The following is a 72,089-nucleotide window of genomic DNA, read 5'->3' on the forward strand; positions in this document are numbered from 1 at the left end:
ATCTACAACCGCCACGTGTCCCACTTACCATGGCAGTCACTGAAGGTGGCTGACAACTAACAAAATCATTATTGTGCCGTACCTAGAGCAATGCTCCAGCGAAAATTTTGAAAAAATCTTTTCGGGTCGCCCCGATTTGAAAAGGCTCCAACACCGGTGTGCCAAACGTTAAAATATCTGGAAACAACCGAGTATGAAAATCGAGGGAGGCAACTTCGGCTGTGAAAATTTTTCTGTACTTCCTTCATTCGAAACCCGAACTTGAAAGTAAGGGGATTGGTGTTGGGTATAAAATAACCCTAGCCGAAGTTCGTAAGAGACCGACCCTCCCAGGACTCCCCCAGCAATCGACCTTCCACAGTGTCCCCCAGATTCCTGCAACGGAAGAACTCCTATCGTGCCATCCGGACTTCTCCAATAATGGGCTCTTCCATTCATCTATCGAACTGCTCCAAATGCTCTCTGGGCTTCACTATCAACCGATTTTCTACAGTGATCGACTACTCTCCGAATCTCTTTCAGACTTCTTCCAGCCACGATCGACTTTACTCCGAACTTCTTCCGGACTTCGTCAATGACCGAGCTTCTCCAGCAGCAGGACTTCTACGGTAACCAAACCCCATCCAAATTTCTACGGTAGTCGACCGCCTTCCGAATTTCAGCCAAACTTCTACCGCAAGCAGTCTACTCCGAACTTCGACCGCAAGCGGTCTACTCCGGACCTCTACTGTAAGCGAATTCCATCCGAACTTCTATTGCAGGCGGACTTCAGCCGAGCTTCTACAATAAGAAGTCTCCATCCGAGCTTCCATGGCAACCGATCTCGTCCGAAGTTCAACAGTAAGCGGCCTCCTTCCGGACTCCTACAAGAAACGGATTCCATCCGAACTTCTACAATATAATTGAATTCCAGACCCCTCCAGCGGTCAACCTTCCACAGTGTCCTCAAGACTCCTCCAGCGGACGAACTTCCACAACGCCTTTCGAACTCCACTATCGATCGACCTTCTGCTGGATTCCTCGTGAAATCGGACTTCTCCAACAGGCAGTTCCCATCCGAGCTTCTCTCAAATTGCTAAGGCAGAGAGCTATTCCGCTCCACCAGACGTCCCAATCGAGCTTCAGTCGTCCGGTCCGAACTCTCCAGTAAGTCGCGACAATGAACATCACTCCACTCTCTGTAACAAACTCCACATAGCCCACCACTCTCTGGCAAGTCGCGACAACGGACACCACTTCACTCTCCGTAACAAACTCCACGTGACCCCAAACGGCCCACTGACACCACTACTCTCCGTAACAAACTCCGCGTGGCCCTGAACGGCCCACTACCAGGCAGTTATGGACGTCGCTGTCAATCAGTTACACTCTCCCATCTATAAAAGAGACCTTCCAGATACATTTTTCTCTGAGCTCAAAACTCTATCTCGAAACTCTGCCAAAATCCTATTTGAGTGCTCCATTTCTGTTGAAGCAGAGTACTAACTTGAGCGTCGGAGGGTCTTGCCAAGCACTCCCAACTCCGATTTAGACTTTTCTTGCAGGTCCCGACGGTGGCCACATTCCTCTCGACTCCAGCTTCTCCGACATCGATAAAATTCTGCACCAACAAGCGGTATATTTTTCTACGTCGGGGTGGTTTTCAAAGAATTACTCCATGTCATATATATATATATATATATATATATATATATATATATATATATTTGGGGGCAAAATTTTCCCGTGAACACCATATATTTTACCACTTTCGTATCCTAATCCCGCTTTCAGGTCTTTCAATACACAGCACGTGAACCAGCAGGCAGGCTCTATGTTGTCCAGCTGTTCTCTGCCAAGTCTTGCTAGCTAGGCCCATGGGATTGAAGCAGCTATCCAGCGAGGGAACTTGTCGATGAATAAATGATGCACAACGTGTGGTGGGTTTTGCTTCATTTATTGGTACTTCTCAGAGGGGTGGGCCACAAAAGAGGGGAGTGGAGCGAGCCGTGGTTCTTCCGTTCCGTCCCTGTCAAATCTAGATGGGCTGCAGTATTGTCATCCGGTGCATTCAAAGACCACGTTGATAAATGCCCCTCGATGTACCGCGACCATTACTTCAAATATCCATATCATTTGCGGCATTAGATATGTACCATCATAGAGCATTAATTTTTCATACGCTGTTTCTTGGGATTTTCTGGAGTCATTTAGCTGTATAATCGATCCCATTTTCAAATTGAGGAAGCTATAAGATGTATGCGCCCAGATAAAACTCTAGGTCCAGGTGGTTATCCACCTCTTTTTCTTTCAAGTTTTCTGGTATAGAATCAAGAAGGAAGTCATTCAAACTGTTCGATTTTTCTTTAATCATTCAATAATACCTAAAGAATGTAATAGGATATTTATAACTCTTATTCCTAAGAAAGACTGCCCCAGACAATCGGCTGATTACAGGCCTATTAGTCTTTGTAACCCAGCTTATAAAATTGTGGCCGAAATACTAGCTAAAAGGATGCAGCCTCTAATGGCTTTCTTGGTTGCGGATGAACAGGGGGCTTTTCTAAGGGAGAGAAGTATGGCAGAGAATATATTATTAGCTCAAGCGATGCATTCGTTGGACAAAGCACCTCCTACAAGAGGTCCTGTGGCTACCAAGATGGATATGGAAAAAGCATACAATCGTGTGCATTGGCCGTTCTTAATTCAAGTGCTTGAGCAATTCAGATTTCATTCCAGATTTGTATCTTGGATACGGGCATGTACAATGGACTCCACCTTCACATTACTGTTAAATGGATCCCCAATACAATGGTTTCAACCAACTAGGGGACTCAAACAAGATTGTCCTCTCTCTTCTTATTCAATTATTTTATGCTCCAAAGTCTTTATCACGATTTATTCATTATGCTGTGGATAATAATTTGTTGAGGGCTTACAAACTAGCTAGAGGGGGGCCAATAGCATCTCATATCTTCTTTGCGGATGATTGCTTATTGGTAGCTAAAGCTACAGTCAAAGATGCAGGCTGTCTTAAAGCAATTATTGATGCCTATTGTTGCTTATTTGGACAAGCTCCTAATTTCAGTAAATCGCATTTAGCTATTAGTCCAGCAACCCCAACAAGAACTAAAGCTCAAATTAGAAGGCTGTTTGAAGTTAATGAACACACAAGATTATAGAAATATTTGGGTGTCTCTCTTTCAGATAGGCCATTGAATAGAGAGGCTTTTACTTTTATTGAGGAGAAAATGATAGCTAAAATTTCAAGCTGGCAATGGAAGGCTCTGTCTATGGCTGGCAGAGCAACCTTAATTAAATCAATTTTATCATCTATTCCTCTACACTGTTTGTCTTGTATTCATGTCCCTATGTATATCCTAAACAAACTAGAGAAGGAGTACAGAGCATTCTTTTGGGGGCATGGTTCAGATCAAAGAGGCTTACATCTTATTGCGTGGGATAGAATTTGCCAGCCTATTCGACAGGAAGACTTGGGTCTGATACCTCTGAATATAAGGAGAAAAGCCCTTTTATGCAAGCTTGTCGGTCAAGTGGTTCTTCAACCTAATTCCCTATGGTCCAGAGTTGTTAGAGCTAAATATAAATTTTCAGGGTCCTGGGCTGAGTATGCTAAAGCAAAAAAATGTTCATCCATCTGGCGGAAAATTACAGATTGTACTTTTCTAATACAATATAATTTTATGTGGCTAATTGGGAATGGTAATAATGTAAGTGTTATAAAGAACCCTTGGTTTGACATGATTTTTGTTGCTAGCGGCCTACTTACGTTAATGTTGACTCCCAAGTATCTGACATGAAAGTGTATGATCTTATCTCTTCTAATATGGAATGGAATTATAATCTCCTAGGCCAGCCAATGTCAACTGAAATGATGAAACAGATTAGTAGAGTGCCAGTTGGGCAAACCAATTTTTCCGATCAGCTAACATGGGCTCAAGGATTTTCAGATAATATTAAAGGTATACATCCTGTCATCTGGAAGACTCAGCCAATCAGAAATCAAAATATATGTTGGGTTTGAAAATTAAAGGTGCCTTTGCGAATCAGATTTTTCTGGTGGAAGGTAATGTGGCAATGCATCCCGTGCAGGAGTCTGTTAGCTATGAGGGGTATCCTTAGCAGTGATGCAGCAGTTTGTGACCTATGCCCAGGTATAGAGGAAAATATCCAGCATGTTTTGATTGATCATTCACTTGCAGGTCATTGTTGGAATCTTGTTAGAAGCTATTATAAAACTGATATCATTCCTTCCTCAATGCCTGGCTTGGTGGAGTTTTTATCTACCACCGAGGTTGAGGGGAGATAGAAATCGGTAGTCGCAATCAAAGCTTGGCTGTTATAGACTAATCGTAATGATAGAATTTTTCAGAATGTATGTTCTTTTCCTATTCAATTGTTGTATAAAATCCCTGCTTACTTTGCCCCTAATGAGAATGGTGGAAATCAACTTGGCTTTAAGAATCCGTCCAGGCGCTGGGGTGATCTCTTGCTGCCTGAATTGGGTAGTTCTTCAACCTTATTTGTTTCTTGGTCCTCTTCCCCCTCTAGATATCTTAAAGTCAATTTTGATGCAGCAGTAAGAAGTAACAAAGTGTCAGTGGGTTATATCATCCGAAACTCTAATGGGTGCCTGATTAAAGCAGGTGGAAAATCAATATATAATTGTACTGTTCAACATGCTGAACTTGTAGGAGCCTGGATAGGTTTGTGGGTAGCTATAGTGGAATTAAAAGTTCTGTATTTGCTTGGAAGGAGACTCTCTGGCTGTTATTTCTGATATTGCTAACTGTAAGGTGCGAGATACTCAGGACTCGCCAATGTTAATTGATGTATCGTATTGGAAACTCAAGTACCATGTATTTTTCACCTCTCATGTTTTTAGGGAAGCAAATAGAGCTGTCGATCTCCTTGCTAATATGGCTCAGCAAACAGATTGTACTTGGGGAGCTAATGAAGTTATTCCACATGATCTGACTGTTATTTTGTGGCAAGACCGTAGTGGCAAAGCTTGGAAACGAAGGATGGAAGCGGAGCTCTACGGATTTTTATATAAGCTCCCAGCTTTTGTTACGTTTGGACGTTCTGGATGACTTCTGAATGCTGAGGTTAGAAATTGCTGAGATAAATATGTAGACAGGTTATGCTGGGAGCAGGAATAGTTAGAGTATATTTTCATGTTGCTTGGGTTCTTTTAGTCAGTTAGTGTTTGCTGTATAATGTAAGGGGTAATTTTCTTAACAATTGTAATTAGGTCTGTAAACTCTGATACTGAGCTTATATATTTGAATGAGTATCCTTTGGCTCCAGGTTCTACCCAAAAAAAAAAACTCATGTTCAGAGAAAATAGCAATGGCGGCCATGCAATCTCTTGTCCAAAACCTTTAGGTTACACTTGATAGTTGGCAATCTATCCAGATTGCTGGCAATTTAAAGGAGCTTTACCAGATTATTGTTGTCACGCCCCCGACCCGAGATTTGAATCGAGGGTCATGGCAACCGCCGCATACTTATAGAATACTTTTTCCATAAGCATGCAAGGCATCTCATCATGATATCTTCACAAACAGTTAAATAAATTTTTTTTTTATTCAATAATCAAATATTAATTCAAATAACAAATCAAAACTTAGTGTTCAAAAGAAAGTAACTGTCTGACAAAGTCAACACTAAAACAAAACTAAAAGTCTTGAATCAATTCTGAGAAAAATCCTAAATCAATGAGTTAACTCCATCTCTAATCGCTCTCCCAACCGAAATCCCACATCATGCTAATTTTCTGGATCTGTAAGAAAAACATAAAACTTATCATGAGCTAAATAGCCCAGTAAGCAGTGTATACCTTTAACTGAATAATCAGGCAAATAATACTATGCATAACAAATCAATATGTAATTTCATGAAATCATATTCATACTGTCAATCATATATAAAAGTCAATTCATCATAATTTCTAATTATACTTTTCTTCTTAAATTCATCAATTTCTTAAATTCTTCTTACCAACCATGACTATGACCACATTATCCCTGTGGCAGGGTCATAATACCGCGTATCTGCTTGCGGTGGGCTGCGAATCATCTGGCAGCCAAGTCCTTTGGAACCGCTGGTCTAACTGGCGATTTTGTCGCTGGTCTATCTGGCGACATGTCGCTAGTCTCACTGGCGACATAAATCCTCAGGACAGTCAATTGCCAACGTATATGCCCCCATTGGCGGGGTCCTCAACACAGTCAAGTTGTCAATTTCATATTGTCTTCCGATTTATATATTATTTTCAAGAATAATAAAATTAATTGATATTCGAGTCAAATCAATTATAACATTCTTTGAGATCATATATCATCATAATAATTGCTCAACAAATAACTTCAATCATAAATAATTTTTCTACAATTAACTTTCATCATAAATAATTTTCAGCAATTATTTCAATAAATAATTTCAATCGCAAGCATGCATAAATTTATTTAATTCATAATATACCAGATAAATTCAGTAAAAGTAAACACTACTTACCTCTTTCATCTTAGATCTTTAGACTTCGTTAGAAGAATCAGCTAATCCTATTTAAAATATCAAATCATTATCAAATTCTATTCCATAAATATAACAAGATTAAATCATAAGGAAAGAGGGCTGTTGTCCGGATGTGTCGAACCATCCAGATACCAGGGCAATTCAGGATCTCTGATCTGAGGGTCAGATTCAAGTGACTTGATCAAGAAATCGTGAGGCACAGATCGAATTAAAGTCAAGATCAATCAATAGGATTCTTTAATAAATTTGAAAGATCTTTGATACGATCAGATGAGGTTGACATACAGCACGGATATCAAAGCAACTTCAGATCTTGTTAGAGTCAATATAAGCTTCTAAAAGATGAAGGCATGACTCGATACAGGATTCATAGACTTTTTTTTTTAGAGAGAGAAAGTTGGTCATGAGAGAGAAAGTAGAGAGAGAAAGTGGAGAGAGAATCTTCGTATCCTTTAAAAGTGGCAATCATGATTGAGATCATCAGAGGTCATATCAAGGTGACTTAATATAGATTAACCATGATTGATATTATCAATTTCGAAGAAGGATCGGATCAGGATCTAATCTACTGTACGAATTTCGGAGCAGTCTCAGATCATCATATTTTCATCTTAAATTTATCCTAGGGTCTGTGATGCAATCAGAGAGAGAATGATCCTAGGGAGACGAAATCCATAATGAGAGAGAAAGATCTAGAGAGAGAAAATAAGAAGAAAATCTAGAGAGAGAAAATATAGAGAGAAGGTAGAGAGAGAAAGTCTAATTCTAGAGAGAGAAAGACTTAAGAGAGAGATGAGAAAAACTTTTTCTCACATGTATTTTTTTTATTATTATATTTTTCTTTTCTTTTCTTTTTTCTTTTTCTTTTTCTTTTTCTTTTTCTTTTTCTTTTTTTTTAGAGAGAGACAATAGAGGGAGAGAAATAGGGAGAAAGAGGGAAAAGAGGGAATTTTTTTTTTCTTATTATTATTTTTTTTCTATTTTATTATTTTTTATTTTGCATTTTCTTTTCTTTTTTTTTTCTTTTTCCTTTTTCTTTTCTTTTTCTTTTTCCTTTTTTTCTTTTCTTTTTCTTTTTCCTTCTCTTCTTTTCTTCCTTCTTTCCTCTTCTTTGGCCGAACGGGAGGGGAACAGAGGGGCGTCGCCCGTGGTCCGACGGGCTGCAGCGGCACGGTCGATGGTCCGACAGTGGTGGCCGACAGCAGGGAGCAACAGAACGCCGGCGGTGAGGCTCGGCCGACGGGAGATTTAGAAAAAAAATGAAAAACAGGGGACCGCCTCCTTTCCACGGATTTCTCCGGTCATTGGCCTATCACCGGCGGCCATGACTTTCGAAAAAGACAGATAGAGGAGTGGGGGTCCAAACCTAAGGGTGAGATGCCGCAAACGACGGCGTCGATGGTCGGAAAAGGGTGAAAGATGACTCGGCCGAACAGGGGAAAAATAGGGCATCATTTTCTTCTCGATTTCCGGCAAAGTCGGTGACCGACAATGATGTTTGGGGCCAGAGGGGAAACGGAAGAAGGAGAGGAAGAAAGGTTGGAGCCTTACCTGAGCTCCGACGGCGTCTTCGACCTCTGTTTTCCGGCGAGCACAAGAATAGGAGGCCGCGGCTTCAATCGGGAAAATCGGAGAAAAATCTCCGGCAATCATCGGTGGCTGCAGGGTCTACCCATAGAGGAGAGGGGAAGGGTTCTTATAGAGCTCGTCCTAGGGTCTTTCAATGGCCCTAGGACTCCGATTCTTGATCGGAGAAGAGGAAGACTCCGATCGGGAGTCTTCCTGCTCTGTTTTTCTTTTCTTTTTTTTTTTTTAATGGGCTTAGTGGGCTTTGTGAGCTGGTTTTAGGCCCAATTGGGCCGGATTATCACATTCTATCCCCCTAAAAAAAAATTTCATCCTCAAAATTTAACATACCTTTATTTTCAAATAAGTGTGGATATCTCGTCTTCATATCATCTTCAAGCTCCCATGTGGCCTCTCTCTCTTCATAATTACTCTAATGAATCTTTACATATAAAATGATACGACATCTTAGAACTTGCTCTTTTCGATCAATAATTCAGAGAGAAAATTCTTCATAGGTTAGATCTTCGTGAACTTGCAATGGCTCATACTTTATCACACTGATCTGGTGGTAAGGCTAGTTCATAAGCAACATCTCCTACTTGATTTAAAATTTTAAAAGGTCCATTTTATCGCGGACTCAGCTTGCCATGTCTCCCAGACCTCATGACACTTTTTGTAGGTGATATTTTTAGAAAAATATGATCATCAAAATAAATTTCTAATTCTCTTCTTTTTCTATCTGCCCAACTTTTCTGTCTATCTTATACTGCTTTGAGTCTCTCCTTGATCAGATAGATTTTCTCTCTAGCATCCATTTATTATCAGTAAAATCCTTCCTTATTTACAACTAACGTATTTCATAATATCTTTAGATTTAAAGGATTAATATTTTTAATCAATTCAGACCACCACGCTTTTGCTGCGCACTCTGATCTCAACTTACCAAATTATCTAAGTCTATCAAAAATAAAAGATATCTTTGTATATTAAATCAATCAGAGATAGATCCAACTTTCAGATTTCATATACAATTTAGGATAAAATTTAAGGTTTCCTTGTCATTACTATCTCTTAGGCATAGCACATCAAAATTAAATCTTCATCCACCTTCTATGTTTGAACTTATTACATAAACTTCACCACTCCTCAAGAATCTAATATGTCTAGAATTAATTTGAGTTAACCTTCGATTTACCTTACAATCATTTAGACAACTTCCAAACCAACCTTTCTTTGCAAAGAAATTAACATCAAAATCAGCAAAGTTATCATGTCCTTTATCCATATAGGTTTAGCATTCCAATGTCATCAAATATACCTAACATAATATATCAATACCTCCCACTTCATTCTAGGGTCAACACTTCTCATACTCAGATCAACCTTGCTAATTGAAATCTAAGATATAACTCCTCAATTCTATTATAGACATCATATGCCACTTATGCATAAATTTCATCATAATACCTATTGATTCGAAATCAAATTATTGAATCCTTTCTTTTATATCTATCATGTTCCTCATGATCTTAGCCTCAAGTTCACATATCACTAAAGTCACAATTCCGAATAATGATAACCTTAAGCTCAAATACCACTTAAGTCATATTCTCTAGTGATCATAATCTAAACTTTATATCATTCTATCACGTCCTTAATGATTATAATCTTAAGCTCTGATGTTATCCATTATACTCCACTCGGTCACATCCTATTGATCATACATAAAGTTTTGATATCACTTTATAATCTCAATGATCTTAAACCTAAGCTCTGATATTAATCTATCATATCCTAATCATTTTTATTATTTATATCATAATCCCCAAAGATTATAACCTAAGCTCTGATACCATATTAATTATCACGCCCCCGACCCGAGATTTGAATCGAGGGTCATGGCAACCGCCGCATACTTATAGAATACTTTTTCCATAAGCATGCAAGGCATCTCATCATGATATCTTCACAAACAGTTAAATAAATTTTTTTTTTATTCAATAATCAAACCTTAATTCAAATAACAAATCAAAACTTAGTGTTCAAAAGAAAGTAACTATCTGACAAAGTCAACACTAAAACAAAACTAAAAGTCTTGAATCAATTCTGAGAAAAATTCTAAATCAATGAGTTAACTCCATCTCTAATCGCTCTCCCAACCGAAATCCCATATCATGCTAATTTTCTGGATCTGTAAGAAAAACATAAAACTTATCATGAGCTAAATAGCCCAGTAAGCAGTGTATACCTTTAACTGAATAATCAGGCAAATAATACTATGCATAACAAATCAATATGTAATTTCATGAAATCATATTCATACTGTCAATCATATATAAAAGTCAATTCATCATAATTTCTAATTATACTTTTCTTCTTAAATTCATCAATTTCTTAAATTCTTCTTACCAACCATGACTATGACCACATTATCCCTGTGGCAGGGTCATAATACCGCGTATCTGCTTGCGGTGGGCTGCGAATCATCTGGCAGCCAAGTCCTTTGGAACCGCTGGTCTAACTGACGGTTTTGTCGCTGGTCTATCTGACGACATGTCGCTAGTCTCACTGGTGACATAAATCCTCAAGACAGTCAATTGCCAACGTATATGCCCCCATTGGCGGGGTCCTCAACACAGTCAAGTTGTCAATTTCATATTGTCTTCTGATTTATATATTATTTTCAAGAATAATAAAATTAATTGATATTCGAGTCAAATCAATTATAACATTCTTTGAGATCATATATCATCATAATAATTGCTCAACAAATAACTTCAATCATAAATAATTTTTCTACAATTAACTTTCATCATAAATAATTTTCAGCAATTATTTCAATAAATAATTTCAATCGCAAGCATGCATAAATTTATTTAATTCATAATATACCAGATAAATTCAGTAAAAGTAAACACTACTTACCTCTTTCATCTTAGATCTTTAGACTTCGTTAGAAGAATCAGCTAATCCTATTTAAAATATCAAATCATTATCAAATTCTATTCCATAAATATAACAAGATTAAATCATAAGAAAAGAGGACTGTTGTCCGGATGTGTCGAACCATCCAGATACCAGGACAATTCAGGATCTCTGATCTGAGGGTCAGATTCAAGTGACTTGATCAAGAAATCGTGAGGCACAGATCGAATTAAAGTCAAGATCAATCAATAGGGTTCTTTAATAAATTTGAAAGATCTTTGATACGATCAGATGAGGTTGACATACATCACGGATATCAAAGCAACTTCAGATCTTGTTAGAGTCAATATAAGCTTCTAAAAGATGAAGGCATGACTCGATACAGGATTCATAGACTTTTTTTTTTTAGAGAGAGAAAGTTGGTCATGAGAGAGAAAGTAGAGAGAGAAAGTGGAGAGAGAATCTTCGTATCCTTTAAAAGTGGCAATCATGATTGAGATCATCAGAGGTCATATCAAGGTGACTTAATATAGATTAACCATGATTGATATTATCAATTTCGAAGAAGGATCGGATCAGGATCTAATCTACTGCACGAATTTCGGAGCAGTCTCAAATCATCATATTTTCATCTTAAATTTATCCTAGGGTCTGTGATGCAATCAGAGAGAGAATGACCCTAGAGAGACGAAATCCATAATGAGAGAGAAAGATCTAGAGAGAGAAAATAAGAAGAAAATCTAGAGAGAGAAAATATAGAGAGAAGGTAGAGAGAGAAAGTCTAATTCTAGAGAGAGAAAGACTTAAGAGAGAGATGAGAAAAAATTTTTCTCACATGTATTTTTTTTATTATTATATTTTTCTTTTCTTTTTTTTTTCTTTTTCTTTTTCTTTTTCTTTTTCTTTTTTTTAGAGAGAGACAATAGAGAGAGAGAAATAGGGAGAAAGAGGGAAAAGAGGGAATTTTTCTCTTTTCTTCTTATTATTTTTTTTTCTATTTTATTATTTTATTATTTTGCATTTTCTTTTCTTTTCTTTTTTTTCTTTTTCCTTTTTCTTTTCTTTTTCTTTTTCCTTTTTTTCTTTTCTTTTTCTTTTTCCTTCTCTTCTTTTCTTCCTTCTTTCCTCTTCTTTGGCCGAACGGGAGGGGAACAGAGGGGCATCACTCGTGGTCCGGCGGGCTGCAGCGGCACGGTCGATGGTCCGGCAGCGATGGCCGACAGCAGGGAGCAACAGAACGCCGGCGGTGAGGCTCGGCCGGCGGGAGATTTAGAAAAAAAATGAAAAACAGGGGACCGCCTCCTTTCCACGGATTTCTCCGGTCATTGGCCTATCACCGGCGGCCATGACTTTCGGAAAAGACAGATAGAGGGATGGGGGTCCAAACCTAAGGGTGAGATGCCGCAAACGACAGCGTCGATGGTCGGAAAAGGGTGAAAGATGACTCGACCGAACAGGGGAAAAACAGGGCATCATTTTCTTCTCGATTTCCGGCAAAATCGACGACCGACAATGATGTTTGGGGCCAGAGGGGAAACGGAAGAAGGAGAGAAAGAAAGGTTGGAGCCTTACCTGAGCTCCGGCGGCGTCTTCGGCCTCTGTTTTCCGGCGAGCACAAGAATAGGAGGCCGCGGCTTCAATCGGGAAAATCAGAGAAAAATCTCCGGCAATCATCGGTGGCTGCAGGGTCTACCCATAGAGGAGAGGGGAAGGGTTCTTATAGAGCTCATCCTAGGGTCTTTTAATGGCCCTAGGACTCCGATTCTTGATCGGAGAAGAGGAAGACTCCGATCGGGAGTCTTCCTGCTCTGTTTTTCTTTTTTTTCTTTTTAATGGGCTTAGTGGGCTTTGTGAGCTGGTTTTAGGCCCAATTGGGTCGGATTATCACAATTGTATTTGGTACGTTCTTTGGATGGCAATTTGGATTGCCATGACAATCCAGATTACCTCCCATAAGATAACCTGGATTACCCAAGAGAAGGATAGCTATCCAGATTACTAAATATTTGATAATTTGATAATAAAATATTTAGATGAAATTACCTTCATCAAAAAAATAATCCCTCTTCCCCTCCGTTGCTCCACGTCGAACACGCATCCCCACCCCCCCACCGCTCCTTTGCACCTCCCCTCCCCTATCCCCATATGGCGCCACTCGCCGTTCGCTTGCACCTCCCCCCAGCCCCCCCTCCCGCGATCGCGCCGCCCGTCATTGCACCACGCTCCCTGTCCCCTTGCTTTCATGGGTGGCGGATGAGACTCCGACGAGTGTGGAGTTGAAGGCGATCAAATTTGAGGTGGTGGGGGACCGATGGGGTGGGTGAGGACGGCGATGCGAATGGTTAAGGACGGCGATGCAAGTGGTTGAGGGCGACGATGGAGGCAGCCGTAGGAGGCATGGGGTGCGAGTTCGTCAGAAGGCCAGGAGATAATGCGGGAGGGTGGGATGAGGCACGGACGGCCGAAGGGTGGTGCCAGAGGTGCGACAGACATTGTGCCACTGTGGGTAAGGTGCGCAGAACAGTCGGGGGCCGTCGAGGGTGAGGGGAGGGGAGGTCGTGGTGTGGCATGCGAAGGAAGGAGAAAGAAGGAAAAAAAATAAAATAATAAAAATAATAATAAGTATTAAAAATAAAATATTTTTTTTAAATTTTTTTTCATAATAATAATAATAGCCACCGAATTATCTATTTTGATAATAAATAATTTTTATCATTAAAAAATTAAATAAATAATTTAATTATTTTTAAATTTTAATATATCAAAAAAATTAAATTTTTTAATATATGTTACGTAGATTGATATGGCTAAGAATTTAGATTACTGGTTCTACTAAATATATATTTAAATACTAAATTAATAATTTGATTTAAAAGTATTTTAAGAATTTGATGTTATATTATCAATAATCTGATTGTCATACCAAACATATCAATCAAAATTTTTATTACTATAATATTATCTGTATGTACCAAACACAGTAACCAATATTACTGACAATTTAATAGTGACAATCTGTCCTGCATGTAATCTAGATTATCTTTTAAGATTACTTGACGATGTACCAAATGCAACCTTAAGAGCGGTGGAATTCTCCTACGCCCTCTCCCGGTGTTAACTCTAGGTTAAAGAAGATAAATAATTTATAAAAAGCTACGTTTCTTGCATATATAAAAAAAAAAAAAGTCTTCCGGACATGATTATCGACAAATACAGCACAAATGGAAGAACATATGGGAACGGACAACAGTAAGATTGGTCACAAAGTCACAGTTAATCCAATCAATCACTGGAAGGCATAGCTATGAAAGTACCATTAATATAGTACTATGAAATCTTTACCAATATATTTATATATATAATACTTTGAAATGCTACCGGTCAGTCTTGGTCGTGCAGCCTAGGGCTAACGGTAGCGTGCAGCACAAGCCAAGGGCTTGAGATCATTGTCCATAGCTCATGAATGCCCATAATATATAGTTCTAAAATTTTCACATACCACCCAGGACAAAAGCAACTAAGGAATTTCGGACATAAAAATATGCCATCTTATGAAAGTATACAGATTTCCAATGCATGCCTGCCTTCTACCAAAAAAATCCAAGTTGAAAAACAATACAACTTTCTGTTAGATGTTTCCAAATGTCCATGTTCAACCATGACTTTAACTGGATACCGATTAATATTCAAAATGAAAGAGAAGGAATATCCCATAACTTTAACCGGCAACTTAGAATGTGTCTCTGATCAATGCATGACAGCCTTTTCCCTCAAGCATCTGTAATCAATTCAACCAGAACCCTGAAACTGTCCAATTAGCCAGTCTCTGAATCCAAGTTGAGAATTCATTAGCCTGAAAGAGGCAAAAAACAACCTTCAAGACTATGGAAACCATATTGGAATTTGAAATAAGAACATATTTTTATGGCTACAATATGCATAGAAAATTTAGAAGTTAAAAATCTTCATAGAATGAAAAGGGCTTCAAGCTTATTTAGAATTAGGTTTGAGACTTAGTTTTGTAAAAGTAGAAAAGTTAGTCCCATATTCATTTTAAGCAAGCTTATTATATTCTTGAGGTTTATTTCAGAACAAAAGCAAGATCACATCTTGTAAACAGCATTTTGGAGTCACATAGAACTAAATTAGCAGGCCCATATGAAGGCAGTTTATGATAGGGAGATCTTGATTCGTCACCTGATCAGGATTATAACATGCACACCATGAAATATAACAGATGCATAATTCTACTTGCACATCAGCAAATGAACCAAGGCTGTGCAGGTTCAACAAAAAGTTCACTCTATGTACAATACTATTGCATCTAAAGAAAGCCTATAAAAATGCCCTTTTTCTCAGATCATTGTTATCAGCACAGTCAAAAAATTTCATCAACAATCTGATGCATAGCCGTAAAATCAGATTACCAATTCCTTGGCCCCTGCTACTATATGATACCAAAGTTTTGTTAAAAGAATAAAAAATGAACCAATAATTGGCAAGATTTTCATAATCAAACTGGATTACAATTTGATAAGAGATTGGCATAGAACCATGCAGACAACTTCAGCAATGAAAAGGTACTGCATACAGAGAAACAAATAAGATAATGGATATTGACAATAAAAAACTTTAGAAAAAAACTAATTAATCTACCATACTGACCTTTTCATCAATCCACATTAGTGAACTTAGTTGATTGTTCAAAAATTCAAACAGCAACATCAATAGGAGTCGTAGCATCAACCACATCAAGGTCGCCCACCTAAACAAATTATGCAGAGTGAACACAAGTACCAGAGATGTACCTGATTAGAATATACTTTTTGAATAATTGATTTTATTTGTTCAGCTATCCATTGCATTTCCCTCTCAATAAAATTCAGCTCTTTCATTCCTAATGTTTCAGGAGAGATAATAAATAAAGACATGCTAACATAAGTGCTGTATGAAATCTAATATAAACATTAAGGGCCTAGAGTAATTATCAAGATGCACCACCCCCTCAAGGTTGCATTTGGTTCAGAATGAGAAAAGTAGAATAGCCATAGTTATACTCACTGGCATAGTTATGCCACAACTTACTCTTTTTATTATCTCTATCTTTTTTTGTTTTTTCAGGCTATGATATTTGGAATAACTTTTGGGTAAGGGTGTTTTGCTGCGCGCGCGCGCGCGCACAGAGAGAGAGAGAGAGAGAGGTGGGGGTGGGGGTTGGGGAGGGAGGGGCGGAGGGCATACATGATAGATTTATGTCAGAAAAAGTTATCCTGGCATAAGCAAGTTTGACCAGAATAATTATTTCATGCTCATACCTATTTCCTAAATGCTGATTGGCCAGCGTGAGGCTTATTTCAAGCCTCATGCTTGCTCTGTTCTGGACCCATATGCTGCCTAAAGATCTAAAAAAGGTTCTCAAGAAGCACCCAGAAAGTGCAACCAAGTACTGGCATAAACATAAAAATCCAAATAGATCTACAATCAAATATTTTTCATAAACTAATTCTGACAAAACAGTCAATGATTGCAAGAAAATATCCAATTCGTGTGCCCCATAAGTACAAATGGGAAGGATCTAATAAAGATGGCCAGCTGATTGCATGGACATGGATCCGACCATATTACCAATCCATATTAGAAAGATATCCTTATTACTTGGCTAGGCAAAGTAGGAAACAATCCTAGTTTCTGCAAGGTCAGGGATGCATAGTAAGACTGGACATGATGCCGTTAAACCTGAATGAGCACAATTTGGCACAATAGTGATTAATTTAAAATAACTGGTTTGGTAATATATAGCTTGAACCCAACCCAAGGGACATTGTCCAACTGCCCACCAAGCGCATGGGTCCAGTCTAGTCATCTAGGTCACAATTATAACCATGAATTTAATTCAGGTCAAGTCCATGTGACTTTGAAATCTACTAGCCCATCTGCACCCTAGTTTTAGCGCCTTCTCTAGGCTTCCTTCTAGTACAGCCGCAATAGAATTTTGGAGAGTGCGTCCCCTGCAGTGAAACTGATTGTAGCAGGATCTTTGGCCTCTCAAATCACAAAAACAGATGCCACATCATAATGATTTAAAAAGAGAATGTGCATGTGCCTATCATATATACGTATCCAATAACTTACATAAAACCTTGTTAATCATCAGAAAGTCATAGTTTATTCTATTAAGGAATTTGCCAGGGAAAATATTGTTGTGAAACTAAGGAGTGAGAAGCAAAAGATTCAGTATCAACATAATTGGCTCCTGTCACTGACTTTGAAGCAAATACCTCCAGAAAACTTTTGTGGTTTCCAAGGTACTCATAAAAAGGGCAAATATGTTGCAAAAGTAACACAAATTTCACATTGTTAAATATTAATTATCACATCGTGTATAGCCACAATATTCTATGTCATTAAATAGATATGAACAAATGGCTTGTAGTTTAAATAGATGAGAAAGAAGAGGCGGAATTCCAAAGACATATAAATTACAGATATCGAGATGGACGATGAGAAGAAAAAATAGAGAGAGGGTAGAGAGAGACAGAGATAGATAGATGATGTATCTTAAATTGTAACTGCAAGCACACAGTGTGTAATGTAGCACTTCAGACGAGTACGGGTCGATCTCACGAGGAATTGGATGTTTGAAGTGTGTTCAAACACTTGCTTAGGCGAGCTTTAAAGAAGAGAAGGAGAATTTGCTTGTAATAACTAATGAAGCAGTGAAAGAAACAATTGCAGTAATATATCAACTAAAGGATTTAGGGCTTTTGAATCTACTAAATCAATGATTTAGATAGCCGTTCTCATGGTTTATCATGGGATATCCTTTAGGTCTTCTTATTAGAGTGCAAAGCATGAATGAGCATGGACTATGAAGAGCCTTAACTGAAGTATGATCCATCAAGTATTTTACTTTACCTTAGATAAGAGACTCTCATTTCTTGTGTTGATCCAAGCATAGGCCATGAAAAAACTTTATCCCAACTATGACCTATCAAGGTTTTACAGCAAGAAAGGGTTGAGGACTTTAATCTCCCTTTACTTCTTCTCTTGCGTTACCCAAGTATGGGCTATAAAGAGGATCTAACCCAACTATAACTCATCGAGCTTTTCCACAAGAGAGAGAAGAAGAGAATTTGTAGAAATTATGAACGTTCTACCTATTACCACTTCTTGCACCGAATCAAGCATGAACCATGAAGGAATTTCAACTCAACTATAATTCATCAAGTCTCTTGGCGAGAGAGAAGGAAAAGAGAAGGACTCTAAACATCAAAAGCACGAAAAGAAAATCAAAAAAAAATCGGCTTCTAACCATAGTCTAGCTTCATTGCAAACCTCAGAGGAATTACTTAGCCAGACATGATACGTTTAGAAGCTATAAAATTCGATTTCAAAACATGAAAAAAACCCTACACTATTTGCTATAATTTAAAGTCGCAGAAAATTAAAAGTATGCAGAAATTAAATAAGAAGGAAAAGAGCAAGGTAAAGTAAACTATCCTATGTGTTGATATTAAACTTGCAGAATTTAACATGCATAAGCGACAATTAAATGAATATTAAAATAAAATTTTATTGCTAAAAATTTAAACTCTATACTACATTCTACTCCTAACTCCTAAGCCATTAACAGGGCTTGGACTTGGATTCAAAATAGAAATTAAAACAAAAGGTCAAAAGGGAGAAAAAAAACCTAAATTAAGATCTCCTCTCACAGCCTTCCTCTGTAGAACTTTCTCTCCTTCTGATTCTCGCACCTCCTCCTGACTGACTCTCCTTCTTGTGTGTTGGAAGGATGGAAGAAAGCGGAAACAAGATGGCTAAAAAACCTAAAGGCGGGATAAAGGCCTCTACTAGAGCTATGGCGTAGAGAGAGATGTCTCTTGTTTGAGGCATTGAGCTTTATTTATAGGTGTAGGCAGGGAGGCAGTTTTCATGTTTTCTCGACGTGGGACTAATGGATGAAATCTCCTAATCCTTCACAAATCTTTTCTTTCCTCTTTAAGCTTTTCCTTTCTTTCCAAATTTCAAAAACCTAGCGCCCCTCTCTTAAAATCCTTTTAAAAACCCTAAAGTTTCCTCTATCGCGTCCTAGGCCAGCACCGCGTCCACTATCCCCGCATTCAATCCGCGACCCAGGTCGCCTTGCATGAACCCACGTGAAAACTGTGCTCGATCGCTCGCTCGTCCGGACCTCACCCACATCCGTACCCAGGCTCGTGTTCACCCACTCTCGCGCTCGCATTCATGAACCACGCAAAATCGTGCGATTTCCCCCTGTGAGCCGCGACATAAACCACGCGGTGTTTCCCTATGCATCGTATGGGGACCGTGCGGCATTTTTCTTCTGGGCCACGTTCCTTGGACCGTGACTGGGCTAGATTTTAGGCTTGATTTCGGGCCGAATTTGGACTGGATTTGGAGCCCTTTGAGTCTCCTTTTGGTCTCCAATTTGAGTCCAATTAACCTGCGAATCGTCTCTTTGCATTGGTAGAAATCTTTCCTGCAAAAAATAAAAAGAAGCATCAATTTCTAAAGAATAAAGATGAATTAATCTATAAATTGATGCTTCTATTGATATGTTTATAATACTTATCAATAGAGAGAGAAAGAGAGAGCAACAGGAGAGGCAAGTTAATATTTGAAAGTAAAACTAGAAGTTTACTAATCTTTTTAGACAAACACTTCTATCTACAAGTCATTATAACCAAATTTACACTAAAAATTCCAAAATTAGTCATTAGCAAATAAGACTCTTATAGAGGCTCAAGTTCCAATATCTTAAAATTTAAGTGCTTCCTAAATGAAGTCTTTATTTTGAGGATTTCATGCAGTACATAACACCTACAGGCTTTTCAAACTTGCTATTATCCAACCAATTCAAAATTTGTTGACCCTTGGGATTGATTTTGATAGATAACAAAACGTTTAAGTATATAATAGAACTAATGATTTGATAAAGTAAATATTTCATGAAAATTCTAAAATATCAAAAGAATGGATCTAAATACCTAAATAAAACTCAAATAAAAAGATTTTGGAAGCCCACATGTTGTGAAAGGCCATAAAAATCAAAGTGAAAAAGGGACACAAAAGTTGAAGTTAAAAAGCCACTCATCCCAAAAAATATTCAGAAAATTTCAACTGACAGGTATTCGAGTTGACTCAAATCCTATTCGAGTGGACTCAACTGGAAGAATAGAAGAAAGTAGACAAATCTGGCATATTGAAGTTTCAGTCAGCACGCACTAGAGTCGACTCGAATCCCATCCAAATCGACTCCACAGGAAAAGGACAGAAAGCAAGTTTTCAGCACCAGCAGACTCGAATGGTATGCGAGTTGACTCCAATACTATCCGAGTTGACTCGAATCCTATCCGACTTGACTCAAAATCTAACAGCTAGTTCTGCAGATTTTTTAGAGCTGTGCAGTTTTAGCTCTAACGGCCATTTCTCGAATTCTAACGGTCATAAATGATTTTTGGCCTTCCAAAAGATGTTAAATTCTCACCAAACTCATTGAAGAAGCAAGAGAATAAAAGAGAATTAAAGTGCAAGCAAGAAACCAAAAGAAAAGGTTAAAAGCATTGAGTTGTGTGCAATCATGAATCATTCCTCAACCACCTGAAACATCAAATCATCAGTATCTGTCTAGCAAGAAGACAATCTCTACATCTAAAAAAGCTTCCTTAAAAGAGACTCCTCAAGCTTCATCATCTTTTATCAACTCATTAAAGGAGCTTTATATTGTTTACTATTTTTTCTTTTAATCTTTTTGTCGTAACTAACTTCAATTGAGGATCGAAGCTAGGAGAAAGGCTTATCCAAGCCTTGAAATTGGATTGTGAGCTAGGGATTGGCTTAGGATTAGGTTTTGGTTGGTGATCTCGCGTAAAACCAATTAAATTTTGGATAGTAAATCCGAAAAAATTATCCGACTGTAATCATAGAGAGATTATAGTAAAACTTCTCAAGAAGAGCTTAGAGAGTGGACGTAGATGCTGGGGTGCACCGAACTACTATAAAATTTGATTGTATTTGTGGTTTGCTTGCTTACTTTATTGCTTTCTATTTGCATCTCATTTAAGCTCACTCTGTTACATTATTTTCTGCTCACTCACTTCACTGCCTTTTGAAAACATCATATAGTTGTTTAATTTTTGAAAAATTCAATTCATCCCCCTCTTAGGTTGTCTAGTTGGGCAACAAGTGATATCAGAGCCTTGATACTCAGCTGTATTTGATCCAACAATCAAGAGTTAAGATCAAATGGCAATCCAAATGAGTGCTTCTCTTATCGAAAGGCAATCGTCCAACCATCCATCTTTATTCAATGGAACAAACACACCTATTGGAAAGCATGCATACATATTTATATTCAAGTACTAGATTATCAGCTTTAAAGAGTTATAATCAATGGCCCACATACTCCTACAATTAGAGTGGATGGATTTGATGTTCCGAAATCTGAAGCGGATTGGGATGAGCATGATATGAAGATGGTTGAGCTAAAATGCTAAGACTATGAATGTTTTATATTATGCATTAGATATTAATAAATTTAATAAGACTTTTACTTATATTTTAGCTAAGAAGATTTGGAATAGATTAGAGATTACTCATGAGGGTACCAATAAAGTGAAGGAATCCAAAATTAATATACTTGTTCATAGATATGAATTATTTAAATGGAGCCAAATAAATCTATTACCAATATGTTCACTAGGTTTACTGATATTATTAATGACTTAAAAAGTTTGAAAAAATCTTGTACTAATAGTGAGCTTGTTCGTAAAATTTTTAGATCTCTTTCAAATGCATGGGAAGCTAAAATCACCGCAATCCAAGAAGTCAAGGATCTCAATACACTTCCATAAGAACTTCTTGGTTCTCTCATAACTCATGAGTTACCATGAAGCAAAACAATGAAAAGAAAAGAAAGAAGAAGAAGAAGACCATCACACTCAAGTCAACCGCAATTGAAGATAAAAAAAATGATGAGTCGAAAGAAGAAGATGAAGAGGATGACTTGGCTTTGATTGCAGAAGATTCCAAAGGTTCATGAAGAAAAAGAAACAATGCTACAAGAAGATGTCCTTCAAAGGTGAACCAAGCAAAGATAGGGAGAAAAAAAGGATAAGGAGCTGTCCATATGCTCTGAATGCAAGAAGTCCGATCACTTCAAGATGGACTGCCTCCTTCTTAAGAAATCGACCAATAACATGAAGAAAAAGACAATGATGGCCATATGGAGAGACAGTGAAGATTCAAGCTCTGACAAGGAAACACAAGAGGTGGCCAACTTATGTTTGATGGCTTATTTAGATGAGGTAAGTTCTAAAAATACTTTAGATTTCACATTTAATAAATTACAAGATGCATTTTCAGAACTTATGATTGAATTTAGAGAGGTTAGTTTGAAAAATAAAGAATTGAAAAAGCAAAATCTTGATTTGTCTCGTGAGAAAGAAAAGTTTCTAACTCTTGAAAATTAGAATATGAAAGATGAATTAAAAAATATTAAACCCTTTGTTGATAAATTTACCTTGAGTTTCGAAAAGTTACAAATGATTTTGAAACGAAGAGCTATTTTTAATAAAGCCGGTTTGGGATTTAAATCTCAATAGAAGCAAAAATTTCCAAAAAATTTCTTTATAAAAGCTTCTTCAAACCCCACTTCAAATGTTACATATTTTTGTTACAGAAATGTTGGACATAAATCCTCCTCATGTGATTTCAGAAAATTAAATGAAAAAATAGTTAAAAAAGTTTGGGTTCCAAAAAGAACCAATGAAACTAATCCGAAAGGATCTAAAATGGCTTGGGTACCTAAAATTTTTACTTGATTCTCTTTTATAGGTGTATCTTACGGTCAAAGAAAGAAAATAGACTTTGATATCTTGATAATGGCTACTCAAAACACATGACGGGTGACAAATCACAATTTGTCACTCTTGAGCAAAGGATGGGGGAGTTGTAACCTTTGGTGATAATGAAAAAAGAGATTATCGGTATTGATAACGTCTGTATCACCCTTTCTATTTTTATTCAAAATATTCTATTAGTTGATGGGTTAAAACATAACTTGCTTAGTATTAGTCAATTTTGTGATAAGGGATTTAAAATTGTTTTGGAATCATCATTATACATTATTTCTAATCTCAATGACAATGATATCATGTTCATTGGATATAGACATGACAATATCTATATAGTTGATCTAGATGATCTTTCTATGAATAATGGTCAATGTCTTGTTGCAATGAAAGCCAAAGTTAGTGAGACTAATTAGTTATAGCATCATAGATTAGGTCATACAAGCATGATTTACTTTCAAAACTCATTAAAAGAGATCTTGTTGAAGATTTACCAAAATTAAATTTTGAGCAGAATCGGATTTGTGATGCTTGTTAATTAGGAAAGCAAACTAGAAATTCTTTCAAACTGAAAGGCGTTATTTCAATTTTTAGACCTTTGAAATTAATTTATATAGATTTATTCGGACCAACTAGGATCACAAGCCTAGGAGGTAAAAGATATGATCATATAATTATTGATGATTTTTCTCGTTTTATATGGGTTATATTCTTAGCACAAAAAGATGAAACATTTCTGTATTCACTAAGTTTTATTGCAAGAATTTGACTATTGTATGCATCCATAGTATCTTGGAATCAAATTTGAAAATCATCATTTTGAAAATTTTTGGAATGAAAAAAGAATTATGTATATCTTTTTTTCACCTAGAATGCCTCAATAAAATGGGATAGTAGCAAAAAAAATCATATTTTAGAAGAAATGACACGCATCATGTTGTGTGAGAGTGACCTTCCAAGATATTTTTGGATGGAAGCTATCAACACAGCATGTTATATTTTAAATCATATTTTGATCTGACCAATTTTGAAGAAAATACCATATGAACTTTGAAAAGATAGAAAATCAAGCATTAGTTATTTTTATGTTTTTGGTTGTTGATGTCTCATTTTGAATAATGGCAAGAATAATTTAAAAAAATTTGATGTCAAATCTGATGAAGGTATCTTTTTGCAATACTCAACATCTAGCAAAACATACAGAGTCCTCAACAAAAGAACTCTTGTTGTTCAAGAGTCTATCCATATAGTATTTGATGAATCCAATGACAAACCTTCGAGAAAGGAAGATATGTTAAATGATGATGCAGAAAATCTGAATAAGAAGATAGAAGATCTCACATTAAAAGATGACTCTCCTCAAAATGATGAAGAAGATTAAAAGAAGGATGAAGAAAAAAAATCAAAGAACCACTCCAAGATAAAGAGATGAACTACCTAAAGAGTGGAGGTATGTTCATGGTCACCCAAAAGACTTAATCATTGATAATCTATCTCAAGGGATAAGAACTCGTTTTTTTTTAAGAAATATGTGTGATCATTTAGCATTTATATCTTAAGCAGAACCAAAATCTATAGAAAAAACTAAAAATAATTTTAATTGGATAAATGCTATGCGAGAAGAACTTAATCAATTTGAAAGGAACAAAGTTTGAACTTTAGTTGATAGATCTATTGATCATCCTGTAATTGGAACTAAATGGATATTTAAAAATAAATTGGATAAAAATTGTATTGTTGTTAGAAATAAGACTAGATTAGTAGCTAAAGATTATAATCAAGAAGAAAATATTGATTTTAATAAAAATTTTGCTCCAATAGCTAGATTAGAAGTAATTAGATTATTATTTGCACTTGCATGTTTCATGGATTTTAAATTCTATCAAATGAATGTTAAAAGTGCATTTTTGAATGATTACATAATTAAAAATGTTTATGTAAAACAACCATCCGGATTTGAAAATCATGCTTTTTCAAATCATTTTATAAATTGCATAAAGTATTATATGGTTTAAAACAAACCCTTCTTGCATGGTATGAGAAACTAAATAAATTTTTGCTAGACAATGATGTTACTAGAGGAATAGTTGATACAACTTTATTTTTCAAAAAAAGAAATGATAATTTGTCAGTAATACAAATTTACGTGGATGATATTATTTTCGATGCTACTAATGAATCTCTTGTCAAGACTTTTCTAAGCTAATGCAAGATGAGTTTGAGATGAGTACGATAAAAGAGCTAAATTTCTTCCTCAGACTCCAAATTAAGCAAATAGAAATTGTTGGGTGTAAAACCCCCCAGCTGAAGTTCGTGTCAGGAGTGACCCCTCGGGGATTCTACCGGCATCCGACTTCAGCAGCAGGAAGACTTCGTCCGGACTCCTACGGGAGCCGGACTCCGTCTCCGGCTCCAACTACAGGAAGGCTTCGTCCGGACTCCTACGGGAGCCGGACTCCGTCCCCGACTTCAGCAGCAGGAAGACTTCGTCCGGACTCCTATGGGAGCCGGACTTCGTCTCCGGCTCCAACTACAGGAAGGCTTCGTCCGGACTCCTATGGGAGCCGGACTCCATCCCCGACTTCAGCAGCAGGAAGACTTCGTCCGGACTCCTACGGGAGCCGGACTTCGCCTCCGACTTCAACTACAGGAAGGCTTCGTCCGGACTCCTACGGGAGCCGGACTCCGTCCCCGACTTCAGCAGCAGGAAGACTTCGTCCGAACTCCTACGGGAGCCGGACTTCGTCTCCGGCTCCAACTACAGGAAGGCTTCGTCCGGACTCCATCCCCGATTTCAGCAGCAGGAAGACTTCGTCCGGACTCCTACGGGAGCCGGACTTCGTCTCCGACTCCAACTACAGGAAGGCTTCGTCCGGACTCCTACGGGAACCGGACCTCGTCCCCAACTCTGGTTGCAGGAAGACTTCGCCCGGACTCCTACGGGAGCCGGACCTCGTCCCCAACTCCGGCTGCAGGAAGACTTCATCTGGACTCCTACGGGAGCCGGACTTCGCCCACGACGCCAATTGCAGGTGGACTCCGCCCGGACTCCTACGGGAGCTGGGCTTCATCCCCGACTTCGACTGCTGGTAAACTTCATCCGGACTCCTACGGGAGCCGGACTTCGCTCCTGACTTTAATTGCAGGTGGACTCCGCCCGGACTCCTACAGGAGCCGGGCTTCATCCCCGACTTCGACTGCTGGTAGACTCTCTCCGGACTCCTATGGGAGTCGGACTTCGCCCCTGACTTTAATTGCAGGTGGACTTCGCCCGGACTCCTACGGGAGCCAGACTTCGTCCCTGACTTTAATTGAAGGAAGACTCCGCCCGAACTCCTACGGGAGCCGGGCTTCGTCCCCGACTTCGACTGCTGGTAAACTGCGTCCGGACTCCTACGGGAGTCAGACTTCGTCCCTGACTTTAATTGCAGGTGGACTTCGCCCAGACTCCTACGGGAGCCGGACTTCGCCCCGGACTTTAATTGCAGGTGGACTTCGCCCAGACTCCTACGGGAGCCGGACCTCGCCTCCGACTTCGACTGAAGGAAAACTTCGTCCGGAATCCTACGGGAGCCAGACTCCGAGCTCCTCTCAAACGGATAGCTAGCCACCTCTCTCCGCCAGACACTCCAGTCGAACTTCGACCGACAGGCCTGGACCCCCTGGCAGGCCGCAGCAATAGCCACGACTCTGCTCCACCTCCTGCAACAGATTCCGTGTGGCTCCATCACTCCCTGACAGGCCACAGTAACGGCCACGACACTGCTCCACTTCCCACGACGAATTCTGCGCGGCTCCATCACTCCCTGACGGATCGCCATAATGACCATGATTCTGCTCCACTCCCTGCGACGGATACCGCGTGATTCCTCCACCCCCTGGCAAGTCGCGACAACGGACGCCGTTCCACTACCCGCAACAGGCTCCATGTGGCATGTCCCGACGGCGGCCACGATCCCACTCCACTACTCTTCGCAACAAACTCCTCCTGACCCTGGGCAGCCCACTGCCAGACGGTTACAGATATCGCTATCAGTCTGTTGCCCCCTTCGCCTATAAAAGGGGGGCCCCAAATACGTTATTCTCTAAGCTCTATTTTCTATCCCAAAACTCTGCTAAAATTTTTGTTCGAGCCCTCCATTCTTGTTGAGGCAGAGAACTGACTTGAGCGTCGGAGGGTCTTGTCGGAGCAACCCCACCTCCGGTTTAGACTTCTTTTGCAGGTCTCGGCGGCGACCGCGACTCCCTCGACTCCAGCTTCCTCGGTGCAGGCGGATTTTTGCACCAACAGGATTGGCGCTAGAGGAAGGGCCTGTGTCTTCGCAGTACCCTTGTTCTTAAAGGAGCGCTCAACGGGACCGCCTCTGGTCATCTTCTCCGACATCCACTCCTCCTTCCCCCACTTGATCTTCGCCCGATGCCTCCCCGCAAAGCATCCACACGGCGATCCACGGCCTCTGCGGCCAGATCTCAGGCTCCGATCTCACCTTCAGTCTCCCAGCCTCTACCCCCTCCTCCGGCAACGGCGGTTGGCACGGAGCAATTCGACCTACTGGTGCAGTAGGTCAGAGGCCTCACTGAAGCTGTGCAGGCCATGCAGCAGCAGCAGCCGCAGGCATCAGTGCGACCGGAAAGAGCATCGCCAGAACTACGAAATCTAGCGGTGGGACGGGCCACTTGGGCCAGCCGCCCAGTCTTTCCCGGAAAGACGAATCCAAGGGTGGAAAGCCCCCAGTCAGACCACGATTCCACCCCCAGAAGATCTCTACCTCCATCCTGCCAGAAGATCCTCGAGACCCGTAGTCGAGAGGATTTCCTGGACCGGAGGCTTCAGGAGATGAACCGGTGGATCGAAGAACTCCACCACGCTCCCCCCGCTTATGGTGAGGACATTTGTACGGACCCTCCCTTTTCTCAAATGATCATGCACGAGCCAATCCCGCCGAACTTCAAGCTCTCCCAGTTTGAAAGCTACGACGGGACTTCGGACCCGGTTGACTATCTGGAGGCCTTTCGGACAATGATGCTGCTTCATGGTGCGTCCGACGCCATTCTTTGCCGAGCCTTCCCATCCACCTTGAAGGGAGCGGCGAGAAACTGGTACTCGGCGCTGAAGCCGGGAACCATCTTTTCCTTCGATCAGATGAGCCACCAATTTGTGGCTCATTTTGTCAGCAGCCGGCGCCCTCGGAAGGGTTCGGAGTCCCTCATCAACATCAAGCAGAGGGAAGGAGAGTCCATTCGGGCCTACGTCAACCGCTTCAATATCGCCGTGCTGGAGGTCTGGAACTTGGACCAGTCGGTAGCGATGGCCGCTCTGAAAGGCGGCCTTCAGAAGAATGACCTTTTGTTCTCCCTGGAGAAGAAGTACCCCAGGAATTTTGCTGATCTATTGGCCCGGGCCGAAGGGTACGCTCGAGCTGAAGAAGTCTTCAAAATGAAGGATGAAGAGGCCGCGAGAGAGCGGCAGGCGGGAGACCCAAATAAGCCCGCAGTCGAAAAAGGGCCGAGAGAAACTCGGCTACGTTCTCGAACTCCTCCCGGACACAAGCGCGTCTAGACTCCTCGAGCACGCAGGCAGGGAAGCCCGGAGCACCGAGCTCGGCGGGGCTCTCCCCCAGGAAGGTTCTGCAACTATGCCCCCCTCAACGCATCGAAAACCCAGGTGCTGATGGAAGTCAGAGAGCAGCTCCCAAGGCCAGAGAGGATGCGCACGCATCCCGAGAAGTGCAACCCCAACAAGTTCTGCCTCTACCATCGTGACCACGGCCACGACACGGAGGAATGCATCCAGCTCCGAGATGAGATCGAGGAGCTCATCCGACGAGGTCGACTCGATAGGTTCATTCGGCGCCGGCCTAAGGGTAGAGAAGATCGGCCACGGGCCCTGCCGCAGCCTGAGCCACCGAGGAGGGAAGAGCAGTCCGGAGATCGGCCACCAATCGGGATCATCAACTCCGTCACCGGAGGACCTCAAGGAGGAGCAGACCTCCCACGACCATGGAGCTCGAAAAACCTACGAATGTATTACCGATAACTTCATTTTAAATAAAAGTTGCATATCTACATGTCTCTTCTCTTGGCACAAGCCTATATCGACAGGACAGTCAAAACAAACCGTGTCGGAAGCAGGAGGAGAACTTCGTCTCGACAAAGTCGAAGGCCCGGTTCTCTTTAGACCAGATGGGGGGAGAGGCCAAGCAACGCCCATATGTGCCCCCACAGCCCTGTTAGGGACAGGAGGAGAACCTCGCCCTAACTTGAGCAAAGTCGAAGGTCCGGTTCTCTTTAGACTGGATGGGGGGAGAGGCCAAGCAACGCCCATATGTGCCCCCACAGCCCTGTTAAGGACAGGAGGAGAACCTCGCCCTAACTTGAGCAAAGTCGAAGGCCCGATTCTCTTTAGACCGGATGGGGGGAGAGACCAAGCAACGCCCATATGTGCCCCCACAGCCCTGTTAGGGACAGGAGGAGAACCTCGTCCTAACTTGAGCAAAGTCGAAGGCCCGATTCTCTTTAGACCGAATGGGGGGAGAGGCCAAGCAACGCCCATATGTGCCCCCACAGCCCTGTTAGGGACAGGAGGAGAACCTCGCCCTAACTTGAGCAAAGTCGAAGGCTCGGTTCTCTTTAGACCGGATGGGGAGAGAGGCCAAGCAACGCCCATATGTGCCCCCACAGCCCTGTTAGGGACAGGAGGAGAACCTCGCCCTAACTTGAGCAAAGTCGAAGGCCCGGTTCTCTTTAGATCGGATGGGGGGAGAGGCCCTGCAACACCCATATGTGCCCCCACAGCCATGTTAGGAATAGGAGGAGAATCTCGTCCTAACATGAGCAAAGTCGAAGGCCCGGTTACACCTAGATCTGATGGGAGGAAAGGCCCAGCAGCGCCCATATGTGCCCCTACAGCTGCGTTAGGGACAGGAGGAGAACCTCGTCCTAACCAGAGCTGAAACCTGTTACGACAGAAATAGGGGAAGAACCTCATCCCGACACCAATTAAGGTCTGGTCATTCAAGACCAGATGGAAAAAAGGGGATCTTCCCAGCGGCCCCTTCGCAAGAAGACTTCGTCCGGACTCCTACGGGAGCCGGACTTCACCCTCGACTTTAACTGCAGGAAGACTCCGTCCGGACTCCTACGGGAGCCAGATCTCATCTCCGACTCCGGCTATGGGGAGACTCCGTCAGGACTCCTACGGGAGCCGGACTTCATCTCCGACTTCAACCGCAAGTAGACTCTGCCCGGACTCCTACGGGAGCCAGACTTCGCCCCCAACTCCAATTGCAAGTAGACTCTGCCCGGACTCCTACGGGAGCCCGACTTCGCCCCCAACTCCAATTGCAAGTAGACTCTGCCCGGACTCCTACGGGAGCCGGACTTCGCCCCCAACTCCAATTGCAGGTAGACTCTACCCGGACTCCTACGGGAGCCGGACCTCGTCCCCAACTTCGGCTGCAGGAAGACTCTGCCCGGACTCCTGCGGGAGCCGGACCTCGTCCCCAACTCCGGCAGCAGGAAGACTCCGCCCGAACTCCTACGGGAGCCGGACCTCGTCCCCAACTCTGGTTGCAGGAAGACTCTGTCCGGGCTCCTACGGGAGCCGGACTCCCGCAACCCCACCAAGAGCAGAGGGAAAAATCCCACTCGAAAAAGAAAAAGGAGAAAGGGGAGAGGAGTTAAAAAGGAAAGCGATGGACTACGTCAGCGACAAATGGAAAACAAATAGCATCAAAGATGCAGAGAACCTCGTCTCAGCAGGGATTGGTGTTCTTATCAAGAACCCCAGCTTTCTCTCAACGCAAGTCCGAGATAAGACGACTTCCTCAGGGTGACGAGAAGCTCAGACCTCCGAGCTCGAGCCCTGATGGGGGGCGCCAAACCCGAGCGGCCCCAGGCAAATCTGCGGCCATGGATGAGAGGACGGGTCGATGCGATGGCAATCGGGTACCTCCGAATGATGCAAAGGCCGAAAGAAGCTCGGCAAGTGACAATTCAACACATGAGTAAAAGAGGTAGCAGAAAATTTTTTTCTCATATTATTTATTAAATATGCATTATAGAGCCATTAAGGCTGAAGAAGAAGGATAACTGGAAAGGCGAGCCGACGTGGCAACAACCAGTAACCTCCAGACGACGTCAAAAAAAAAAAAAAAAGAAAAAGAAAGAGAAGGGAATACAACAATAACAATGGTAAAGGAAAGAAGTTCGGCAGACAGCAATTCGATGCAAAGTGCGGACGAAGTAACAAAATCTCCTTCTCATTTTTCGATTAACAAGATGTACGTTACAAGACCCAGAGGGCCAGAAAAAGAAGACATTACTACAAGACTCGAAAGGAATACGCCGGAGACCACTTCAAGCTGTCGACTTCTCTTCCCGGTTCCGTCCTTCTCAGCAGTATTTTCCAGTGCGTGTGATAAACCTCTCGACTCTCGCCCCCCGCCTCGTTCTGCTCCATCGTCGAAACCCCAACCCTAGGGGGAAAAGGATGGGATAGAATTCAGGGGACAGCGAAAGTAACGGCAGCGGCGACGACGACCTGCATCAAGAAGAACCGGAGGTATCCCGGAGGCTGCGATGGCGCCGGAGGCATGCACCACCACCGTGTGCTCCACGACAGCCACCGTCCTAGGTACTCCGGCAAGGTCGGCATGCGCTACTTCCACCGTCCCCGCAATAAGTTCTACTGCCCCACCGTCGGCGCCGACCGCTTCTGGTCCCTCGGCCCCGACGACGTCAAGAATCCCGCCACAGCTTGTGACGACAACTCTGCCCCTTGACCGATGTCGCCCCGTTCAGCTACTCCGAAATTCTCGAGCGGAACACCCTCATCGGTTGTCCCCGTTATTAAACCCCTGTTGTTGAAGGAATTCTCCCTCGAGCCCCCTTTAAGGCGACGGGAACCCTCAGTGACAGTTTGACAGCCGGAGAACTCGCAGGCCGCTGTTTTCCTCCTCACACTCCTCTTGGTCCGTGGCATCCTCTCGAGGTTGGCCTCCGGGGCGGGGGCCCCGACGGGAGAACCCCTCGGAGAGGCTCGGGGAACTGAAGACGGCAGGGAGCCGACGGGGATGGCAAAGACTGGTGCGAAGGGCGCTCTAAGTCGAAAAGGGCACCGATGGAGTGGCTGAGTGGCTAAACTCTCAGGCGGAAGAAAGGTGTCGACCCTCAGACGAAGTGAAGCCCCTGGAGGAAAGGCGGGGGCTTAAATAAGCAATAGGACCTGGTGCAGTTATGGTGGCAGATATCCCTAGGTCAACCAGTGTCCACCACGTGTCCCACTCACCGCGGCATAGGGCCGACCGTTTGCGGACCATTATGGCGTGACGCTTAGATTACGCCCTGGTGGGAGTTTCGAAAGGACTCTTCGAATCATCCTAATCGGAAAAAGGCTCCAGCACGCGCGCATTAAATGCCAAGATTTTCGAAGGCGGTCGTGTGCAGAATTCAAGGAAGCGACTTCGGCTATGAAAATTTTTTGTACTTCCTTCGATCGAAACTCGAACTCGGAAGTAGGGGGACTGGTGTTGGGTGTAAAACCCCCCAGCCGAAGTTCGTGTCAGGAGTGACCCCTCGGGGATTCTACCGGCGTCCGACTTCAGCAGCAGGAAGACTTCGTCCAGACTCCTACGGGAGCCGGACTTCGTCTCCGGCTCCAACTACAGGAAGGCTTCGTCCGGACTCCTACGGGAGCCGGACTCCGTCCCCGACTTCAGCAGCAGGAAGACTTTGTCCGGACTCCTATGGGAGCCGGACTTCGTCTCTGACTCCAACTACAGGAAGGCTTCGTCCGGACTCCTACGGGAGCCGGACTCCATCTCCGACTTCAGCAGCAGGAAGACTTCATCCGGACTCCTACGGGAGCCGGACTTTATCTCCGGCTCCAACTACAGGAAGGCTTCGTCCGGACTCCTACGGGAGCCGGACTCCATCCCCGACTTCAGCAGCAGGAAGACTTCGTCCGGACTTCTACGGGAGCCGGACTTCGCCTCCGACTCCAACTACAGGAAGGCTTCGTCCAGACTCCTACGGGAGCCGGACTCCGTCCCCGACTTCAGCAGCAGGAAGACTTCGTCCGAACTCCTACGGGAGCCGGACTTCGTCTCCGGCTCCAACTACAGGAAGGCTTCGTCCGGACTCCTACGGGAGCCGGACTCCGTCCCCGATTTCAGCAGCAGGAAGACTTCGTCCGGACTCCTACGGGAACCGGACCTCGTCCCCAACTCTGGTTGCAGGAAGACTTCGCCTAGACTCCTACGGGAGCCGGACCTCGTCCCCAACTCCGACTGCAGGAAGACTTCATCCGGACTCCTACGGGAGCCGGACTTCACCCCCGACGCCAATTGCAGGTGGACTCCGCCCGGACTCCTACGGGAATCGGGCTTCATCCCCGACTTCGACTGCTGGTAAACTTCATCTGGACTCCTACGGGAGCCGGACTTTGCCCCTGACTTTAATTGCAGGTGGACTCCACCCGGACTCCTACGGGAGCCAGGCTTCATCCCCGACTTCGACTGCTGGTAGACTCTCTCCGGACTCCTACGGGAGCCGGACTTCACCCCTGACTTTAATTGTAGGTGGACTTTGCCCGGACTCCTACGGGAGCCGGACTTCATCCCTGACTTTAATTGAAGGAAGACTCCGTCCGGACTCCTACGGGAGCCGGGCTTCGTCCCCGACTTCGACTGCTGGTAAACTACGTCCGGACTCCTACGGAAGCCGGATTTCGTTCCTGACTTTAATTGCAGGTGGACTTCGCCCAGACTCCTACGGGAGCCGGACTTCGCCCTTGACTTTAATTGCAGGTGGACTTCACCCAGACTCCTACGGGAATCGGACCTCGCCTCCGACTTCGACTGAAGGAAGACTTCGTCCGGACTCCTACGGGAGCCGGACTCCGAGCTTCTCTCAGACGGGTAGCTAGCCACCTCTCTCCGCCAGACACTCCAACCGAACTTCGGCCGACAGGCCTGGACCCCCTGGCAGGCTGCAGCAACAGCCACGACTCTGCTCCACCTCCTGCAACAGATTCCGCGCGGCTCCATCACTCCCTAGCAGGCCGCAGTAACGGCCATGACACTGCTCCACTTCCTGCGACGGATTTCGCGCGGCTCCATCACTCCCTGGCGGATCGCCATAATGACCACGATTCTGCTCCACTCCCTGCGACGGATACCGCGCGATTCCTCCACCCCCTGGCAAGTCGCGACAATGGACGCTGTTCCACTACGCACAACAGACTCCACGTGGCATGTCCCGGTGGCGGCCACGATCCCACTCCACTACTCTTCGCAACAAACTCCTCCTGATCCTGGGCAGCCCACTGCCAGACGGTTACAGATATCGCTATCAATCTGTTGCCCCCTCCGCCTATAAAAAGGGAGCCCCAGATACGTTATTCTCTAAGCTCTATTTTCTATCCTAAAACTCTGCTAAAATTTTCGTTCGAGCGCTCCATTCTTGTTGAGGCAGAGAACTGACTTGAGCGTCGGAGAGTCTTGCCGGAGCAACCTCACCTCCGGTTTAGACTTCTTTTGCAGGTCCCGACGGCGATCGCGACTCCCTTGACTCCATTTTCCCCGGCGCAGGCGGATTTTTGCACCAATAGAAATGAAAATCTTCATCAACCAAAGAAAGTATATAAAGGAAATACTCAAAAAGTCTGGAATAGAGACTTCAAAACCAATTAACACACCTATGAGCCCCTCATATAAGCTTGACAAAGATGAATATGATAACAATATAGATATTAAATTATATAGAGGTATGATAGGTTCCTTATATCTTACTGCAAGTAGGCCGGATATTATGTTTAATATTTGTATATATACTAGATATCAATTAAATCTTAACGAATCTCATCTGCTAGCTATCAAAAATTTTTTTAGATATTTATCAAGTACTCTTAATATTGATTTATGGTATACTAAGTTTTCATCTATTGATTTAATTGGATATTCTAATACGGATTTTGCTGGTTGCAAGTTAGATAGAAAAAATACTAATAGAATCTACTAATTTTTGAAAGTTAACTTAATCTTTTGATCTAGCAAGAAATAAAACTCGGTAGCATTATCAACGATCGAAGTCGAATATATTGCCGTCAAGAGTTGTTGTGCTCAAATCTTATGGATTAAGCAAAAACTTGAAGATTTTGGTATTAAACTTAATAAGATTTCAATAAGATGTGATAATATAAGTGCAATTAACTTAACTAAAAAATCAATTCAATATTCAAGATCTAAACATATTGAGATAAGATATCATTTCATAAGAGATCATGTGAAAAATGGTGATCTAATGCTTGATTTTGTTAACACTGATAGACAATTAGTAGATATTTTTATCAAGCCCCTAAGTGAGGATAGATTTAGCATGATTAGGAGAGAGCTAGAAATTTGTAATCCTTTTGACTAAATCATTCTTATCTCTCTCTCTCTCAAACTAAGTCAATTTAATCTAATTTGGACTCAATTCGATCAAAATCTCCTGATTTATCTTCATTTGAAATCATTAGAAAAGCCTTGACATCCCCAGTTTCTGATTTTCCTTGAAGACCATAGGGTGTTCCCGACTAATGCTCGAGTCGACTCGAATATGAATTCAAGTCGACTCCTGCTCGAGTTGACTCGAATAAAAATCTGAGTCGACTCGAGGATCGAGACCATAGTGCTTTATAGTTGGACCTGTAGTTCTCTTCTTTGCTCAAACTCCATTCCAACTGTCCCTAAGCCATCTCTTTCCTCTCCCAAAACCCTAGAAACAATGTCCCCATCCATTCTTGCCCTCCATCTATTCGTTTCTCCTTGATTCTTCATTGGATTCGAGCGGGATGGGACCATAGATGCGAACCATATGAAAATTAAAGCAGTCCTTATTTGAAGCATCCGAAGAAAAATGCTCCAGGGCTCGGACCGAAAGTGCTTCATCCTAAGGAGCCGAAATGAGTCGACCCGAGGCTCAGACTAAGGAAGAACCTGAGCGTGGACCTGAGGATCAAGGTACTGTTACCTCTCCTCCTCAGTCCTCTCCGTCAGAAAGGATGGCCGCTAGGGTTATCGCAATGGAAAGAAAAATTGATTTTAATTTTTTTGAGAGTTATGGATTTCTAGTAGGTCAGTGGATTAAGACTATGGGTTGGAAGAGTTTTTGTTCCTTGGATGTGCCAATGTATCCTCATCTTGTTAGAGAGTTTTATGCAAATCTAAGAAGAGGACCTAGTGAGATTGTTTCATCTGTTAAAGGAGTGCAATTTGAGATTTCTGAGGATAGATTTGCCTAAATCTTTGATCTTCCTAAGCATGAAATTGTGCTTGATAGACTGACTGACAAGAAGGAAGGGCTATGGCTCATTGTTGGAAGGGATGACATTGTTGGAGATGTTATGGACAACACCATATCCCTAGAGATGAGTGTTGCATCGTATGATCGATGAAATTTCATTCCAAAACTTGGCCGATTTGATTTTGTATCTAAAAAGGAGTTGATGGTGATGTTCTATGTAGTTCAGGGTATGCCTCTAAATCTCCCTGCTATCAGGATGCATCAGATGGGGGAGGTAGCTATAAAGAAGAAAGCATGTTTACCTTATGGGATGCCTCTCACCAAAGTATTCATGGAGGTAGGAATATCCTTGGAGAATGAAATGAGTAAGAAACTTTTCCACTTCGATGTTTATGATGATAGGACACTGAACTGTATGGGTTATAAAGTGGTTGGAGGCAGATGGATCAAGAAGATATCAAGACGAGAAACGGAAGTGAAGAGTAGAGTCTGGAGAGCCTTCCACTCCTGCTGCTCTAGCATCTTCATCTTTCTCTCCTCCATCATCAGTTCTTGCCCTAGCTCCTGCATCACCAATCTCACCAGCAGCACCACCTTCAGCTTCTGCAGTACCTGCTTTACCTCCTGTAGCTTCTACTTTTCATCCAGCAGCTTCAGACACAGCCTTTTTTGAGAGATTGGCTAATATGATTACCACGATTGTTAGAGCTGAGGTGCGAGTTCTGTCAAATAGAGTGGATGATCTTCAGACAGAGATTAGAAGACTCTCTGACAGACTGACAGCTATGGAGCAGAGACAGTCCAAGCCAAATGCACCCATTGATCTATCAGATTTAATCAGAGAGCTTGTCAGACTCAGAGAGAGTCTTGAGTCCAGAGATACTAATATGCAATCTACCATCAAAGGACTCGACAGGGCACAGCAGGAGGAGATCTTCTCTATACTCACTTTCATGGAGAGCCTGATCAATATGATACAGAGGGCAGTCCCAAGTGCAGTGCCAGCAACAGCAGCAGATGTTGTGGCCACAACAGCAACCAAAACATCCACCCCTCATCCCATTCATCCTACTCAGCCTTCCATCAGCCAGATCCAACCACCTTTCAGAGTCTACACTAGGGCTGATGTAAAGTTTCCGACTCCTTGGGCGATTGGTTCATCCAGTAGGACTAGAAGCCAGAGGGCCGGACTTTCCACCTCTAGGACTAGCTCTTCTAAGCCTTTAGAGATTCCATCTGATGAGGAGCAGAGATAGAGTCTTAGGTCTGCTTAGGATGATTACTAGGACCTTAGGTTGCTTATGTATTGACCTTTAGTTATGTTGACTTTCGATATATTTATGTACTGGTTATTTGAACTTATGTACTGTGATGATTGTATCTTGGTGTACTACTTTCATTATTTTGTGCAATACATTCATTTTGGTTGATACATTGTATGACTTTTATATAATCTAATGAATCTTATTTCTTATTCCTTGATTCATATTTCTTATAGCAAGTATTGATTGATGACAAAAAAGGGGAGTAAGAACTAAGTATATAAGCTAATGATACTCACATATTTGCTCTGATTTTACCTAAATGTGATATTGATATTGCTGATTTCACCTAAGTATGATATTGATATTGCTCTGATTTTAACTAAGTATAGAAGCACAAACTAAGGGGGAGTAAGAACTAAAAATAAAAAGAAACTATGCTCTGATTTTGTTAATGAAAATTTCAAATTTAATTTTAGGCTCAATTTCAACTTAATTCGATGTTGGTTTTATTCTGATAACATCCCAAAGATGTTAAGTTTTTGCTTTGATATTTAATTTTTATATCATTTCAGTTCTGATATATTGTCATTAAAATGCATTTGCTCTAATATGTTTTTAGAATTTTTTTGCTCTTATCTAAAATTTTTCAAAATTCAAGTTAACATATATCATGTTTTATATCATTTGCTCATATACTCAAAATTTTGTCATCATCAAAAAGAGAGAAATTGTTGATCCTAGGGATTGATTTTGATGGGTAACAAAATGTTTGAGTATATAATAGAACTAATGGTTTGATAAAGTAAATGTTTTAGGAAAATTCTAAACTATCAAAAGAGTGGATCTAAATGCCTAAATAAAACTTAAACAAAAAATTTTTGGAAGCCCATATGTTGTGAAAGGCCATAAAAATCAAGGTGGAAAAGGGACTAAAAAATTTAAGTTAAAAAGCCACTCATACCAAAAAATATTCAGAAGATTTTAGCTGATAGATATTCGAGTCAACTCAAATCCTATTCGAGTGGACTCGACTGGAAGAACAGAAGAAAACAGAAACATCTAGCATGCTGAAGTTTCAACCGGCACGTACTCGAGTTGTTTCGAATCCCATCCAAGTCGACTCCATATGAAAAGGATAAAAAGCAAGTTTTCAGCATCAAAAATTTGAATGGACTCGTAGTGGACTTGTTGACAGCTCAAGTCGACTCAAATTATCCGAGTCGAAATTCTTAGAGAAAGACAGAAGGCAATGTTTTTAGAAAAATTGGCTCGAGTGGACTCAGTTGGCCGAGCAGACTCGAAGCCCGATGGCTAATCCTGCAAATTTTTCAGAACTATACAGGTTTGGTTCTAATAGCTATTTCTCATATTCTAATGGTCATAAACAGCTTTTTGGCCTTCCAAGAGGTGTTAAACTTTCACCAAACTCAATGAAGAAGCAAGAGAACAAAAGAGAATCAAAGTGCAAGCCAGAAACCAAAAGAAAAGGCCAAAAGTATTTGTGTGCGATCATTCCTTAACCATTTGAAATATCAAATTATCAATATCTTTCCAGCAAGAAGACAAGCTCTACATCTGAAAAAGCTTCCTCAAAAGAGACTCCTCAAGCTTCATCGTCTTTTATCAGCTCATTAAAGGAGCTTTGTATTGTTTACTATTTTTCTTTTAATCTTTTTGCTGTTACTAGCTTCAATTGAGGATTGAAGCTAGAAAAAAAAGGCTCATCCAAGCCTTGAAATTGGATTGGAAGCCAGGAATTGGTTTAGGATTAGGTTTTGATTGGTGAACCTATATAAAACCAACTGGATTTTGAATAATGAATCTGAAAAAACTATCCGACTGTAATTTTGGAGAGATTATAGTGGAAATTACCAAGAGGAGCTTGGGGAGTGGATATAGGTGCTAGGGTGCACTGAACTATTATAAAATTTGGTTGTATTTGTAGTTTGCTTGCTTCATTTGTTGCTTTTCATTTGCATCTCATTTTAGCTCACATTGTTGCATTATTTTCTGCTCACTCCACTATTTTTTGAAAACAGCACATGGTTGTTTAATTTTTGAAAAACTCAATTCACCCCCCCCTCTTGGGTTGTCTAGCTGGGCAACAAAATTAAAAGAAAACAAAGAAATGTTTAATATGTCTCAGCATTATATTATATAAGCTCTCAGAAAACTGATGCAAAGGGAGAGTATCCATATGACCTTCTATATAAGCTGCACATGAATATATAAATCCAGATCTTGGTAGCAAAACCATTAGCTGCAGACCCTGACATCATTTTGATCACACACCTTATCTTTCTTTGCAAATTTGATCACACACCTGCCCTCTATGTGACCTTCCAACTTCACTGAACCCTTTAGAATTTTGGTCACAAACCTGATCTTTGCACCATATAATTGCACAACAACCTATCTGCAATGGAGCATTAAATACCATCATGTACATCTTTGCTCCTTTGAACAGCATGTGGAAAGTGATATGCGAAAGCTAACATGTGGTTAAATCACTCCAAAGAAGGAAGCAAGAAACAATGTTCAAAGATGCATGAAACACATGAGAAGCTGGTCACCAGAGATTTCCTGCAACTACCCTTCCATTTTCCACAGTTTGAACCAAGCTATGTGATTGTTTTGTTAGGAGCTTTCCATTATTTCATGAAACACTTCCTGTGAATTTCCCAATTTTCAAGAAGCGAAGTAAAATTTGTTCCAGAAGAGTTTGTTGGAGAAGCTTGATGACATGAGACAAGCCTGTCCCAACAATTAATGGTTCTATCATGTTCAATACTTTGACAATCATGTAATTAAAACATGAGTTTACACAAGCACTTGTTAGGTGCTCCCAAATTTGCTGTCTTCGTAGACATGCTTCTTCAATCAGTAGCAAACCCTGATAATAAGCTATCATGGCTGCCTCACCTCAATTGACTCATTCTAGGTCCTATGTATAATTCAAATATAGTACAGTTACAATAACCAACAATATGAACATGGCTGGTGGCTAAGCAAACTTGATCTTCAAAGTTTTGCAAGTACTCTAGTTCCATGTGTTATAACCTGAAATAATAATATGAAAAGTGCCAACCTCATCTACTCTTGATTTGACATGCAATTCACAGAAAGATTCTAAATATATTTTAATCAACATATTGCAATACCTAGACATGACTTTTGCAAGCAAAGGTCTGCAGAAATAATAAGCATCTTAGTTCGAGTGACACTTTGTAGACTTTCCCCTGACGACAATTAATGTAATTGATTTTAATGTTAGAAAGCATAAAAAACCACCAACTAATTTAAAATTATGTGGCATAAAGCATTAGAACAACAGCAATTTTTGCCACACTTCTATACCATATCTCTATTACAACCACATTGCCTTACATCAGGACTTCAATATTCTAATTCCACAAGCTTAAAATTAAAATTAGATAAACTGCAAAGTATAAGGACAAATCATGGAGACTGGAAAGCACTTAAGCAAATTTACCTGCTATAGAAGTTAAATCGAGAAGACATCGTCATTTAGGTTAGTCATCACAGTTGTGATTTTGTACATTCCAACTTGTCTATATGAAAAATATAACTTATTGTCATAATGATCTTCTTGTGGACTTCAGGTATTGCCGCATTGTGGATTGCCTTTACAAGAAAATTCCAGGAATTTTTTTTTGCTTAAAATGTTTTTTGTTAAGAAGAAAATTTACCTTTAGGTTGGTCCTATGATGGACGAAAGTACCACCTGAAGATATACTAGTTGCTTTTATACTTTTTGTGATTCAATATTGCTTCTTTTTCTTGGTATTTGAAAGAAATCAAAATCTTCAACTAGAATGAAGATCGATAACATACCTTTGGGAGGCATATGGTCAAATGTTTCCAGGAACTTTCTTTGCTAGACTTATGTGCTTTAAGTTTCTTGGTGTGTTCTTGAACATCTCTTCCTTGTTATAGCATTAATTTACTGTCAGGAATCCATTTGCAATTAAAATGGAAACTCTTTCCCACAACCTAATAGTCATTTGGATTCATGGATGACAGAGGGGGATAAGAAGGAGGAGAGAAGTCTTTCTCTCTAATTTTCTTTCTTTTTGATCCCCTTCCTATCATCACGAAGTAGTTGGGGAAGTTTTTGGGAGTTTGTGGAAGTTATGATAACCACACCAACTAGTTATCATCATGCAAAAACGCCCACATGAATCAGGACTTGAACCGGGCCTGGGCATGCCCTCATGGGCGCCCATCTTTGGTTTCCAACAGTACTGCTACTAAACTTTGATGTTATCTGGCACCCTGTTTCGATTACTTGTATCTTCTAAATTAATAGCAAGGAGATTTTGAAAACATGCTATCAGCATCATATTTTATTTCTTTAGGTATTGCTGGTTCTGTTAAAACTTAATGGTCGGATTATAAACCCTTCTTGAGTTTTTAAGCACTTCTTGGGATCACTAAGCACATAACATCTAGCAAACACCTGAAAACCAATCAACAGCAATCGTAGTGGTATAACCAGAAGTCATTGCATGGAGGTTAATCTTATGCTCAATCAGTTAATCAAGTAATGCAAGATACATATATATATATATATATATATATATATATAAAAGGTTTAAACAAGTGACATTAACAAAAAATATCTAACTCATTCAAAACAAACCCTAGGAGATATATTTTCCTAGTTTCTGACGCTTGCTGACCCTGTAATTCAACAAGCAAAATAAATTCGATGGTTCACCAGTTGATAACATGAATCCTAGACGAAGAATATGGATTAAACAAATCGTACAATCTCTTATTTAATTTATAGGGACAATTCATCGAACGCATAGCGTTGGAACATAGATACCTCGAAGAAACGCTAATCTTTCTAGATTTTATGAAGTCCGTATCAGCTGAGAGATTTTTTGAGAGATGGAAAAGAGAGAGTGTGCGTGGTAGCGATAACGCGGGAGAAGCAGAGATGGGGCGAAAGATCTCTTGAATCGGCATTCCTTCTATTTCCAGAAGCAGCGTTCCTCTTTGCCGGGCCCCGTTCTCTTGGTTTTTGCTTCGCACCGTATATATTTACAAAAAGTTACCCCGCCTTACCTATTAATTAATTAGGTAAAAAGGGCGAGCATTCGGCAAGTGAGGTGGCGACTTTAACGCTGAGCGAGAGCACCAGAACGCGCACCTTCTCTTATTCTTCTCTCAGGGACATGGAAATAATTCCAAACCCGAAAGCGAGCATCAGATATCAGTCATTCCATCCAAGCGATAGCAACAAGGAAGAGGGAACAATCGGCGGCGCGCGTCAGAGATGGCGAGCCTGTGGAGGGCGGCGTTGGGGGGGTCGCGTGGGGCGGAGGACATGGGCGGGGGCGTCGAGTTCTGGTCCAACCCGGAGCGGGCGGGGTGGCTAACCAAGCAAGGGGAGTACATCAAGACGTGGCGCCGCCGGTGGTTCGTGCTGAAGCAAGGGAAGCTGTTCTGGTTCAAGGAATCTGGGGTGACCCGGGCGTCCGTCCCGCGGGGGGTGATCCCCGTGGCTTCCTGCCTCACCGTGAAGGGCGCCGAGGACGTGCTCAACCGGCAGTTCGCTTTCGAGCTGTCGACCAACCGCGAGACCATGTACTTCATCGCCGACTCCGAGAAGGAGAAGGAGGAGTGGATCAATTCCATCGGCCGCTCCATCGTCCAGCACTCCCGCTCCGTCACCGACTCCGAGGTCGTAGACTACGACAGCGCCCGCCACCACGCATCCGCCGATCAGCGCTACATGGAAGGATCCTCATGAATCAGATGCAGCGCGTCACTCCGGGGCCCCTCATGTGCATCGCAATCTACGGTTTCTTCTCTTCTCTTTCTTTCCTTTCTTGGGTGTGCTTCTCTTGATCGTGTTGTACGGACTGTCTGCTGTTATTAATTGCGCCGTCTATCTGTACATCTCTGACTGCTTTTATAATCTGGCAGTGCTGGGAATCGATGTATAGGATCTATTCTTGTTGGTTGGGTCTCGATCCTTATCAATTATCACATGCTTCAATCTCCCTATTTTGCCTTCTTCTTGTTATGTATTCCTGTGATTTATGTGTAAGACATCTTGTTCCTTCCTTATACTATGTTCGATTCTTCTGATATTTCTTGTTATCATTAGCAAGTAATCGTATTGCAAGATCGTCGATGAGATGTGTGAACCCCTCTTTACTCATTCATCGAAATTTTGTGCGGTTTCTTTTCTTTTTGATTTAAATAATTCTAGTTGTCTTCTCTATGGATGCTATTTGTTGGTTTTCAGATTTGTTCTCCTTGCGTTATGTAATTTGATTGCTAAGAGAGCTCTTAGAAACGGAATTTGATATCATGTAGCGGTCATACTCTGTTCGAATGCCAGGCACGTTATTGAACATCCTTGTTACTGGTTCACAGAATCTTTTTTTTTTTTACTTGTCTTAATAACGACCGGTTCTGGCTATCTTTTTTATGGGGCTTTTTATCACCTCTTGGATGTCCATTTTACTGCACAAAAGTCATGACATGCTCTTGCGATCATTGAGCTTATATCCTGAGAACCATTCATCTGGTGATTTTTAAAAAAAAAAAAATAATATGCAGATTTTGTTTCGACTAAATTGAAAGTGCTTAGTTATTATTGACTGGAAATTTATGGGTAGTTGTGCCCTTTATATCCTCTATGTTCGGGATCAAATATAGAGTGCCTATTTGATCCCAGCAACCTTCACCAATTATTCCTCATTACCTCCCTTACCTGATTCCTTTTCCAATAGTAGAACCTTTCCTTATCATCTTCATATCTCATGGTTTGAAGGTTATCAGAAGCACATAAAATCACATTTTACTGTTTCTTTTTTTTTGGGGGGGGGGGGGCGGAACAGTCCAATTCTCCTGCTGAATTTTTTGCTATGATCACCATGCCAATGAGACTGTTTTGATGGTTGGTTGAGCTTGCAAATGCAAGGCGCCATGCCATCGAGGATCGGAGATGGGAGATGCAGGAGAGTGAGTCCTCTCTCTCTATGGACCAACAATGAGAACTCTCTCCCTCTTGCAATGAGTTCCCAAGTGGTGTGGATGCCACCCTTTACCTCACACTCGGAGCAGCTGTGGGCAGCCTTGTTGAGTAGGGAGGATTAGGTTTGCACACTCCTGGATTGGGTCGAATCAGATAACCAGGATCAAATGCCAGAAGAAAGGCACTATGATGAAATATGGATATTGGGAGATTTGTGGCAGGGGTAGTGGTGGAGAGGAGGAAGAGGATGGTATGGTGGCAAAGAGGAGGAAGGTGATGGTGTAGAGTAGGGAACTCCAGATTTATCAAGGGAGGGCAGGGCAAGATGTGGGAGGTGGTTGAGGTGGAGGAGGGTGTGTGTGTGTGTTTTTTTTGGTTCCATGACGGCCCCGGGGGGGGGGGCGCGCGTGGGGGTTGGGATGGGTGGTTTGCATGGATGAGCCTACGGCTTCTCCTGCAACCAATTTTGGCTGCAACTTAAGCTTCGGTATGCTGGGGTTTCATTTATAGGGCCGCTGGAAGTTGTCATGCATTGCAAGTCCAACTACAGGACACCAACAACTGGGATGGCCTGCCTTGGACTGGACTTGTAGGGAAGGTCAACCTGGATCATGCCAAACGGCCCCTAACATCAATAGGACTAGGGACAAAACTCAGAAGCAGCCATGGTGGACAAGTGAATTTTCAGGCACTACGTGCTTAAACTAAAAGGATGCTTTTCACCAAGCTCACATCTCTTTAATCTATGCTAGAGATGATGGGCTTTCTATGATTTTCATACAAGTGAAGATACCAATGTTAGTAGTGTTTAGTGATTATATGTGGTCTAGGTTTAATGTTATTTAGAATTCCAGAAGAAAGAGGAATGAGATGTGGTATTAGTGGAACCAAAAATCAGTAAAAGGAGATGATCAATATTGATGGCCAGGAGACATTGCAGGATGATCATATTCCTTATTTTGCATCAGTTCAAAAAACAAGGGATTGAATGAACAAATGGGTGGACGCAGAATTTGATCCCGATGGATTGAAAATTAAACTGATTCATATATACAGTTGCCTTTGTCTGAAACAGTTCTGTTGTTAGACTGAGCATGTTGGAAGACAAGAGTTGTCAATTGGCGGTAGCCTCTTCCCTCCCCTCTTTAAATTTGCTTATGTCTTCTTACATATTTTCTTTTTTTTTTTTTTGGTAATAGTATTCAATAAAAATGGCAACCAACCAAATTGAAGCTTGGGTGGTGCCTCTAATGAAGATCAAGGGTGCTTTATGGAACATTTCAGTAAATCTGTGGAATGCTTTATTCTTGCTTTATGATAAATAATATGTGGGAACGGTCTTATATTATTCTGCTGGCTATTGAACCTTTCCTGTGGTACATTTCCAAGTGAGCAGAAAGCAAACATTTAAACCTCCGAAAGCCAATTTCTAAAATTACAAGACTTCTCAAAACTGACCACTAATGTACGGATCAGCCACAGTAAAAATTAATTGGAACATGTGACATTTTTCATGTTGTTGTGTGTCCTATCACAGATTTAAATTTCAAAGAGCCAAGGGATTGTGGAGCTGTATTTTGCAAACCTTATAAGCACATCCCATTTTGCATGTATTTTCATGCCAATGTCTGTCATAATTTAACAAATTTAATCAACCTCTTATCTGCTTCTTATAATGTTGCTATCATTGCATTTCTTGATTAATACGTCATTGCAATCTATAATCCTTGTCACTTGCTCAGGCAAAGCCTTTTTCAGAAAATATGTAGAGATCTAAAGTATCATTTGATTCTTCCTTAGTGTCTTTCCGACCAACATTTCCAGTGGGAAGATTTTATAGCTGTTAACAACTCCTTGTATTCACGTAATGCCTCCTGTACTATGCATATAAAACACCACTTCGCAAAATAAGATAACATGTTCTAAAGAGAGGAGGATGGAGCATTCAGTGAATAACAAATGGTGACTTATCCTTAATTCATGAAGCATTGAAAGATATATAGGGGATAAGATTACCTTAGGAGCTAAGTGACTTGGATATGAATATACAGTGAAATTTTTGGACACTTATCATTGTTGTTTTGATGATTGATTTCATAAAAATTGTGGATTTTGTACAGGAGCTCACTAATTTGGTAAATACCAAAGCCTCATCTGTTTCATGACATTAGTGAAATTTGTTGGGAACTACTTGTGCTTGTTGTCTCCATGGTTGATTCCATCGTAGTTATGGATTTTGTATTTGTTAAACTTGATTATGAATTTTTTTGGCCTATCCATTATAGGTTTGACTGTTTTACTTTTTTGATTTTTAGACATTTGTTAAACAAATTTCCTTGTTAATTAGCAATTCAATTATCTCTTCTCTGGCTTTGCGCCACTGATCTTGGTATGTGGCCAATTTGGGAATATTTCAAGCGCATCACAGCACTGATCGGTAAAGTTAATGATTTTTCTCTTAATTGTCAATTGTTGAGACATATGTTGGTAAAATATTTTTGATTTTTTTTAATCTTATTACATGATTCATTAGAATACTGGGTCACAAAAGTAAACAAAGACTAACAGTTATGGATTTTGTACCTGAAGCAATGTATCATCTTGGCTCGAATTATAGGATGTTTTGGACTAGAATGTTGCTGGTCCAAAATCACCAGGCTATTTTGAACTTGTTCTCGTGAATAAATTATAGGATGTTTCAGACAGGAATATTGTCGGTCCAAATAACTCAAACGAGCAGTACATTTATCATGTTCAAGCAGGATGCTTTATGGTTTCAGATCACAGCGAATAGTGGTGTTGGAATTCTGGTGAAGGATGATCCAATGCAAAAGCAAACATCACAGGCTATAGAAATTCTTCAAACAAGGTTCCAATTTCAAGGCATACTTCCTATCAACTTTTGGAAGAATCTCCTTTTGGCATGAAGTTGAATACCATGGTTTTAAGTTCATTGGTTTAAATTCATTGCTACGGAAGTCCAAGGTTGAGAAGATTGTGACAAGGTTCCATTGATCTGAGGCTTTGCATTTTGCGGTTGCTCTTCTGCAAAAAACTAGATTGCAGGTTTTGTTTTATCAGGACCCAGATTTCCATCCTATTCAGAGCTGTAAATTTGGAGGCCAATCAAATTGTCTTCTGCGAATCGGCTGGTGGCTTTGTAATGGAAGGTAAAGTGGGATTAATTCCGAAAATGTTCCACTAGCGTATGGAGCAGCGGATAGAATATTAACATAAAAAATAGGATCTGGCCAGCAAGAGGGGTGATAATCGCAAGAAGAGGTACTTTAAATCCCGGAATACCCCACAGCTTGCCATTTCTGATGACAAACTGAAACAGTGGGGGATTCAAAGATATTCCTTTTCTTTGTCATTTTCAGCTTGGATTTCATTTCACCTTGAAGAAATTGCAAGGAGACTTACACTGTCCATGCATTGAATCCTGGCATCCATAAACTACAACGAGACTCAGGCTTTCTATGATGTTAATTACGAAAGTTGGTGAAAGATTTTTCTCTATTTGCTTCTATGAAATTTGAAAAGACAAAGCTATAATGATTCAATTGAACACCGTGAAAGATTGACTATTTTTCTATAAAGGATACAAGGTTTATGCTTTTTCAAGGTTTCGCGGAATTTGTTGTAAATAATGCTTTCAAGATAACATATCTCTGCACCATGTCTATCATAATTAGCAATTCAATTATCTCTTCTCTGGCTTTGCGCCACTGATCTTGGTATGTGGCCAATTTGGGAATATTTCAAGCGCATCACAGCACTGATCGGTAAAGTTAATGATTTTTCTTTTAATTGTCAATTGTTGAGACATATGTTGGTAAAATATTTTTGATTTTTTTTAATCTTATTACATGATTCATTGGAATACTGGGTCACAAAAGTAAACAAAGACTAACAGTTATGGATTTTGTACCTGAAGCAATGTATCATCTTGGCTCGAATTATAGGATGTTTTGGACTAGAATGTTGCTGGTCCAAAATCACCAGGCTATTTTGAACTTGTTCTCGTGAATAAATTATAGGATGTTTCAGACAGGAATATTGTCGGTCCAAATAACTCAAATGAGCAGTACATTTATCATGTTCAAGCAGGATGCTTTATGGTTTCAGATCACAGCGAATAGTGGTGTTGGAATTCTGGTGAAGGATGATCCAATGCAAAAGCAAACATCACAGGCTATAGAAATTCTTCAAAGTTCCAATTTCAAGGCATACTTCCTATCAACTTTTGGAAGAATCTCCTTTTGGCATGAAGTTGAATACCATGGTTTTAAGTTCATTGGTTTAAATTCATTGCTACGGAAGTCCAAGGTTGAGAAGATTGTGACAAGGTTCCATTGATCTGAGGCTTTGCATTTTGCGGTTGCTCTTCTGCAAAAAACTAGATTGCAGGTTTTGTTTTATCAGGACCCAGATTTCCATCCTATTCAGAGCTGTAAATTTGGAGGCCAATCAAATTGTCTTCTGCGAATCGGCTGGTGGCTTTGTAATGGAAGGTAAAGTGGGATTAATTCCGAAAATGTTCCACTAGCGTATGGAGCAGCGGATAGAATATTAACATAAAAAATAGGATCTGGCCAGCAAGAGGGGTGATAATCGCAAGGAGAGGTACTTTAAATCCCGGAATACCCCACAGCTTGCCATTTCTGATGACAAACTGAAACAGTGGGGGATTCAAAGATATTCCTTTTCTTTGTCATTTTCAGCTTGGATTTCATTTCACCTTGAAGAAATTGCAAGGAGACTTACACTGTCCATGCATTGAATCCTGGCATCCATAAACTACAACGAGACTCAGGCTTTCTATGATGTTAATTACGAAAGTTGGTGAAAGATTTTTCTCTATTTGCTTCTATGAAATTTGAAAAGACAAAGCTATAATGATTCAATTGAACACCGTGAAAGATTGACTATTTTTCTATAAAGGATACAAGGTTTATGCTTTTTCAAGGTTTCGCGGAATTTGTTGTAAATAATGCTTTCAGGATAACATATCTCTGCACCATGTCTATCATAATTAGCAATTCAATTATCTCTTCTCTGGCTTTGCGCCACTGATCTTGGTATGTGGCCAATTTGGGAATATTTCAAGCGCATCACAGCACTGATCGGTAAAGTTAATGATTTTTCTTTTAATTGTCAATTGTTGAGACATATGTTGGTAAAATATTTTTGATTTTTTTTAATCTTATTACATGATTCATTGGAATACTGGGTCACAAAAGTAAACAAAGACTAACAGTTATGGATTTTGTACCTGAAGCAATGTATCATCTTGGCTCGAATTATAGGATGTTTTGGACTAGAATGTTGCTGGTCCAAAATCACCAGGCTATTTTGAACTTGTTCTCGTGAATAAATTATAGGATGTTTCAGACAGGAATATTGTCGGTCCAAATAACTCAAATGAGCAGTACATTTATCATGTTCAAGCAGGATGCTTTATGGTTTCAGATCACAGCGAATAGTGGTGTTGGAATTCTGGTGAAGGATGATCCAATGCAAAAGCAAACATCACAGGCTATAGAAATTCTTCAAAGTTCCAATTTCAAGGCATACTTCCTATCAACTTTTGGAAGAATCTCCTTTTGGCATGAAGTTGAATACCATGGTTTTAAGTTCATTGGTTTAAATTCATTGCTACGGAAGTCCAAGGTTGAGAAGATTGTGACAAGGTTCCATTGATCTGAGGCTTTGCATTTTGCGGTTGCTCTTCTGCAAAAAACTAGATTGCAGGTTTTGTTTTATCAGGACCCAGATTTCCATCCTATTCAGAGCTGTAAATTTGGAGGCCAATCAAATTGTCTTCTGCGAATCGGCTGGTGGCTTTGTAATGGAAGGTAAAGTGGGATTAATTCCGAAAATGTTCCACTAGCGTATGGAGCAGCGGATAGAATATTAACATAAAAAATAGGATCTGGCCAGCAAGAGGGGTGATAATCGCAAGAAGAGGTACTTTAAATCCCGGAATACCCCACAGCTTGCCATTTCTGATGACAAACTGAAACAGTGGGGGATTCAAAGATATTCCTTTTCTTTGTCATTTTCAGCTTGGATTTCATTTCACCTTGAAGAAATTGCAAGGAGACTTACACTGTCCATGCATTGAATCCTGGCATCCATAAACTACAACGAGACTCAGACTTTCTATGGTGTTAATTATGAAAATTGGTGAAAGATTTTTCTCTATTTGCTTCTATGAAATTTGAAAAGACAAAGCTATAATGATTCAATGGAACACCGTGAAAGATTGACTATTTTTCTATAAAGGATACAAGGTTTATGCTTTTTCAAGGTTTCGCGGAATTTGTTGTAAATAATGCTTTCAGGATAACATATCTCTGCACTATGTCTGTCATAATTATGTTGCTGCCTCTTCATTCACATTTGTCTGCCATGGCCACCAAAGACGTGTACACTGCTATTTAACTCAGGTACCGCCTCTAAGAAGCCTGGCTCTGATAGCATGCAATTTCGTGACGACGTCTCTCATCTCCAGCCGTGCATTTGGTTGTGCTACAGAACAGGATAGACCAATACCAATTACTGAAATCAAGCACTGCTCTATTCTGCTGCTCATGATGCTATGTTGCCTCCCATAAGACATCATTTCTTCATCTGCTATTAGGAAGGATCGTGGATCAATAATTTCCATTGTTCGCTCAGGATGTACCATTCTTGCAAGATCATGGAGGCATGATCCATCATTGAATGCTTCATCGGTTGGCCGCTTCCCTGTAAACATTTCTAATAGAAGAATGCCATAGCCGTACACGTCACCTCTCGTAGAGATTTCACCGCCCATGCCATACTCTGCAGTTCACGACCATCATTTTCCCTTTTTGAAGTGAATAGGAGGGAGTAGGAAGCTACCCTCATTTTATTAAATGAACAAAGAACTCACGAACTTCGTTCTCAAGCAGTGGATTGAAATATTACTGATCCATCAAATGGAAAAAAGCATAATTGATGTTCCATCCCTTCCACCTATGATATATTAGATCAAAGTTTTGGAAGCATATCTACAGGGAGGTTTTTTCATTAAAAAAAGGTACCATCAAAACTAATCCATGAAAAAGGAAAATCCCGTTGGTTTATCAATAAGAAGACTTTTCTTTGCTATGGTCTAAATAGTGGTGAATTTGTGATCAACTCTACAAATAGCTATTCAATCATTGGATGATAACCATAATTCTAAGTCGAGACAGGCAGTCATAATTCTCAGCTAGTTGTTAAAATCTATCATTAATCATGCAAAATATGACAATGTGAAGGTGGAGATCGAATGACACAAGCCATTACCTGGAGGAACGTACCCTACGGTCCCTTTGATCCCAATGGAGCTGGTTTGAACTTTAGAAATCTCGTGCTTGAGCAGTACCTTGGCTAACCCAAAATCGCTCACATGGGCAGTCAATTCATCATCTAGAAGGACGTTGCTTGGCTTAAGATCACAATGAACTATGGGTACCTGGCATTGGTGATGGAGATAGTCTAATGCGGAAGCTACATCAATGATTATGTTTAACCTCTGAAAAATGTTGAGAACTTTGGAAGGATGCTGCTCCCCTGGACCTGGATGTAACCACTCCTCTAGACTCCCGTTGGGCATAAACTCATAAACTAGAGCTTTGAAATCATTGCCAACAGAATCGATGCTCGAACAACAAGTCAAGATCCTGATAAGGTTGCGATGCCGGATATTGCTTAGGGCTTCACACTCAGCCATGAAGGTGGTGGAAGCTCCATGGTTTCGAAGGTTGATGACCTTTATGGCGACCATGGATCCACTACCGTCCAAAGTTCCTCTGTAGACAAGACCGAACCTTCCTTTACCGATCAAATTTTTTGAGGAAAATCCATCAGTGGCCTTACGTAGCTCTCTGTAAGAGATCTTCATGTAGGGCTCCTCCAGGAAAGATGGGGTGTGTTGGGGAGTCTTTCTGGACCTTCTCATCAAACCATAAAATATAAAACCAATACATGATAGTAAAGCTAGAGCTGCTAGCGTACAGGCAGTTGGGATGACTATTTTGGCTAGCCGGTTGCTCGCCTTTGTCTCAGAAGTCGTAACAGGGCATTCAGGCAGTCGTAGCTCCGGAACACCTCCACAAAGCTTGGCATTCCCTCCTACAGAAATAGCACTAACATTTCTGAACACCCCTTCTTGCGGTAATACACCCTCCAGATTGTTGAATGACAGATTCAAATGCCACAAAGCATGTATGTTCACTAGATATTCTGGGATCTGTCCCGATAAATTGTTTCTTGAAAGATCGAGATACTGGATACCTCTCAACAGCCGCCAAGATGAAGGAATGGCTCCTTCAAACTTGTTGTTCTGCATGTGCAGATATTCCATGCTCTCACAATCACCCAATGCTTCAGGAATTTCACCTGAAAGTCTGTTCCCAGATATATCCAGCTCCCCAAGATTCTTCAGTTTACCCACCTCCACCGGCAGGTATCCAACAAGCGAGTTGCGAGCGAAACCGAGAAATATTGATAGGGAGGAGATACCGATGACTTGTGTCGGTATTGTACCGTTGAGTTTGTTGTCGGAAAGGTCTAGAAATTGCAAATTGATGCACTGCCCAAGGCTCGAAGGAATGCTTCCTTCCATATCATTTTTCCCTAAACGGAGATCAAACAACCGAGAGAGATTGCCAAGGGAGAGTGGAATTGATCCTGAGAGTTTGTTTCCAAACAAGCTTAATAGTCGTAAATTCTGAAGCCTCCCAATGGACTCTGTAATACTACCGGCAAGGATGTTGTTTTCCATACGCAGCACGGTTAAGCCAGCCAGGTTCCCGATCCCATCAGGGATAGTTCCGCGTATGTGGTTCCCACCCAGGATGAGCATAGAGAGTTGGGTGGAGAGGTTGGCGATGGAATTGGGTAGCACGCCTTCGAATCTATTGCTGTCAAAGTCCAAAAGCTTCAATTTTGTGCAATTGCTCAATGTATGGAGGAAATCCAAACCGGGAGCATCCCCCGCTCCCAGCTGATTGCCTTCGAAGTTTAGCCAAAGGAGACCGCCTAATCTTCCCAGATCTGCTGGCACCGATCCGCTGAAGTAGTTGTAACCAAAATCAAGATTCATTAGGCCGGAAGCATTCGATAATGAAACTGGAATTGGTCCGGCGAACTGGTTACCGCCCGCATAAAATGTCTCGAGCCTTGGAAGAGCTAGACCTAAATTTGGTGGGAGGCTTCCATGCAGTTGGTTGGTCGCAATGGCGATGAAAGTGAGAGCCGAGAGATTGTAGAGGGATCGAGGTATCGTACCTGATATTTGATTTTCGGCAATCTGAAGAAACTCCAGTCCTGAGATCAGGCCGATTCCATGGGGGATGCTCCCCACAAGGTTATTTCTTCCCATGACCAGCGTGGTGAGAGATGAGAGGTTTCCGATGGATGGTGGGATGCTGCCGGTGAGATTATTAACAAGCAGCTGCATCTCTTGTAGCTTCGGCAGTGAGGTGAGCTCGGTGGGTATCTCTCCCACGAGCACATTGTCGCCCAAGAACAATTGCCTCAGTTCCTTGCAGCTGGATAGATTGGCAGGGATCGGCCCTTTGAAATAATTAGAAGTCAGGTTGAGTATTCTCAAACTGGCGAGTTTTCCAAGCTCTTGGGGGATATTACCGTACAGATGGTTGTCTCCGAGGTTAAGTTCCTGGAGTAAGGTGAGGTTTCCGAGAGATGGAGATAATGATCCAGCCAACCTTTTGGATTGCAGGCTGATGATTGTCACCCTTTGGCTGTTGGCGCTGCATTTTATCCCTTCCCATTCGCAGAATTGGACGGTGTCGTTCCAGGAGCTCAAGGCTCTGGCGGGGCCATCGGTGATCTGACCTTTAAATGCGAGCAGGGCAAGCCTGTCGGTTTCGTTTCCGGCAACAGGTGCTGCAGCTTCTGTTACCAGGATATCAACACACAAAATCATGCATAAGCATAGACAAGCTACAGAGTTCAGGAACTTTTGGGGACGCTCCATTTGGATTAGAGAAGTGAACTTTTGGAGATGCCACGGCGTCTCTTACTTCACCAAAAGAAAATGTAACCAGCAAAGTTTAGCTCAAGCTAATTAAAGAGAGAGAAAATAAAAAATAAAAAAAAGAGAGGGGCTCACAGATACTCTGGACAAGGAGAGTGGAGAAGATGCCATCCATATATACAAAGATTAATTGAATGCAGCTTTTGACGGTTGCTAATAAAATAATGGGGTCTAGAAATGGTAGCCTATCTAGCAAATTTGTTTCGGTGATCCATCTTTTAGCTGTTTCTCTTGAAGTCACCGTCTTTCAAAAATCTACTTATCTCGGCATGTAATCTCCCTAATGATAAATCTTGTTCACACAACACCTACAGGTCGGTCAGTCTTCACCAATTCAGGACTCAACGCATATGGGAACAAAATCCCTAAGGTAGTTGGGAATTTTCTGATGAGCTCCGTCAGCATTGCCCAAGGGATAGACATTTGATAGTGGCAGTCTATGTAGCTTCGCCAATCTTTTATGTCGTTTCTCATGCGGTCACCATCTTCTTACAGAAATATCCTTGTCCGACACGTAATCTCCTAAACGATAAGTCTTCTTGTTCAAACACCATCTCCAGACCCAGGCAATCTTCAATAATTTAAGTCTCAATGTGTGTGAGAACAGAATTTCTGGGGTTGTTGGGGAGTTTCTGATAAGCTCCATCAGCATTGCCGAAGGGGTGAGTCGAAATGCAAGGTGGGAGCAAAAAGAGCGAGTGGATGGGGGAGACAAACACGACATTAAAGACCCCGCAAATTAATTGCCTGCCAAGCTGAAGGAAAATGATAAATTATTATTAGATTGTTGCTGGTCAGAATGGGTATGGGCCACCCTCTCTGTCCACCCCCTCCCCACCAACTCCACGTTCGCCTTCTTGGGAAAGAGACATCTTTTTGACTCATCGTTATTGCCTCCACGTTCGCCTTCTTGAAAAAGAGACATCTTTTGACTTATCGTTATTGTTAAAATATTTATAAAAAAAAATAAATTAAAAAAAATAAAAATTTTATATTCTTTTCCATCGCACACAATACATCCCAAACATTTATATATTAATATATAGATTCCACATAAAAAACTAATATAGATTGATACAAGTTGTTACATGATCTGATACAAATATATCATGATTTGATACATGGTTGTTACATGATCCCTAAAATTATACTACTATTCCCCTTAAACTTAAGATGGTATAAGTGCTGGCTTGAGTTTGAAAATCAAATTGCGAATATACTTAGAAATTAGTATGGCAAATCAAGAGGTGAAGTAGCATCTCAAAAGCTATCATGATAGATCAAAAGCTGACATGATAGCTTAGAAGCTAACGTGAGGTAGATTAGGAGTTGATGTGGCAGCTTAAAACTAAAGTGATAGATCAATAATTGATGTAGTAGTATAGAAATTGATGTAACAAATCAAAAGTCATCGTAGCAACTCAAAATCTATGTAATGGATTAGAAGTTGATGTATAATGGATCAGAAGTTGACATAGCAACTCAAAAGTCGATATGGCAAATCGATGTATCAAGGTGATATAAAAATATAGAATCTAATATGACAGAATAGGAACTAACATAGTAGATCAGAAATTGATGTGGTGGATCAGAGAGCTAATGCACTTGTTGGGTATAAAATACCCCCCAGCCGAAGTTCGTGACGGGAGTGACCCTCCAGGGATTCTACCGACGTCCGACCTTCGACGACATCTTTCCGAACCTCTCCGGCGGTCGAGCCTCCGCAACATTCCCAAGCTCTGCCGACGGATAAACCCCCACCAGTGTAGGCCGGATTCTCCACGACGGGCGGACTCCACCCAAGTTTCGGTGGTGGTCGACCAACTGCAGGTAGACTTCATCCGGACTCCTACGGGAGCCGGACTTCATCCCCAACTCCGGCTGCAGGAAGACTTCATCCGGACTCCTACGGGAGCCGGACTTCATCTCCGACTCCAACTACAGGTAGACTTCATCCGGACTCCTACGGGAGCCGGACTTCGTCCCCGACTCCAATTGCAGGTAGACTTCATCCGGACTCCTACGGGAGCCAGACTTCGTCCCCGACTCCGACTGCAGGAAGACTTCATCCGGACTCCTACGGGAGCCGGACTTCGTCCCAGACTCTGACTGCAGGAAGACTTCATCCGGACTCCTACGGGAGCCAGACTTCATCCCCGACTCCAACTGCAGGTAGACTTCATCCGGACTCCTACGAGAGTCGGACTTCGTCCCCGACTCCAACTACAGGTAGACTTCATCCGGACTCCTACAGGAGCCGGACTTCATCTCCGACTCCGACTGTAGGAAGACTTCATCCAGACTTCTATGGGAGCCAGACTTCGTCCCCGACTCCGGCTGCAGGAAGACTTCATCCGGACTCCTACGAGAGCCGGACTTCATCCCGACTCCAACTGCAGGTAGACTTCATCCGGACTCCTACGGGAGCCTGACTTCATCCCCGACTCCGACTGCAGGAAGACTTCATCCGGACTCCTACGGGAGCCGGACTTCGTCCCCGACTCCAACTGCAGGTAGACTTCATCCGGACTCCTACGGGAGCCGGACTTCATCCCCGACTCCGACTGCAGGAAGACTTCATCCGGACTCCTACGGAAGTCGGACTTCGTCCCCGACTCCGACTGCAGGAAGATTTCATCCGGACTCCTACGGGAGCCGGACTTCGTCCCCGACTCCGACTGCAGGAAGACTTCATCCGGACTCCTACGGGAGCCGGACTTCATCCCCGACTTCAACTGCAGGTAGACTTCATCCGGACTCCTACGGGAGCCGGACTTCGTCTCCGACTTCAACTGCAGGAAGACTTCATCCGGACTCCTACGGGAGCTGGACTTCATCCCCGACTCCAACTGCAGGTAGACTTCGTCCGGACTCCTACGGGAGTCAGACTTCGTCTCCGACTCCAACTGCAGGTAGACTTCATCCGGACTCCTACGGGAGTCAGACTTAATCCCTAACTCCGACGGCAGGTAGACTTCGTCCGGGCTCCCACGGGAGCTGGACTTCCGTCCTGAACTTCTGTTGCAGGTAGACCTCACCCCGAACTCCTATAAGGGCCGGACTCCGAGCTTCTACTGCAAGCGACCCACTTCGAGTTTTCGCTACAAACGATCTGCTTCAAATTTCTACCATGAGCGGTCCGTGCCGGATTCCCACCGTAAGCCTTCACCTGAGCTTCCATTATGGACGAATTCCATTCAGATTTCTATTGCAGGCAGACCTTGATCGAGATTCCTCGATAAATGATCCCCATTCGGGCTTCTCGGAGATCGGACTCCGATCGAACTTCTATAAGTGGGCAAATGCCTGGCTCACGGAATCCAGCAATTGGACCCCTCCGACAGATGAACCTCTCCAGCGCCATCCGACATCCACCGTCGGTCGACCCTCTGCCGAAGTCTGCACGAAATTGGACTGCGTCTGCAAAAAACCTCTGACCGAGCTCCTACGGCAAGTGGTCCTCGCCTGCAGCCTTAACGCCCAAGACAACCAACAGGATTTGCAACATCCGAGCTCCTCTCAGATGGATAGCTACCTCTCTCCGTCAGGCACCTCAACCGAACTTCGGCCGACAGGCCTGGACCCCCTGGCAGGCCACAGTAATGGCCACGACTCTACTCCACTTCCTGTGATGGATCCCGTGCGGCTCCATCACTCTCTGACAGGCCACAGTAATGGCCGCGACTCTGCTCCACTTCCTGCGACGGATACCGCACGGCTCCTCCATCCTCTGGCAAGTCGCGACAACGGACGCCGCTCCACTCCCCGCAACAGACTCCACGTGGCAGGTCACGGTGATGGCCACGATTCCACTCCACTACTCTTCATGATAAACTCCTCCTGGCTTCGAACGGCCCACTGTCAGATGGTTACAAACGTCGCTATCAGTCTATAGCCCCCTCCGTCTATAAAAAGGGGATCCCAGATACGTTATTCTCTAAGCTCTAATTTCTATCCCAAAAACTCTGCTAAAATTTTTGTTCGAGCACTCCATTCTTGTTGAGGCAGAGAACTGACTTGAGCATCGGAGGGTCTTACCGGAGCAACACCAACTCTGGTTTAGACTTCTTTTGCAGGTCCCGACGGCGACCGCGACTCCCTCGACTCCAGCTTCTCTGACGTAGATGGATTTTTGCACCAACAAGATTGGTGCTAGAGGAATGATTGTATCTTCGTAGTATCCTTGTTCTTAAAGGAACGCTCCATGGGACCGCCTCCAGTCATCTTTTCCGACGTCCTCTCCTCCTTCCCCCACTAGGTCTTCACCCGATGCCTCCCCGCAAATCATCCACGCAGCGATCTACGGCCTCCGCGGTCAGATCTCAGGCTCCGACCTCACCTCCAGTTTTTCAGCCTCCTCCTCCTCCTCCGGCAACGGCGGTTGGCACGGAGCAATTTGACCTACTGGTTCAGCAGGTCAGAGGCCTCACTGAAGCTGTACAGGCCATACAACAGCAGCAGCAGCCGCAGGCATCAGTGCGACTGGAGAGAGCATTGCCAGAACTCCAAAATTCGATGGTAGGATGGGCCACTTGGGCCAGCCGCCCCGTCTTTCCTGGAAAGACGAATCCGAGGGTGGAGAGCCCTCAGTCAGATCACGATTCTACCCCTGGAAGATCTCTACCTCCATTTTGTCAGAAGACCCTCGAGACTCGTAGTCGAGAGGATTTCCTGGACTGGAGGCTCCAGGAGATGAACCGGCGGATCGAAGAACTCCACTACGCTCCCCCCGCTTATGGTAAGGACATTTGTACTGACCCTCCCTTTTCTCAAATGATCATGCAGGAACCAATCTCGCCGAACTTCAAGCTCCCTCAGTTTGAAAGCTACGACGGGACTTCGGATCCAATTGACCACCTGGAGGCCTTCCGGACAATGATGCTGCTTCATGGCGCGCTCGACGCCATTCTGTGCCGAGCTTTTTCATCCACCTTGAAGGGAGCGACGAGAAGCTGGTACTCGGTGCTGAAGTTGGGTACCATCTTTTCCTTTGATCAGATGAGCCACCAGTTTGTGGCTCATTTTGTTAGCAGCCGGCATCTCCGGAAGGACTCGAAGTCCTTCATCAACATCAAGCAGAGGGAGGGGGAGTCCATTTGGGCTTACGTCAACCGTTTCAATGTCGCCGCGTTGGAGGTCCGGAACTTGGACCAATCGATCGCGATGGCCGCTCTGAAAGGCGGCCTTCAGAAGAACGACCTTCTATTCTCTCTGAAAAAGAAGTACCCTAGAGATTTTGCTGATTTGTTGGCTCGGGCCGAGGGGTACGCCCGAGCAAAAGAAGCCTTCAAGATGAAGGATGAGGAGACCGCGAGAGAGCGGCAGGCGGGAGACTCGAGTAAGCCCACAGTCGAGAAAGGGGCGAGAGAAGCTCGACCGCATTCTCGGACTCCCCTCGGGCATAAGCGCGCCCAGACTCCTCCCCGAGCGTGCAGACAGAGAAGCCCGGAGCGCTGAGTCCGCCGGGGGTCTCCCCCAGGGAGATTCCGCAGCTATGCCCCCCTCAACGCATCGAAAACTCATGTGCTGATGGAAGTCAGAGAGCAGCTCCCAATGCCAGAAAGGATGGCACGCACCTCGAAAAGTGCAATCCTAATAAGTTCTGCCTCTACCATCGTGACCACGGCCACGACACGGAGGAATGCATTCAGCTTCGAGATGAGATCGAGGAGCTCATCAGATGAGGTCGGCTCAACAGGTTCATTCGATGCCAGTCTGAGGGTAAAGAGGATCGACCAAGGGCCCTACCGCAGCCTGAACTGCCGAGGAGGGAAGAGCAGCCCAGAGATCGACCTCCAATTTGGATCATCAACTCCATCTCTGGAGGACCTTGACAGGAAGCAGACCTTCTACAGCCCTGAGATTTGAAAAACTTGTAAATGTATTGCGAACGATCCTACTTTAAATCAAGATTTCTTTCAAACTTGCACATCTTTTCCTTTTTGGCACAGACTTATAACGACAGGGGACGACCCCTTCGGACAATGAAAACAAACCCTAATATGGGCAAAGTTGAAAGTCTGATTATTTTTAGACCGGATGGGGGGAGAGGCCACACAGCACCCATATGTGCCCCCACAGCCATATTAGGGATAGGAGGAGAACCTCGCCCTAACATGAGCAAGGTCGAAGGCCCAGTTATTTTTAGACCGGATGGGGGGAGAGGCCACACAGCGCCCATATGCGCCCCCACAGCCATGTTAGGGATAGGAGGAGAACCTCGCCCTAACATGAGCAAGGTCGAAGGTCCGATTATTTTTAGACTGGATGGGGGGAGAGGCCACACAGCGCCCATATGCGCCCCCACAGCCATATTAGGGACAGGAGGAGAACCTCGCCCTAACATGAGTAAGGTCGAAGGCCCGATTATTTTTAGACCGGATGGGGGGAGAGGCCACACAGCACCCATATGCGCCCCCACAGCCATGTTAGGGACAAGAGGAGAACCTCACCCTAACATGAGCAAGGTCGAAGGCCCAGTTACTTGTAGACCGGATGGGAGGAGAGGCCATACAGCGTCCATATGCGCCCCCACAGCCATGTTAGGGACAGGAGGAGAACCTCACCCTAACATAAGCAAGGTCGAAGGCCCGGTTACTTGTAGATCGGATAGAGGGACAAGCCACACAGCGCCCATATGTGCCCCCGCAGCCCTGTTAGGAACAAAAGGAGAACCTCATCCTAACCTGAGCTGAAATCGATCACATCAGAAATAGGAAAAGAACTTCGTCCTGACATCAATTAAGGTCCGATCATTCAAGACCCGACAAGAAAGAAGAAAACCTTCTTGGCGGCCCTTCTGCGCTACCGCAACTCTGTAAAAAGCTAGGGAGAACCCTTGCCTAAAAGAAGGAGGAAAATGTGAAGGAACAGTGGTGGGCTACCCCAATGAAAAATGGAGGCCAAACTACACTAAAAGCACAAAGGACCTCATCTCCATGAAGGAGGAAGAGAAAGTAAGATCTACAGTCACGAACAAAAAGGCAAATCAACACGGCGATTGCTAGGAACCTCCAAGCGATGTCGATGCCGAACCAATCAAAAACACAAGAAACTCGATAATGATGACCTAATACAAAGATGAACAAGGAACCTTCGAACAACATCGACATCGCACGGGATAAAAATGAAAGAAGTCCGGCGCACGATAATTCAACACGACGTACGGATAAGGTAACAAAGACCTTTTCATTTTATTAGCAAAGTGTGCGTTACTGAGCTTGGAAGGCCTGAAAAAAAAAATAACAACAACAATGACAACAAACAGACAAGTAGCAAAAGAAGACATCTAGAAGGATGAAAGACAAAAAGAGCCCTAAGGGGGCCTGGCTTCCTCCGACTTTGAACTTTCGGCTTCGACCCTCATCAGGGAGTGCCTTAAGCTCTCGACTTCTTCTTTCAATTTCTTCTCTCTCATTAGCATCTTCATATATCTCCGATGAAGCCGCTGGCTTTCGCTCTCCACCTCTCGGTGCCTTTTTCTCAGGACCTCAGATTCCACCTCGCATCCTTGACTGCCCGCTGCTCGTATACCAGCTGAATCTTCAATTGCTGCAGTTCGACCTTCTCCTCTCCAAGGGCGACAGATAGCTCTTCTACGGTTCTTCTCAGGAATTAGTGTTCGTCAAAATCTCGAACAGGTGCAAACTGAGCTCCTTCAGCTAGCTGCTTTTGAAGGCGGATAATTTCGTCGGTCGCCATCCTGAGCTTCCCCCTATAGTCGTCCATCTGCTTGCACCAACCGGTCCGGTATGCGTTATAGCTCGCCTCGGCATCCTGGAGTTGTTGCTGAAGGTCGGAGAACTTCTTCGACCATTCCCGATCGCAGTCGGTCCGAGTCGAAAGCCGGGACGAGCTTCCTTCCAATTGGCTAATCCTCTCCTGTGCAGCCGACAGCTCTACTCTGAGAGAGCTGATCTTGGCAGCTTGGGCCCAAGATCGATCACTGACGCACTTCTTATGTTCCTCGAGCTCCTTCTCGAAGTTCGCTTTCCTCCGACTGTACTCCATGATCCCCTTCACGTGGAGGTTTCGAAAGTAGGTGGCCTCCGCAGTGGCCTCAGAGTGACTCTCCCTCAACCTGCGAAGTTCACCATCCATCTCCTTCGACCTTTTTGTTAAATGATGAACTTCCTTCTTCAGACGTTGGATCGTGGACTTCAGCAGAATTCCCTGTGGCAAGGGAAGTACTTCGGCAGGACACTGCCATCGGGAGATAAAAGCGTCAAGACGCGTCTCATTGCAGAGAGAAAAAAAAGAGAGGGGGGAAGAAGAGTAGAGAAGCCCTCCATAAGAAGAAACCCAATTTTATTGATTGAACGTTTCTTAAAGACAGAAGGGAAAAGAAAACTCGCAATAAAAGAAAAATACAAAGTCAGAGGTCTCAGACCTCTGAATAGGAGTTGGGGAGCTCGGTGTTCTTGGAAGAGGCACTGCGGTGGCAGTGGCAGTGGGAGAGAGCTCGACTTCGTCTTCAGATGCCTCGTCCAAGAAGCTGAGGTCGAGCTCGGGAAATTTCTTGACCATCTTCTCTTGACAGAGCTCGAATCCTTTGATGAATACTTCTTGACCGAACTTGACGTTCAGGTCCCTCATCTCTGCAGAGGCCTTGAACTCCTCCACTGCTAGGGCCCTAGCCTCCGAGATCAGAACCAAAATCTGCTCCGTCAAATTTGCGACCTCGGCCTCCGCCTTCCTCACCATCTCCTCTGAGGTCTGCTTTTCTTTCTCAAGGACCTCTTGGAGGTTGGCTAGCTTGGTAGCCTTATCTTTGAGGCGGACGGCTTCGGCCCAGCGACCTTCCTCCGCCTGGATGGCGTCCCTCCTCGCCTGATTCATCGCCTCGATGTTGGCAAGGAGCTGGTGCCCAATCTACAAGGGCGGCTAGGAGGTCAGAATGAAAGTTGAGAAGCTAATTGAATGAAGGTGCGAGGGGAAGAAGGAAAGTGAATCTGTTCACCTCGAGGAAGGACCCTAAGGAGTCCCAAACCTGCTGTTTGGGATCAGCGCGAATGATCCTCTGGACGACTTTAGGCAGGATGCAGCCATCGACCAGTCGCTTGATCAGGTCCCTCTCATTAAAGGGATTCTCCCCCGGCTCTTCCTCGAAACCGTGGGACTCTTCGATGGTGGCTCGACGGCTACTCACCCTGTGGGCCACCGACTTCCTTCTCCTCCTCCTCTCAACCCCTGGCACCTCCTCGAAGCGGGCCCCCGAAGCGAGAACCTCAGTAGGGGAACTCCTTGAAGAAGCCCGGGGGGTCGAAGGTTCGACGTCTGAAGGAATGTCGATCGTGAGGGCCATCTGGGCAGGCGTGGCCGAGCTCGTCTCCTTCGTTCTGGCCTTCTTTGCTGATCCAGAGGCCGCGGCGCCTTTTCTTTTGTGAGCCTTGAGGCCCCTGGCGAGCATCCGTGCTGCTTCGATGTCCATTCCTAAAAAAAAAAAAAGAAGAGAGAGAGAAAGAGATCAGTAATGGGGTGAAAAAGGAAGAAGTGATACACAAAAAAAAAAAAGAGAGAAGCAGAGCAGGAGAAAAGAAGAGGAAAGAAAAGATGGGATACTCGCAGGATCCAGGGAGCTCAAGCCGATGTTGAACAAAATCTGTTCCTTCAGAAGGTTGGAAAAGGAAGGAGTTGAATAACTAAGAAGCTTTCGGGCGGCCTGAAGGTCGTCCTCCCTCAGGCTAGGAGCCCGACGGACAGAGTCCCTCAGGGAGCCCCAAGGGGGCAATCCCAACCTCAAGGTCGGGCATTGGACGAAGAGATACTTCCCCTTCCAGTTATGGATTGAAGAGGGAGCACCTTTCAGCAACCCCTTCTTGCCAAACTGGAGGGAGAAATACCACCAGTCCTTTACCGAGGGGTGGCGCTTGAAGGTGTAAAAATACCTAAACAAAGAAAGAGATGGCTGAACTTCGACTACGTGGTAAAGGGAGAGGAACCCTATCAGAAATCTAAAGGAATTCGATGCGACTTAAGCTAAAGAAATGTCTAAAAAATAGAAAAGAGCGACGACGAAGGGCGAAAGTGGAAGACAGAGCCCAGCACGGAAGGCCTCCTGATACAGGCAGAAACGGCCAGGTGGGGGGGTGCTAGCTCGGTCGGCGGGATCAGGAAGCTCCAGATCATACTCTGGAGGAACTCCATACTGAACCTTTATCAGTAAAAGTTCATCCAGAGTTAGAGAACAAGGAATGACGCCCGATGCAAAAACCGAACGAGGTGCAGCCCTAAATGAGGGTTCGTCTACAGTATGAGGGTTCTGGGGGGTTGAGGTGGATGAACTCCTGGAACCACTAGAGGCGGAGGTGCCAGAAGACATTTCAAACAAGGATCCTAAAAATCCTGGAGAAATCAGGTGAAATAAGAGGCGAAAGGTTCGTGGGAGACCAAACCAGGAGAATGCGATGGAAGAAAAATGGAGGAGAAAGGGCACCTAGATGGCAAGGAGAGAAACGAAAGTTTCGGGACTAACCTAAGTCGCTCCGAAGGATGCAGAGGTGCGAGGACAGGGATGACTCGAAGAACGCTTAGGGCCAAGGTGGATGCCAAAGAGGGTCAGAGCTCGCGGAGAGAAGGCAGACACCGACAGAACTCTCAAGCGGAATGAGACTCTTGGAGGCAGAAAGACGGGTTTAAATAGACCCTGGGATCCGGCGCTATAACGATCGCGGATCTCCCCAGGCCGACCCACGCTCGCCACGTGTCCCACTCACCACCGCAGGTAGCTAAAAGTGGCTGACAGCTGACAGAGTCATTACTGCATCGTACCTGGACCAATGCTCCAGTAAAAATTTTGAAAGGTCCCTTCGGATCGTCCCGATTTGAAAAGACTCCAGCATGCGTGCATTAAATGCCAGAATATCTGAGGACGATCGTGCACGGAATTCAAGGGGACAACTTCGGCTGTGAAAATTTTTCTGTACTTCCTTCATTCGAAACTTGAACTCGAAAGTAGGGAGACTGGTGTTGGGTATAAAATACCCTCCAGCCGAAGTTCGTGACGGGAGTGACCCTCCAGGGATTCTACCGACGTCCGACCTTCGATGACATCTTTCTGAACCTCTCTGACGGCCGAGCCTCCGCAACGTTCCCAAGCTCTGTCGACGGATAAACCCCCACCAGTGTAGGTCGGATTCTCCACAACGGACGGACTCCACCCAAGTTTCGACGGTGGTCGACCAACTGCAGGTAGACTTCATCCGGACTCCTATGGGAGCCGGACTTCGTCCTCGACTCCAGCTGCAGGAAGACTTCATCCGGACTCCTACGGGAGCCGGACTTCATCCCCGACTCCAACTGCAGGTAGACTTCATCCGGACTCCTACGGGAGCCGGACTTCGTCCCCAACTCCAACTGCAGGTAGACTTCATCCGGACTCCTACGGGAGCCAGACTTCGTCTCCGACTCTGACTGTAGGAAGACTTCATCCGGACTCCTACGGGAGTCGAACTTCATCCCTGACTCCAACTGCAGGTAGACTTCATCCGGACTCCTACGAGAATCGGACTTCATCCCCGACTCCAACTGCAGGTAGACTTCATTCGGGCTCCCACGGGAGCTGGACTTCCGTCCTGAACTCCTGTTGCAGGTAGACCTCATCCCGAACTTCTATAAGGGCCGGACTCCGAGCTTCTGCTGCAAGCTACCCACTCTGAGTTTTCGCTACAAATGATCTGCTTCAAATTTCTACCACGAGCGGTCCGTACCGGTATTCCACCGTAAGTCTTCACCCGAGCTTCCATTATGGACGAATTTCGTTCAGATTTCTGTTACAGACAGGCCTTGGCCGAGATTCCTCGATAAATGATCTCCATCCGAACTTCTACGGAGATCGAACTCCGATCGAACTTCTATAAGCGGGCAAATGCCGGGCTCACGGAGTCCAGCAGTTGGACCCCTCCGGTGGATGAACCTCTCCAGTGCCATCCGACATCCACCGTCGGTCGACCCTCTGTCGAAGTCTGCATGAAATCGGACTGCATCTGCGGAAAGCCTCTGACCGAACTCCTACGGCAAGTGGTCCTCGCCTGCTGCCTTAATGCCCAAGGCACCCAATAGGATTTGCAACATCCGAGCTCCTTTCAGATGGATAGCTACCTCTCTCCACCAGGCACCTCAATCGAACTTCGGCCGACAGGCTTGGACCCCCTGGCAGGCCACAGTAATAGCCACGACTCTGCTCCACTTCCTGCGACGGATCCCGCACGGCTCCATCACTCCCTGGCAGGCCACAGTAATGGCCGCGACTCTGCTCCACTTCCTGCAATGGATACCGCACGGCTCCTCCACCCTCTGGCAAGTCGCGACAACGGACGCCGCTCCACTCCCCGCAACAGACTCCACGTGGCAGGTCACGGTGATGGCCACGATTTCACTCCACTACTCTTCATGATAAACTCCTCCTGACTCCGAACGACCCACTGCCAGACAGTTACAAACATCGCTATCAGTCTATAGCCCCCTCCGCCTATAAAAAGGAGGATCCCAGATACGTTATTCTCTAAGCTCTAATTTCTATCTCAAAAACTCTGCTAAAATTTTCGTTCGAGCACTCCATTCTTGTTGAGGCAGAGAACTGACTTGAGCATCGGAGGGTCTTGCCGGAGCAACCTCAACTCTGGTTTAGACTTCCTTTGCAGGTCCCGACGGCGACTGCGACTCCCTCAACTCCAGCTTCTCTGACGCAGGCGGATTTTTGCACCAACAGCACTAAATTGATATGTTCGGTAATGCTGATGTAGTAGATTGACATATCCACTAAGATATTGACTAACATGATAGATTGATGTATTTGTCAACATATTAGACTGACATGCTAGACTAATGTGTTTACCGACATAGTAAATTAATGTGTTTAATGATGTAGCAAAGTGATATGGTTGACTAACATATTTGATAGTATAGATTGTTGTGCCTTATTAGTGGCCAACATGGCTCTCACATTGTGGTGATATGGCAAAAAAAGGCTAATGTGGCAACTTTTGTGCTAAGTAGATGATAACATGATAAGTTGTCATGATTGATCAATGATGATGTAGCCAGATGATATATCTTATCTATGCTAACATGGTAAAATGATGTGCCAGTTACTATGATTGTTTTAGATAATATAGCTGTGAGAAGATATACAAAAGATGGTGGTCGCAGTGAGAGTTGGCACTTAAAAAAAAGGCAAATCAAAGGTTGACGATCTTGAATTGGATAGTGAAAGAGCTAGAGGTAGCAAGAGAAACTAGAGATGGAGAGAAAGGGGTTGAATGATGGTGAGGAGATATGACAGAAGATTTGAATTTGAGAAGATAAAAATAGTATAGAAGAGCTATGGATCTATCAAAAAATAAAGGTTTTTTAAATAATAATTGTTGATGTAAAAATCTATCCCGAGCCAAAGGCATTAAAGCGAGGTAACTTCTGGTGAGTCGACGATGGTCGGACCTGCAAGAAAAGTCCCCATTAGAGGTAGCTTCGGTGGGGACCCTCCGACACTCAAGTTAGATTCATGCGCAACATATGAAAAAGAGCGTTTACGAGAGGAAGAGAAGATGTATCTTGGGGTCCCTATTTATCTCTTTTTATATGAGTAGCTGGAGCTGTGGGAGAGCTAGACTTGCCAGAGATATTTTATTTTCATTAAATATCCTCGTACATTGTGTCTAGCAAAATCATTTCATGACACGTGAAGGCCATGCATATTAATGTCATGAGTTGACAAAAAGGGTTAGAGGACTTTGGTCTACCTCTGGCCATCTCATATTTCAAGGGGAGGATGCGACCGGATGGTAATAATGCCCCAAATAGTCATTATAACAGGTTATTATTTCTAATGGCCTGATGTGACAGCAATTTGGGAACTAAAATTATGGGGTGCCTCGGTTGGATCAAGAACCAAAGGGAATAGGCCTCACGGGGGCCCATAATCGAAGCCGATAATAGGGACTGATGTGGGGATTGATTAACAGAGAGGGGGTCGGCAATCGAAGAAGGATCAAGGCCGCTGCAAGGCCTGTAAGCCAAGATGGGGATCGGATGCACACACTCGCGGGCAAAAGTTGGCCCCTCCCTGCTCTTTCTCTCCCACCACCTCATCTCCATCCTCTTTTGTCTTGTGCGATATGGTGAAATGAGACAAGAGGGGGAGGCATCAATGCCTCTGTCAGGCTTAAGTGACCTAGAGCAATCCTTGGAGCACAGGAGGGCCACCTCTATTAATTGCATGGGTTGACTTTAGGGGGTTCTGACAAGTGCATGTGGGAGTACATTCTCTTCATTCCCTTTTGGCCACCACCTTTTCTCTCTCCATGGCTTTGCCTTCTTATCTTTTTGTCTTGCTATGATCCCCTATGAAAGGAGGAAATAAGCAGGAGAGAGGCAACTAATGCTGCTTGTCAAATCCAAGTGACCCAGGGATATGCCGAAGTATGTGTAGTGGGTGGTGCGATCCGAAGGCCCTCCACTTTTTGTCTTCGGCTGGTATAGAAATATCCCTCAATAGTAGCCCCCCACTTTCAAATTTGAGTCATAACTGCGTTAGGCGAAGGGAGTATCGTAGATTTGTCAAAGACATGCCAAGATCATCCTTTATAAGGTCTATTTGTCGGAAAGTGAGGTGCCTTCTACACAGCGAGGTTGGCCTTTTGAAGTGCCCTTCTCGAAGCTACTTTCGTCCAAAGATGAGTTGCTATTGAGGAATTCTGTCGAGTCAGCCATTGTGGTCGCGATCCCTGATCTGCTCACTCATGGACAAAGAACATTATTGAGCCATCGTAAACCTTTGTCGGTGCATGCTGAAGTGCGAGGGGTCATAGGATCTTGATCGGCACTTTTCGGTCTTAGCCATATTCCTATCACTGAGATAGTGCCCATTTATTTCCAACTAGTTGCGATAATATTTCAGCATATCATCAGTCAGGGGCCCTCTTTTGGTCTATCTTTAGTATAGTTGAGATATTACCCTCTAACAGTCTTAGTATTATCTCAGTCTCTTCTTCTTTTTGGTGCTCCTCTGGAATATCTAGTCAGCGAGCTTCTAGGCCAGCCATCAATGAAACTCAAACAATACTTTGGGTACAGTACATCAAGCAAAGCTATAGGCCCCAACTTCTTCCATTATTTTGTAGGATGGTCAAATTGAGTTCGACCAAGATAGAGATTGCTGGTAAAAGCATAACAATTTCTAAGAGGTAATTTTTGTAAACAATACTTGAATCATGTTGGAATTCGAGATTTGGGATATGCATGTGTTTCAAAATTTTATTTTTTAAATACCACAGCAGAATACAAGATTAAAATATTTTTAATCTAAATCATGTATGTATAAAAATATAAAATCACAAGGATCTAGTTCATATGCTGAAATTGACATATGCTGAAATTCAGATTATGATCAAATCATATACCTGTTTCACAATCTTTTTCTTCAAATCTGGATCTGAAAGAAAAATTTTTTTTTTAGTCACACAAGTATCCGACCTCTACGGATATTCACTCGGGATCAGTCTGGAACAGTCCTCTTCAAATTAAATTTTTTTCTCTAAGAAAATTCAGCCTGCTGAATGTGAACGAAGCTTGAATCGCGATCAACATTTAATTTCTTTTCTTAATCTTCTTCTTCTTCTCCTTTTCTCTAACCTTTCTCCTTGTCTTGTGCTGCTGCTAGACACCAGGAACTAGTAAGGAGAAGATGCCCAAAGCCTTGGTGTGGAAGAGTGGTGGGACGCCCAACAAAGGGAAGGTGTGGGACATCCCAAAGAGAGAAGAGAAAGGGAGAGGAAAAGAGGGCGTGGGGGCCTCCTATGGGGCATGTGGGATGCTGGTTGGATGCTCTAGAGACCTTAGGAAAGGTTCCTTTAAATAGACATGAGGATTGAATCTTATTCAATCTCATAATACAAGTCCTATTTGCATTGGATTTCTTAATAACTTAAGTTATTTAACTTACATTAGGAGACCCTTTAGGCGCCAACAATTGGAGCCCTTGCACCCATTATTTCACACCCCAAAATACACTCAAGGGATGCCATATATAAGATCAAGAGGCCCTCTAATCATAGGACACATCCAACTTGATCAAATCAAGGTGGCGCCCAAGATAAACTATCAAGAAATTTAATTTGGGACTTGCATCCTAAATTTAATTGATCCAAAATCTTAGACACCTAACAATTAGAGTCTCATAAATATAATTCATGTAGGTTATTAGCAGATAATTAAGTTTCAATTATCTTATCAAATAAAAAATCTAAACGAAAAGAAGAATTAGATCCAACCATGTGCTAGCAAGGTTATCTTGAATCCAGTCGGATTTCTATAAACCCAATTGATACTTCATAAGCTCAATTGCTAATTTCAAACCTAATCCTTTTGTTGTGTGATCTCATAGATTCAATTCTATCTGGTAGTGAGATATCCAATGATCTCTATCAAAGTATCATTGAAACTCTTTTCAAGAGGTCGGAACAATTTCACTTTAACTCATCAAGGATTGTCAATCCAGAACAACTCTAGTGAGCTCTCACAATCCACCAGTGACATCTAGCAGTATGTAGTAGCAACTTAGTAAAACTAAAATGAATCTCTAGGTGTAGTTAATGTGTGATTCAGTCCCTCTATCGTGAGTCTCGATTAGATGGTAGGTCATAGATAAATCGTCAAACCTCAACATCAGTCATATGATAGATTCGATTGGTTAAAGTCTAGTTGTGACTTCTATGAAAATTCTTTTCCATCAATCACACTACTGTGATCACAGATTTTCAGACTTAGCTTCTCAAATCTCATAGGACTACTCCTTTCTATCAAAGTTGATAGATCCCATCTTGATGCACACCCTACTCCTATAGGAGACCAACTGTCGTCAATATCTACTACAAGGACTTATTGAGATCCATATTTATGTATCAATCAAACTTCAGCAACCTCACTACGAGTAGTAGTGCCATCTCAGATCAAAGGACCAGTCACACAACTACAACATCAAGGTGATCACTGATGATCGAGTAAAAATCCAAGTGATCTCCCGTATGATCACGCTCAGTACTAGTTGTTCTCTAATAATTATCCACACTCATCATCCAGTATCTCTATATTGTAGATCAGAGACTTATCTATCTTGAAAAAAGTGATCCGTGCGCCAATCTATCCGGATCAATCACCATCCTCATGATGATCCTATGACTGGAAGTATTTAGGAATTAAATACATGTCTCTAATTCTCAACACCTTAAGAATATGTATCAAAACTAATTCTATGGATGATTCAAAGACACATCATACTTGAATGAAGAATAAATTTATCCTTTTTGATCAAATCAATATATTAAGTATAAAATTGTGTCCTAAATTTATTACAATGTATCAGCCATATTAGTTTTTAGGACATACGTCTAACAATCTCCCACTTGGACTAAAGCCAATTGGCTACAAATTTAAGCCCCATCTTCTTAAGGTGGACTTTCATTTTTGGTTGGTTCAACTGCTTTGTCTGTGGGTCTGCCATGTTGTCTACAGAGTCTACTCTTCGTACCTTGACA

General features: G+C 43.0%; 2 protein-coding genes and 1 long non-coding RNA gene across 4 annotated transcripts; 1 reads left to right on the forward strand and 2 right to left on the reverse strand.

The window, feature by feature from the left end:
• Positions 1-14,511: 14,511 nt before the first annotated feature.
• Positions 14,512-42,574, reverse strand: LOC105035383 (uncharacterized). The gene is made up of 3 exons (XR_012134659.1): positions 42,315-42,574; positions 15,700-19,537; positions 14,512-14,887 (listed from the first exon to the last, which is right to left on the reverse strand). It is a non-coding gene; the product is annotated as an uncharacterized lncRNA (long non-coding RNA).
• A 117-nt stretch (positions 42,575-42,691) lies between these two features.
• On the forward strand, positions 42,692-43,587 carry LOC105035382 (pleckstrin homology domain-containing protein 1). The gene has a single exon (XM_010910929.4). It carries the CDS (start codon positions 42,768-42,770, stop codon positions 43,242-43,244), a length of 477 nt encoding a protein of 158 aa, XP_010909231.1. The 5' UTR covers positions 42,692-42,767; the 3' UTR covers positions 43,245-43,587.
• A 7,139-nt stretch (positions 43,588-50,726) lies between these two features.
• LOC105035381 (uncharacterized) lies at positions 50,727-55,010 on the reverse strand. Of its 2 annotated transcripts, XM_019847315.3 has the most exons (4): positions 54,634-55,010; positions 54,147-54,543; positions 51,801-54,074; positions 50,727-51,311 (listed from the first exon to the last, which is right to left on the reverse strand). In XM_019847315.3, the coding sequence occupies exons 2-4, from the start codon at positions 54,496-54,498 to the stop codon at positions 50,929-50,931; spliced, it is 3,009 nt and encodes a 1,002-aa protein (XP_019702874.1). In that variant the 5' UTR covers positions 54,499-54,543; positions 54,634-55,010; the 3' UTR covers positions 50,727-50,928. The 2 variants fall into 2 exon arrangements, with proteins under 2 accessions (XP_019702874.1, XP_010909230.1); XM_010910928.4 differs by having other exon boundaries at positions 51,801-54,543; positions 54,634-55,009.
• Between the last annotated feature and the right edge of the window lie 17,079 nt (positions 55,011-72,089).

This window comes from Elaeis guineensis, chromosome 10, assembly GCF_000442705.2.
Source record: "Elaeis guineensis isolate ETL-2024a chromosome 10, EG11, whole genome shotgun sequence".
Lineage (NCBI taxonomy): Eukaryota > Viridiplantae > Streptophyta > Magnoliopsida > Arecales > Arecaceae > Elaeis > Elaeis guineensis.

What these genes read in the sequence shown, in the direction of transcription:
- LOC105035382 (XM_010910929.4), top strand. Translation starts at nt 42,768, where the DNA reads ATGGCGAGCCTGTGGAGGGCGGCGTTGGGGGGGTCGCGTGGGGCGGAG.
- LOC105035381 (XM_010910928.4), bottom strand. Translation starts at nt 54,498, where the DNA reads ATGGAGCGTCCCCAAAAGTTCCTGAACTCTGTAGCTTGTCTATGCTTA. An exon ending in CGTAGGGTACGTTCCTCCAG is followed by an intron (nt 51,312 to 51,800) that starts GTAATGGCTTGT and finishes CGTGAACTGCAG; the next exon opens with AGTATGGCATGGGCGGTGAA.